This window comes from Hippichthys cyanospilos, chromosome 2, assembly GCF_059441005.1.
Source record: "Hippichthys cyanospilos isolate Australia breed blue-spotted pipefish chromosome 2, RoL_Hcya_1.0, whole genome shotgun sequence".
Lineage (NCBI taxonomy): Eukaryota > Metazoa > Chordata > Actinopteri > Syngnathiformes > Syngnathidae > Hippichthys > Hippichthys cyanospilos.
In genome coordinates this window covers 17,807,077-17,877,697 of record NC_142370.1, presented here as the reverse complement: position 1 = coordinate 17,877,697, position 70,621 = coordinate 17,807,077, and the positions used below count along the sequence as shown (strand labels likewise).

At 39.9% G+C, this 70,621-nt stretch overlaps 2 protein-coding genes and 1 long non-coding RNA gene across 4 annotated transcripts; 1 reads left to right on the top strand and 2 right to left on the bottom strand.

Moving 5' to 3' along the window:
- The first annotated feature begins 16,224 nt into the window (after positions 1 to 16,224).
- Positions 16,225 to 29,561, top strand: LOC148427666 (uncharacterized). 2 transcript variants are annotated; one of them, XR_015868169.1, is made up of 3 exons: positions 16,225 to 16,560; positions 18,537 to 18,683; positions 29,363 to 29,561. It is a non-coding gene; the product is annotated as an uncharacterized LOC148427666 (long non-coding RNA). The 2 variants fall into 2 exon arrangements; XR_015868168.1 differs by lacking the exon at positions 29,363 to 29,561 and adding an exon at positions 21,225 to 23,707.
- On the bottom strand, positions 18,908 to 27,898 carry LOC148427667 (putative glutamate receptor). The gene is made up of 10 exons (XM_088436819.1): positions 27,773 to 27,898; positions 27,604 to 27,679; positions 25,835 to 25,866; positions 24,921 to 25,106; positions 24,274 to 24,497; positions 23,022 to 23,119; positions 21,916 to 22,133; positions 21,608 to 21,827; positions 21,283 to 21,533; positions 18,908 to 19,302 (listed from the first exon to the last, which is right to left on the bottom strand). The coding sequence occupies exons 2-10, from the start codon at positions 27,665 to 27,667 to the stop codon at positions 19,204 to 19,206; spliced, it is 1,392 nt and encodes a 463-aa protein (XP_088292945.1). The 5' UTR covers positions 27,668 to 27,679; positions 27,773 to 27,898; the 3' UTR covers positions 18,908 to 19,203.
- Positions 29,562 to 29,863: 302 nt separating the features above from the next.
- On the bottom strand, positions 29,864 to 68,990 carry plch2a (phospholipase C, eta 2a). Its single transcript, XM_088436829.1, has 23 exons — positions 68,325 to 68,990; positions 63,242 to 63,388; positions 61,571 to 61,814; positions 61,276 to 61,405; positions 57,659 to 57,829; positions 54,929 to 55,022; positions 54,092 to 54,295; positions 52,112 to 52,232; positions 49,144 to 49,315; positions 45,664 to 45,771; positions 44,998 to 45,150; positions 44,224 to 44,322; positions 43,765 to 43,865; positions 43,403 to 43,491; positions 41,840 to 42,022; positions 41,424 to 41,531; positions 39,973 to 40,097; positions 39,764 to 39,848; positions 38,931 to 39,077; positions 38,774 to 38,853; positions 37,607 to 37,684; positions 35,165 to 35,537; positions 29,864 to 32,671 (listed from the first exon to the last, which is right to left on the bottom strand). The coding sequence occupies exons 1-23, from the start codon at positions 68,551 to 68,553 to the stop codon at positions 31,128 to 31,130; spliced, it is 4,785 nt and encodes a 1,594-aa protein (XP_088292955.1). The 5' UTR covers positions 68,554 to 68,990; the 3' UTR covers positions 29,864 to 31,127.
- Between the last annotated feature and the right edge of the window lie 1,631 nt (positions 68,991 to 70,621).

The window sequence follows — 70,621 nt, the reverse complement described above, 5'->3', positions numbered from 1 at the left end:
ATTCAGTTATGATGTATTTTCTGTACTGTCAATTTTATATCATGTCACATTTCATGAATAAACTAATGGACATTACATTTTTTAGGTGCCATTCTTCGTAAAGGAAGGGGCGGAGCCACCGGCCGTACGCCTGACTTCCGTTTGTCATCGTGGGATTTTTAAGTGCAGCCGGAAGAGGGGAAACCATGCCCATTTACTACACGCCACTGGCTGCATGTGTTCTTCCGAGCCTATATTCACTTCCTTGCTTGTGCTATTCCGACTTTTGGTTTTTGTTTGTACTTTTACAGTCTGAGTGTTTTTTTGTGTATCTTTGAGTTGTTACTTTGTGTCATTCTCCTCTTTGGCTCTGCTCCCCTCTTTCGGGTGAGATCACTTTGCATTGTCCCATTTTACCTGTCCCTTTTGTCGGCATTTCGTCCTAGATAGAATTTCCTTTTGTATTTTGAATTTTTGTCTTTTTTGGTTCCACTTTTTTGTTCCCGAACATTTTTTGGAACTGAGAGATTCCGGTCTGTGTGGGTGTCCAATTATCCGGTTGTTCCAAGTTAGCCAGGGCCAACTTGTTGGCCGACAAGAGCGTTTGCTGCGCGAACTAATGGACGCACTCACTGCACGGGCTTTGAAGGTGGAGACTTTGGCAACTCGTCGTGGTTGGACGTGGACACTGCCTACCACCAAGATAGCCGGCCACCAAGATAGCCGGCCAGGAGGTCCATTCATATCTGGTACCTGAGTAGGCCTTTGATCCTTCAGAAGAAAGCAGCTCCGTGGTTTATTGCAGCTACTTCTTAAACGTATGTTTTTTCGACATACATTTTAGGCACATCATTCAAACTGGATTCAGAGACCGTATGGACAAATTTACCACTATCTGGATTTACTGTACTGCTTTGGTGGACAACTGTACTCCGCTAAGTGCTCTTGATAGTTCCTGCAACACCCCAAAATGTTGTGATGGTTCTTTATTGTGACTCCAGTGTCTCACTGGCAAAGATGACTACGATGGTGACAAGTTGTCGCGCCTCCCCAGGCCAGTTTATTTCTCCTTCGATATTCTTTGTGATGGAGACACTGTTTATCAGGCTGTCTAAGTCATAACTCAGTTAGCGGACTTTCTTGATCCTTGCAGAAATGAGCTTTCGGGGCATGCTGATGTGTTCTCTGAACACAAAGGCCACTTTTGCTCTATGTATTTGTCCCACTTTAGTTGCTGAATATGCATTTTCAATCATGGCTCCACTGCACTTAATTTGAACATATATGAGGCAAACACTCTTTCCCACCGCCCAGGCGTAAATGTCTTGGATGATGATTTGATCAAATAGATCAAATGGCCCATGCACTTTCTGAAGAGTACGCAAGACCTCGACCATGTGAAGCAGAGTAGTACAAGCAGGTAGTGCTGAGGGCAAGGCGGAGGTAACTATACCCGGGGCTTAAGTGTCTTGAGTGGTAAAGAAATCCCACAGTCAATTAATTTTCAAATGAAGTGTTACCTGCTATCAACCGTTCTGTCCTTAGTCGTAAACATATTGACTTGGAGGTTATTGCGCCGGCCTTTATTTGACGATGCTTCCAGGCGTCATTGCCGTCTATTCCCTCAAGATGTCCTTGTCTCTGTGTATCTTAGTGCACCAACCAATTATCATGTCATGTTAGAGAGCAGACGCCATGGTGGACTTAATTTGCCCAAACCTGCCTACCTGATTTCAGTAATTGCACTGTGCCCTCATTATCTGATCTCGCTGAGCAAGTGTGTGAGCAAAAGGCCATGAGGATTCATGTGTGTGAGCATGGCGATTTCTCGGCTTGTTTATGCTCCTATTATACATTTAATTATAGGTAAAGTCCCTGCTGCGCGCTGCACATGGTATAACTGAGACTACCGGCCCACTAATCAGCCTTTTTTCTGCCGTGTTTTCAAGTAAACGGAGAGGCAATCGTAGTTGTTCACAGATGTGTGCAAATGGGCTTGAATGTCTCTCAGTAGCTCGCTAAGCAACAATAAGGTCAACTGTTACCTGAGCTTTGGATGTTCTTGGCTGGAAATATCACTTATAATATCACTTTGCCTGCTCCTGTTGCTGAGCAGAGATTATCTTTAAAAGTTCAGAACATGTCAATGTCAATGGTACTGTTATGCCATACTTAAATACAGAACATCACACAAAGTGGGCAAAAGGCAGCACCTAAGGCCCAGAGATACAGCTTCCAACAAGCAGGGAGGTACAAAGGTTGTGCATTGCTTCAATTTGGATGATTCCCATTTTTTTTAAAAATTTGATTCCGCTTCATTCCGTCTAATTTTTCTTATATTATTTCCTCAGGATGTCAAATTAAAGCATTACAAGTTTGAGCCTCATGTTATAAATGCTTTCCAAATCACTGCCCTACAACGTTCAGGGGCCACGTCCACTTTTGTGGTCCAGGAATGGTTCCCGATTCTGATGTTAACAAAGAATATTGAATGAACATATAGACAAAACAATTTTCATCCGTTATATCCATTTTATCGGCTTTGTTTTAGTGGAAGAATTGCATTAATAATGCAATGTAGAAACTCATGTAACTGAACTCTTTTTTTCAGATAAGAAAAACACAAAGCTGCATTTGAAGGACAAGCTAGGAATTGTAAGCAGTATGTGACCATATACTTTATGTGTAAACGGTTGTATGTTTGCTGCAGCTGTGTGTGCACTGTATATCCATTTATATGTTGACTCACTGTTTCAGTTGCAGTTATACTTGTTTTCTCAAAGTTGGTATTGGATGTCCTTTGCCGATTCTGGCAAAAATGGCAGACGGATGGCGCTACCTCCACAGCATGGTCTGAGCGGGCTCCGCAATTAGAAATATCCACGGGAAGAACCCCGTGCATGTCCAACCCCAGTAAGTACAGTTATAGGCAGGTCGCGGTGGGGTGGCAGCTGCCACCTCCACCAGCCTCCTTTCCACCACTGTTGTTGTCAATGAAACTATCGATGTGAAACTATAAATTGCACGGTAATATATTTTCTTATATTTTCTTAAGTTTAAAAAACAGTTTCAGAACTCAATCCCACTCCGACACTGTTTTTTACAATAATTTTAAAATTTTAAAAAGGCAATTCTTAAAACTATCTCTGTAGAAAATACACAGTAAGCATAAGTATTGTAGACCATCTCACAATAATATAGAAATCATAAGTGGGGATCTCTCACACTTCAGTAAGGACATAGTAAATAGGCAAATAGTCCCCATATAGTTCCCCATAGTCCCAGAGACTAACTAGTCCCCATCTACTCACACATATTGAGAAATGGCAGGGTGATGGTGGTGTTCAAAACATGAAAAGCCGGGAAATGCTTCAGAGCAACAAACCATTCCGCATCACATCCCTAAGCTCGTGCCTGCACCACACTGAAATCGACATGTTTCCGCGACACATGCAATGGACAGAAATCTCATTTTAATCAGGCTTAATGTCACTGACCAATGAGCCACTTACAACATCACCACTCTGAAGCGAACCTGAAGTGAGGAAAGACAAAAGATGTAGACGGCGTGAATGAGTGCACACACTCCATTAAATCAATTATGCCTGCGAGCTGCAGAAGCCTGTGCAGGGATAATTACTTAGGAAGAGTGATCAGAGGCTAATCTGATGATGATGCCCTTTGCTTCCCACCAGCAAGCAGACTTGATGAAGAAGCACTCCTGCGGGATTGGTCCCGGCTGTGAAGATGACACACGCAGATAGAAGACATACAAGCGTGTGGAATCGGCTGCTACTGTTCCACTAAAGGAGCGAAAAACGGAAAACGAGATCGAAATCAGCCGCATGACTTCAGTCCACGGCTACTCTTAGTTGTCTGCGTTCCTGTAAAATCTCGGAATCATAATGACACCAATCAATCGTTCGTCTGTGATTGGCTGGCGACCAGTCCAAGGTGTCCCCTGCCTACTGCCCAAACACTGCTGGGTTAGGCACCATAAAGCCAGTGACCCATGTGAGGATAAGCAGCTAAAGAAGATGGATGGAGGGCTTTTCGTTTGGTGCCACTAAGTGATTTTGGCAGCCCCGTTGTTTGTCCTCTTCCTGTCTGGTGGTTTTGAAGTTTTCAGCTCTGTTCAGTTCTGTTTGTTTTCATCTCGCCTGTCTCTTTCAGTCAGTACTAAAACGGCAAGAAATAACCCACCTGGGGTTCCACTTTGGAGACGGCGGAAAGCTTTCAATTGATTCCAAAACCGTTCATTGGGCTGACGCGGTTTCGACATATCTATAGGTCTGAAAAGAGGGTGGTTTAGGGCGGGAAAAAACAAGTCTCACTCCCTGTCTTCACCAGTGATTTACAGAATCATTTAATGTAATCAGTGGTATTAACAAATACTGTAAACACTTACACACACCATGCAGATGCAGATGCAGATGCAGATGCAGATGCATCTGATGAAATTGTTTATTTACCAAGAAATATTCTCTAGAATAAAACTAAATAGAACAAAACTTCACAGACACTAACCCTATAACCTTAAACCTAACCCACAAGCATCATCATTAATGTAGTTAGATCAAATGGTTGACAAAAACAACACTGCATCCCCTTATGAACTTAATAGACATCTAGATGAAACGTTAAACAGCCTCAGCTCCTCAATGTCTGAGGCGAGCAAATGACAATTTGAGATGAGGAGGAGGAATGACGGAGGACGATCGAATGCAAATCTTTAATTGTCATTAACCTGCCAGCAGACATTTTGAAACAATATTAATGATGCTTGTTCAACAGCCTTCCATTTCACAATGTATAGCTCATTTGTAATCAGAGGTTTTTTCATGTTAAACTTAGTTTGTTATCATAAATATCTTATCTCATAACATGGGGTGTATGCAGTATTTGTAGACTTGCAGAACATATACTTAAATTACAGTTACTATGCATCAATATAGTATTTCAGGTTTCCAAATTTCATGGTTGGGATGATATATCGGGCTTTTTAAAAGGGTAAAGCTCTGGTTTGACTTTTTTTGTTTTTAAATGACCAATGAAAAGTAAAGCCTTAAGAGAAAATGACTCATCACACTCAAACCTACGTCACTACAGTCTGATAGGTGATTCTTGATGGACGGTGCGATGTGTTTTAACATAATATATTGTGTCGAACACTAGGACCGTGTCTCTCAGCCAGTAGGCATGTCGCTATGATCCTTTGATGCTTTGAACCTGTTGGCTTTGTCTTTGCCGTTTTGGACTTTGTTGTATCAGTTTTGTGACGGTATGCGAAGAGTCGCACACTAGCACAGCAACGTGTGGTTTTCTTCGCCTCGCCACATTGGTGACCCCGACGTGATCCAATGTGACAAAAATTCACAAGTTCATGGAACAAATAAACAGAGCAGTCCTTCTAAAGTAGTAGGACGGGCCCCCCTAGAGTACCACGAGGCGATGTGAAGTGTAATTGTAACAAGATAAAGGGTGGCATTATTTTTTATTTGATTTTTTTTTTTATTTTTTATTTCAGGCACTTTGATGCAGTTGGCCACCCCCCCCCCCGACTATCCTGTAACCAGTATAAATGCTGTAAAAATGAAGTGAACAGAAGTTGAAAGGTGATTTATATAGTCCTTTTCTTTTGTAATGTTAAAAAGGATAGTTTTAGTTTTATCCTTTGGCAGAGAGTATTGGCAATTGTTGAACACGCCTTTGTGTACAACATTGGAGCTTTTACTGCGATCTTTGCTGTTTGCCAGTGACAACACGACAATTACCAAGAGCTACAATCACTCGAAGCTAAAGCAGTGATGAGCTGTGCCGCCATCAATGTGAAGCCAAATGCATCCTGTAGGAACAAGAGCAAGGGAAGACACCTAGCACTAAATGTTTTCTAAGTGAGAGCAGCAACAAAATGATGCAGGAGATTTGAAACAATCATTGTATAACAGACAATTGGCTGTTGGATGTTTACTTTCAACATATCGCAAACATGAGTGACAAATGACACCATATATGATGGTCTTTAGAGACTTTAATGGTTATTATTGTTTTAATTATTGATTTTGGTTTATATACAAACTTGTTTGTAATTGTTGCTGAAGTGCAACATAAATAAAGCTCAGTTGAGAGTTGTGCAGCGGTGTCGCGACCCGGTTGACAACTGAGATGGAAATCAATGAGTTGATGTGACCCAGACTACCCTGCTGTAAATGCTTCAAAAAAACCTAGCCTACACTTAATCCAATTAGAGCAGGAGAAAAAAAACAGACACGGTCTCACCGGGCAATCGTAATGTATATACTATATACCCTAACCCTACTCCTAACCTATGTTCCCTGGAGCTTAAAATCTAGATACAAATAGGGTAAATTATTACAAGTGTGACAAAGGCACTTGCTGCCATTCGCATCGTAATCTCATTCCAACGTCCAGTTAGCTGGAGGTGGCAGCCCGTCCGCCCGCAAGCTTCGGGCTGACTGATCAGCTTCCAAGCTCCCACACAGCCAGCCGGAGGAGCGAGTCAGCCTCTCAAACACTGCTTCATTTAGACAGCGCAAATACTCATGCGACGGGTGGGATGATGGCACTCCAGAGCCTTCGAACCCGAAAGGCTATGTGCTAGCCAAAAAGCCTCCATTTAATGTGATGATTAAGGGAGAGGACGATTGTGAATGTATAGGAAAAGCAAATGAAAGGCAAAAGTGAAGGACATGAGCTAATTGAAGCATTAAAATTGTATCAGTCATGCTGATGCAGTTGTTCACAAACCTCACCCCGTCCTTGCATGTGAACAACTGAACATTTCAGGGGTGCTCCTTTTATCATGAGACCGACCTGTGTCCAACTAATCTGTTCACCGGTGGAATGGTTTTGTTTATTTATCTAATTCATCCATTTTGAGGCAGCCTTTCTCAATCTTCTCAGTCTTTTTGAAGATTTTTTGAATGTGTGCTTTGAATTCCGGAGAGAACATTTGCAAAAAAAAAAAAAAAAAGTAACTGTATCTGTTTAAACAGTAAACATCTCATTTTTGTAGTGTACTCAACTGAACATATGCTTAAGGTTATGTACAAATCGTAAACGTATGTAGAGCAAAGTCTCAATGAATAGGTCTCAATTATCAAACGCCTATAAATAGGTTGCACTGTTATTCAAGGCGCGCCGGGGTATCGAGCAAATTACAGCACATTCAGGGAAACAAACCAGTTCATCAAAGCCAAACAAGACAACTTCGACAGCCATACTTAAGGCACACCTAATAGGGTGCAATGTTGATTTCGTAGCAAACTCAAGTTTTCGAGGCGCGCCGGGATACTGAGCAAATTACAGCACATTCAGGGAAACAAATCAGTTCATCAAAGCCAAACAAGACAACTTCGACAGCCATACTTAAGGCACACCTAATAAGGTGCAATGTTGATTTTGTAGCAAACTCAAGTTTGTGACTTACAATCCACAAAATATGGTATGTTTGAAATAACATCACAACTTCATTGGAATTGGGGAAAGTGGCAGGTAATAAATGCTGGAAATAGCGGCATTGTACAAGTTAGCGGTTTTATGGACTGACGATGAACACAGATGGACCTCAAGAAAATTCTAACCTTCCAACTGTTGGGCCTGTGCTCTTGCTTTGCGCTTTCAAGTTTCAGTAAAATGGCCCTAGTGTAGGTTGAACACGTTTTCCGTTTTACTCGCACACATAAAAAAGCTATTTCTGTTTTCAGTCTGTTTAAATCCCTCTTGCAGACTTGACAAGAGATGCACAGGCAATTCCTGAGTACATCCTGCACCATGAGATGTCTTAAGAACAGAAAGGAGCCCATAACAGGATTAAATTTGAGTCCGCCGCCATGTCTGTAAAGCCAAAAGAAAACAGGAATACAGACAAACTGGCATGAGCAGTGTTTTCGTCAACTGGTGTTGTCACTGCCTTTTTCTTATCAGCACCTCATCGTGACAAATGCGGAGGCGCTCCCACGTTGACAGGCTATCATAACATGGTCCAATCGCTCCTGACGTGCATTTTCTTAGTACTTCTCACAAATGGTGAAGCATCGATTCAGTGTTAGTGTGGGCAAGCAAAAATGAACCAATCCAGTGATCTGTCAGCGCATCAAGAATGCTATAATGGGAAAGCATGAAACCAATTCAAATACTTCTGTCATTTCCGTATGCAAATCCCAAACTGGCAAGGTCTGGCATAATCTGACGGTGTCTGGATGACATCTTTTCAGTTTCACTTGGCTATCGCCAATGGGGAAAGAGCGACATTCTGCTTCCATGCCAGCTGATCCTGTTTGTCCGCGCAAAGAAAAAGAATGACATCATTATTTATCCCTGGCCTGTTACTTGGCAGTGTGCAGGTCTTTTTTTCCCATTCGATTGTGTACAGTAAAGGAGAAATGACTTGACTTTGTCTCGCCATTTCGTGCATTTCCGTAATTGATGCCCCTGACGTGAAAAAATGAGCAGCGGTATAACAATAAACAAATGATTTAAACATGAATCTTCTTCCAAGTGTGGTTAAGTGTAAGAGAATAAGAATCCGTAAATTAGCCTGTTTCAGTTTCCTGCCTTAAAGTTAATTGGAATCAATATCCTTATTTGCCATCAATTCATTGTTGGTGAGTTTTAGTCTATCCAAGCTAAATTAGTGAAAGCTGGTCTGTTCGCAAACCAATCGCATAAAATTCACCCTCACATTCAAATATATGAACAACTTAGAGTCTTCATTTAAGCCAGTGCTTCTCGATTATGTTTCGCCAAGTCCCCCCTAGGATAGAGAAAACGCTTTGCCCCCCTCCACCCCACACACACACACAAACGCACGCACACGCACACACGCACACTTGACAAGCTGACTATAAATAAGATTACGATCCATAAAAATTGAATAAGTATACCTAAACCTGTATCCTTTTAACTTAAAAAGAAAATCAACTTTCAACAATTGTTAATTATTTTTACAGCGTTTATATGGGTTACAGCTTAGTCTAAAACAGAAAAATTAACAAGTGCATCCAAGTGACTGAAACCAAAAAAAAAAAAAAAAAAAGATAAAAATTCTTATCTTAATGCAATTACACTTCACATGACTAAAACGAAGCCTTTTACCCCCCTCGACACCCCCCCCCCCCCCCGCCCCAGGGTGCCCGCCCCACTATTTGAGAAACACTGATTTAACCCAACATGCTTGTTTTTGTAATGTGGGAGGAAGCACATGGGGAGCCTAAATCTCCACATAGGAAGGACTGTGCTAAATACCCTGACCCACTAGTTCACCTATTATCCCTTTAATCTTGTTCTACAATTATAGGGTTTTGCTCTTTGATAATCTCGCTTTGAGGCTGGTCATTTGTGCCTTCACAAAATTAGCGACAAACTATTATTCTGGAAATTCCATGTTGTTGCTTCTTGGATATATGTGGAACCAGCTAAACATGAAGCAAAAGTTCCCAAAGCCATTGAGATACAATTCCTAACACGCACGTGTGCGATATCATTCAAAATCACCTATTTTGAACAAGCTATAGGCTCCAGCAGCTTGTGTGCCTCCATTTTCCGCTTCCCTTAGTCTTCCACTGTCATCAGTACAAAATGCGTTCTGGACAACCTCCAAGATTTTTGCTTCAATCCTTTCTCTTCCACCTGTCTTACGAAAAGCTATTTCAGTGACAAATGACGAGGATTCGCTTCTTCTATACGCGGCAAAACTGTAATTCTAACCTCCCTTTTTTATACTAAGTATCGTGTAACACACTCATCAACGGCCCTTGAGTAAAGGCTGGATTGTATCAAAGTCTTTTTTGTGTGTAGAGAAGAAATATTTTTGCAGTTATCCCTTGCTGGTTTCTGTTCGGTGCCCTGAAGGTTAGCAGATTAACATACGACATCAGATGTGGGTATTCACGAGCATCCAGGAGGCTGTTCAGGTCCCATCTCATGCATATGTTGCACAAGGGCTATTAGCATGCGTGACAGATACACCATCATCCGCCTGATAAAATGGGCCGTGTCATGTCAAATTATGTTGCTTCATATGATATTATGAAGGTAGCAGTTATACACTGGATAAGTGGCAATGACCATCTGACAGTACAATGTCACCCTTAATATGAGAACATTTAACAGATGCAGTTAGAGCCAGATGTTTTTAGGCTGTTGTTATGAAAAGCAAACTGTAATCTAAATACCTATTAACAAGAGTATGGTACCATAATTTTAGAATTAAACTCACTTACAGTGAGTTAGAGTGCAGCTTCAGCGGTCCCAAATTGAGGTTGTGATGTGTAACGTGAGCAGTACTGTAAAGTTTGATAAATACAATTCTTGTCTCATCCTGGTTTTCCCAAAACGACACAATTGAAATCACCCTCATTACGGTAGTTTTAATGAATGATGCCAATATGTGAGCAGTACTGTAAAGTTTGATAAATATTGGGTGTTACCATTTTTGTCTCATCCTGTATTTCCCAAAACGATACAATTGAAATCACCCTCATTACGGTAGTTTTAATGAATGATGCCAATATGTGAGCAGCAGCACATCAAATTCAGCCTTTTGTTGGATTCAAGAAAATGGGCTTTTCAAACTACCAAATTCCTGTCAAATGGGAAGTCTTTCACCGAGAGTGACGTTCCCATGCTTTGCAGCCACCTTTCAGTGACGAATTTATGTTCTGAATAGTTTTAAACCCACAAAAGTAATGCTTGTCTTTGACTTTCTTCTTCTTTTTGGGGTAGCCAAATGCCTCACATTGTACCATTACAGTATTTGCATAGACTACAATCTTTTGCGCGCCGGTGCTCCTTGTGACAGCCATTAGCGATCCAGACTTGGTTTCCTTTGGACCTCTGGAAATGAGTTCATGAAAATTTGTCTGACAATATATATTGTACATCAGTCAAGAATTGGTAAATCAGTTGGACCCAGTGCCGTTTTGCACAAATCACAAGAGGCAGCAGTGAAATACAGGTGCAATGGTTCTCATAAAGGACTGTGATTGGCCCAGAATGCTAAGCGAGAGGACGATGATGGAGAGAAGGAGAGAGAAGATCAATAAGCAATGTCTGAGGTCGGGCAGGCTGTCTCACAGACTGCAATCATTACCATGAGACGTGCCACTGTTGCCAAAAGCCGACTGCGGCCATTTGCCTCCCGTTATGTTCTTTGCAGCTTCATGTGAGTCAGGTAGCAACATGAGACTAAATTTGTTTCATGCGTGACACTTATGAAGCAAATTTGCCGCCTGAGCACTACACACAGATTACTTATATGTTGGGATATAACCAGGGGGTGCACATAATTATTTTTCCTGGGTTACTCACATGAGTACGAGGACATAGTGTTTGGTATGCACCCTTTTTTTCATTAAAAAAAAAAAGTCTTCCTCAATGACATTCTCAGTGTCCCTCCTCCATTGAGCGCACTGTCTGTATGCACACAGCGACATCGTGTTATTTAAGCCTGCGTCCAAGAAACGTTTAATTAATCCATCAGTTAAGGTTTGCACGGTTTGTTCAGAACCGTTTAATTAGTCCAAGGGTGTCAGAGGTAGATTCTGTGAAAGCGTAAGCTTTCTCCTACACCTTCATGAGAATGATACGCAGCTACGACAGCAAGTCTAAGCCGTTTCAGTGGAGAAACAAATCTTCTCGCAATAGGAAGATAGGGGACGTGCATGTTTAGCTTTATGAAAGGCGGGGAGAATACTATTACATAGCCTGCGTTGTTCCTGCAGTTTGTCTCGCCACTGAGCAAGACGGTGATTAGCTATCGCTTCTTGATTAGCTTAATTGTTAGTCATATCAAATAAAGGATGAATGATTTTTTTTTTTTTTTCTTACCCTGTATCAAAGGCACTGGTTTTGTCTGCTAGCTGAGGACATGAGCGGTAAATCTTGCACCACAATTAAGCGCGCTTCAAGCTACGGCACATCTTCGAGCCACTTTTCAGAGGGTAATAAATTTTCAGCTCTGGCTCGGTTGTCATGGGTGAAAGTTAGGTAGGGTACGCAAATGCATGGATTGAAGCATGCATCGTTACGCATCAGTGGTTTCAGTCACGCCTGCGTACCAGCTTTAAGAGGCTATTTATTTTCTTTTCCTTGGAGGCTTTGGTCATATTTGTATGAAACAGGAGTTCCACGGTGGAAACTTACTTCAGATTTTCTTTAAGTTGACCAAAAGAAAATATATAGAAAGGTTGGCAAACTTATTTTTGTCACATACCTGTTTGCAGTTATGGCTTCCCTCATTATAGCAGTGAAATCAAATAAATGCGTATTACTATTGTATTCTTACAAGAAAAAAACCCTATCAAATTGATAGCTTACTTGGTTTAAAATCAGAACTCAATGATAGTTTGTTGAATAGAAAAGCGCTATATGTGTGAAAGTCCATTTACCATTAGTTACTCAAAATACTTTAACCCTTGTGCAGTATTTTGACCATTTTTGTGTCATTTTCCTCTCATCCTGGTAGTGTGAACTAAGTGGTCCTGCGGTGTTGAACTTTTAAATGTTGTCACCCTTTAGGTGAAATTTCAGCTCCCTGGTGTCTTCTTTCAATGCTTTCCCTTTGAAGTGAAATGCTTTGGATGTAAAGAGCAAAGGACGCACTAAATACCTGAACAAGGGCTTTAAAAAAAGCTGACCAAGATGCGCACAAGTTCTTAGGTATTACACATGAAAACCTAAAAATTGGAATGAATGATGTAATTAGCTTGACAAATGAATCATGGTGTTTTATGGCCATTTTACAGCCACAAAAATGTATGAAACCAGATTTTTATCACTCACTTTGAGGCATCACTGCTAACAAATAGACGACCGTGTTCTTTTCTTTTGAAGAATAGAGTAGCATAGAATAGAATTGAGCTGGGATACAACAGAATCGTGAATGTCGTAGCTTCCTCTCTGATTAACGCAGGCCTCAATTTGCCACTGGTATTTATTTAGTGTGCCTCTCATAAGGGAGCGAATCATGTCAGACCTAAAAACAATATGACCTTTCAATTCCATCAGTGACAGCAGCTCCACCCGCCAGCAAGCAGATGTCATATCATTGTCCTTGGCGTAGTCCTGCTCTGTCCTCCGACATCTTGTCCTCCTTCCCAGCTATTCTCCAGAGGCCTCACCTGTCAGCATTAGAAGTTGGAAGTATCTGGCTGGGTGTCCACGCATGGCAGGTCAGCCAAATGCACCCTGGCATCACCTGCTCCTCACCCCTGCCACTGTTAGTAGTGGCAATAAGTCCTCTGACTTCAGTCCTCTCCCGAGAAGGATCAATAATGCAACACAGATCTCCATGAGCAGCGTATGAATGCACACACAGAGCCTTAAATGTACTGGGTTGCAAATGCTTAACGCAGAAGGCTCAGTCAGCTCTGTGTCCCCTGTGTGATTTATAGATCGGCACTGTAAGGGGCTCCCCCTGTGAAGGCCATTATCATGCAAGCAGGCACATCTGCAGACTTCAATGGACAAGGCAAGGGATCGAGGGGGGTCCCAAGGTCACCGCCATGGGGTGCTTTTGGTGTCAGCACGATCCCTCGCTCACTGTCACCGCCTTTTCAAAAGAGGCAACAACAAATGGCACCTCCTCATTTCTCCACGTTGGTGGGTTTGATGATTTTTTTTTTAAAGAGCAAAAGGCCTCACACGACATGGGTATTAACAGGGGAGAGGCCAAAGGAGTAACTCAAACCTTGAGCAAGACCAAAATATGCGCTGGCACATGCCGAGTCTCTAAAGTCAATAGTTTTCTAAAAAATAAACACTGAAGATAGGTTTTTGGCATCGTACTCTGAGAAGATATATTTAAACAGCAATATCTGGAAGACCTTACCGCCAATAGTCGTCCTATTTTTGGACTGTATCTGTTACTAATAGCCACTAGACATGAAAAGTCAGACATGTAGCTCAAGTATAACATATTATGGTAGATACTTCTCCCAAATTTTGTCTTATTAAAATCAAATGTGAGGCGCTCTGGCAAAAGGGTAAACAAAAGATTTGTGTAAATGAAAAATATAGAAGTTCATTCACAGGAAGATTGATTTTGAGATTTCTCCTTGAATAGCCTGCATAATATCCGTCTGTCCATCCATCCATCCATCCATCCATCATCTATCACTTCATCTGGAGTGAGGTTGCAGGGGCAGCCGCTTCAGCAGGGAAGCCCAGACTCCCCTCTCCCCGGCCACTTGGTCCAGTTCCTCTGGGGGATCGCCAGGCACTACCCAGACCGGCCGAGAGACTTAGTGGTGCCAGGGGCATCCTCCCTTCTGAACAAGGACGACCGCCACCCCGGTCTGCCAATCCGGAGGCGATGTTGTAGAGGCGTGTCAACCTGAACAGCTTTACATCATCCAGAAACTTTAGGAACTCGGACGGATATCATACATCCCCCGAGGCTTTGTCACCAGGGAGTTTATTTTTTTACCACCTCAGTGATGAGGTCTTCAAAGTATTCTTCCCACCGACTAGTGAAATCCCAAGTTGAGGTTAGCGGCGCACCATCTCCACTGTACACAGGCGACTTTGCCGGATGCTCCCCGCAGACCTTCAAAATTAGTTTGGATCTGCCAGGTCTGACCGGCATCTGAGTCAACTCAACACAAGGTGGTGATCAGTTAACCGTTCCAAACCCTCCCTTCACCCGGGTGCTCAAAAACACGTGGCCGTACGTTACGATGATACGACCGCAAAATCGATCTTCAAACTGCAGCCTAGGATGTCCTGGTCCACATTTGAACATGGTGTTTGTTATGGACAATCCGTGATGAGGATAGAGGTCCAGTAACAAAGCACCGATCGGGGGGCGCTCCTCGCAATAGTCGGGACGGATCAATAGGGGAGTCGTAGTTGCTCACGTGTTTTTATCCACCCAGCTACGTGGCTAGTGCATCCCCTTAAAGTTGTCTCTGAATAAGGTGACCTGACCTGAAAGTTTTTTTTTTTTTTTTTTTTTTTAATGAATGCTCATAGCAACTTATAAATGTAAAGAATACACCATAATAATACATTTTGTATGAAATCAAAATGCAACTGCCCCCCCAACCAGGCTAAGTGCCTCCAAATCCCACACCCCATAGAATGAAACTGTAGAAACAAAAAGTCTTAGTAATCTTCTTGAAATGCCCAGCTATGATGTTTACTAGGACTGGACATGCAGTACCAAAAACACCCATAAAAACTCATTTTTTCACATTCACCATAGCAAAAACTAATTTTTTCACATTCACCATAGAAATGTTCTTTTTTTTCTTTTGTGGCCTTGCCAGCCAACACTGATGAGGCAACTCATAATTTGTGTTTAAAATGCGTCTTTTGTTCACCAGTCTTAGAACTTTTCCGTCACACCTCATAAACTGAGTGCAGGGGATAGACGAGCAAACTGAGAACAGACCAGTAGGCCAGCGGCAAGAGAAGAAACGAGAGAGAAAGAAGGAGAGTGTCAAAGTCAGAGAGATCAATGTGCAGACTTCGCCTGCCGCAACCAAGGGAGCAGCAGACTCAAAGCACTTCAAGCCCTCAGTTCAAAGATGTGACATGCCTGTTAGAATTCCTAATTCTCAACTCATTGGCAGGCGTGGGGCTGCATTTGAGGCAATGAACAGCGGAATCCCGAATAACACTGGGCTTCCCGCATACAATTTTATTGCATCGCCCTTCAAAACATCTACCTGCTATGTTGCTCTGAAATGTGGAATAAAAAAGGTCATCAAATTCATTCTTTTTTTTAATATAACACATTTCATAAACAAGATCTCTTAATGGTGCCCCTGGTGTCATTTTCATGTAACAAACATAGCGAAATAGGTTTTTAAAGCGTACATGAAAAACCGTGACTGTATCTAATTGTTTATAGACAAACTTCACTTTTAACTGCGGAAAAATCGCCAAGTTCATTATTCCATTTCACCAACACTGAAGTTATTGCTGAAAGCATCCTCCACATGACAAACTGCTTTTTGATCCAGTGATGACTGAAAACGCCTTCAAAATAAAATCTTGTCGCGTCTGCCGCCATCAAGAAGTGAATTGACTGAAATCGATGTCATGTCACATTATTAAAGAGGCTTGTGAGAATGGGGATAGTTTGTTGTATGGCGGGGGATGGGATGGCGCAGGTTTAAGGCACCGAGGGGGCGGCAGGAAATCGGCGGGATTTACAGCTTAATCTTCTTAGGCACTTCCCTGTCAGCTGAGCTGCAGACTGTGGCGGAGGGAGTGCGTGCTATCTTAGCACAGCTGTCAGGAGCTGCCTGCCACCAAATCAATACTTGTCTTTTTCTACTCTACGCACACACTCGTTCTCATGGATGCAACGTATCATGTTCCGTCCCTGCCTTCTCAGCCTCATCCTGTCAGCTTCTCCTGCCGGCACTAAATCAATGAGTCTTGAAGCTGATTAGCAGGTTCACATGCAGGTCGGTTCACACAGCAAGAGGACCCTTGCTTGGATGAACATACAGGCTGATATGTATCTGAATGACGAAGATGCATGCACACTGCATATACAGAAAGCTGGACGTGGTCGAATCACTGGACAGCGCTTGGGGTTCAGCAGAGGTGGGCATCTTACATTCTTTTGCTGGTCTGACAGTGGGAGACATTAACATGCTTTAGATGATATTCAACCTTTGAAGGTCCGTTCTTCAAGCCATTCAACTACAAGTAAAAAGCATGGTATTGCTGAACATGAATTTTTCTGAATAAAGCCTTGAATTAGGGAATTCTAATTTGGTCAACTGTAAGGACATCTCATTTTTGCACGCAGAAAGGCATCCCAGAATGCTTGGCTCAACAGCAAGCAATCTCTTTATCTAAATCATATTTGAAAATCAAAATACCACAAACAACATTTATTATCACTTAATCGTGAACAATACATCCGTACAATAATCCCATTTAGCAAGATTGTGAACAGTATGCATTTTGATTTACAAACCCATAAATCAGAACAGCAGCACAAACACTGAAGTCACTAGAATTGCTGGCGTGGTTGATTTTGTGTAAACTAGCAGATTTGTTGGACCAAAGCATTGCATTCACTTGACTGGACATCCATTTTCACTTTGTGAGGATAATAAATGCAAGCTCAGACTCAAAGATAGTAAATGATCACAATGTATTGCTAACGGAAGCAACAAAATAACAGACAGCGGCTTGAATTTCCATCAGCAAAAAGAGTGCGAGCCTGTGTCTGTATGTGCAGGAGATGAGCTGATGACCAGTCCAGTGCACTGTATACACCGCCTTTCGCCCAAAATTACAAAACCTATGCATACAGTGTAGGGGACAATGGGCACATGTAATTAATAACCACTTTACTGGGAATGTGACAGTTCTCGGCATCGTTAGCAAGTCTGCCTCTCAGTCAAGTCGTCCTGGGTTTAAAATCCTAGTACCTTTTTCTGTGATGTCTGCCGCTTCCAAAAAACATTCTGTATTGTACAAACTGTAGAATAAATTAGGTAACTGGAACAGCTCCACAGAAATGCATTGGTGACGAAAATAGCTGATTTTGACGGAAAGTTCACTACACATTCCACAGTGCAGTAAATTCTTCACCACTAAATGCAACAAGGATCTGAAATTTAAGACATACTTTCCAAAAGTTTTTGACGTCAATGATTAATGCTGTAGAAATCCAACAGCACAGTCAAGCGGTGAAAACGAGGAACAACATGCTGTCACCAGTAAATGAAATGACAGACATGAAGTGATGACATTCATTTTCTATAGGAAGTGACAACAATTTCGGTAGGACTCTCAAAATAGCTAACTGCAGTGATTATCGCCAGTTTGCCAGACTGGCAGGGCAGAAACAAAAAATATGCCAGGTCATCTTTGCATATCTTCACGTCCACAGTAAATAGGCTATAGTAAACAGGATATAGCCAATATATTTGCAATTAGTGTACCTGTGGTGCTCAGAAGGAAACATATACACGATTTATGAAGAAAAAAAAATGCACCCAAAAGTGTTTTTGCTTTTGCGAGTTTTACTAAAGCAACCTTATCATAGCTTGCCGAAAATATCCGTCGAGACTGCATGCGCGCAGTCATACTTATTACAGCAAAGGGCTGATACATGAAACGTCATCGTGGACAGGCAGTCTTTCCTCCCTTTGTCTCTTTTGATGCGTGGCGTTTCCTTCGTGGGCCAGTCTCTCAATTTTCAAGTATTGATTCCAGCAAACTGTAAGACTCACTCGAGAGTTTTTATTCATCATATGCTCTGCCAACACACTCACGCACACTAAAAACGCATACACACACGTTGCACCACTTCCCTCTCTCCAGCCCTTCCATGCGTTATTATAACATCATGCAACAGATCCTCGCACGATTTATGAATGAGGGCGTGCTTTTCGTCATTACATACCCGATTGGAAAATGTCACGTCCTATGTTGATTGCATCTTTCTCGGTTTCTTTCCATGGCTCCCAATCGTTCCGATACCAGCTGAATGATGATGGTTGTTAGTTTTTAGTTTGTTTTTTTTTTTGTTTTTTTTTTTATTAAACTAAAATGTTTGACAGGAATGGTGCATACCTGATATGTCTCTTCACGGCGCTGACAGCAGAGAGCTTGCCAGAAGGCCTCGGGCGCTTCAAACGCATCGTGTAGTTTAGTGTCCACTTTGGAAGAGCACAGCATCGTCGGGCGTTTCAACCACTTACGAGCAGGTATGTCCGCAATTAATCAGTTCATTAACAACAAGACTGATTCACTTCAGAAATATATTGTGCGGTGGGGTTGCACGCCAACATTAACGTGAGTGTGCCACACATGCCTTGCCTACGCAGCTTTCTGCTCTTGCAGAATATATTCCCACCGATGAAACGTTATTTACCCATTGTTTCTCTACATTTTTACGGGTCTGACAGTGCACATTTGAAGGAAAATACAATTCTGAATTGCGGAACGTTTATTTAAATGAATCGAGCACGATACATTGTAAAGTCAGAATCCCCTTTGAGGACATGCATTGTTAGCAGTTTCCACATTAAAATGTTAGTGCCACTTTTTTGTCTTGGTGGCTCAAATCGATTTCCTGCTAGGTTACATATATAAACTGTATAGTGTCATTCTTGCTGGACATAAAAACCCAACATGTAAGAATTATTACAGATACACAATACAGCTAGTGTGTCAGTATGCACTGTGGAAAAAGACCGCTTTGTCTTCTTTTGTGGACTGTTAGCATTAGGCTTTGCTTTTGTTTGTTGCATCTTGCTCTGTCGCTTCTCCTCCGCTGCCAAAGCGTCGATTAAGCTCCGAGGTCAACACTGAGCAGCATGATTTCTGGAGCAGGGTGAAAGAATTCAAACGGTCGAGCACGAGCAAGCATTTTTATTCTGTCAACAGTATTTGCTTTCCAATGACAATGCATTAAGCCCCAGATATGAACTCATTCACTGCCATAGATGGCTATAGACATCAAAGATCCATTTGAAATGGTCTAACAGTGAATGAGTTAAATAGTGGAATCTTTAGGATTTCGAGAAAAATCCCCAAACCACAAAGGAGCAGTACATGTCTAGTTGTTCTCAAGCACATTTCTTTTTTTCCCTGGAGAAGAATAGTGGGCTTTCTGATGGAGACTGATTTTCTTCTTCATTGACATCCCAGGCATGAGTTCCCCTCAAAGTTTCCTTGAATCAACTGATTTGAGTATAGGCATGCGACGATCACCGGATTGGCGATATACCATGGTTTCAAAAATCATCGATATTTAAAAATGCCAAAACCGTTCAATTCTTTTCCCTCCTGCGTCTTCTGCCTTGACGGGCAACTGCACCGTGCAGCGGGAGCCACCTCTCATTGTGTATCATATTTCAGTTTAAATTGGATGTAATGTGTTTAATCATATGTGGATAGTTCTACTTTTTCTAAACAAAAATAAAAATATAAAATAGTAGTAGCTACAGTTGTTTTATTTCTGAATGTTAATGAGGGGTTAGCTGCTAACCACTCACAGTTCAGGGACCCGAGTTTAAATCCAGCAGGCTCCGGCCTATGTGGAGTTTGCATGTTCTCCCCAAGCCCGCATGGGTCCTTGTGCCCTGCAATTGGCTGTCAACCATTTCAGTGTGTCCCCTGAATTCTGCCTGAAGTTAGCTGGGATAGGCACCAACAAGCCTGCGATCCTTGTGAGGATAAAGAGCCCTTGGGAAAAAAAAAGATCTCTCTCTCTCTCTCTCTCTCTCTCTCTCTATATATATATATATATATATATAGAGTGGGCCCGCGTGTTACAAGACTAATCTGCTCCATGGTTGGGCTCGTAAGGCTCTGATTCACCGACTGGCGGCCAATCCAAACCTATGTTAAATATCTAATGCGTTTAGAACCCCGGGTAAAAACATAAAATTTGTACATACATACTAAAAATTGGTACCAATATAGTATAGTAAGTGCTCCATATACATGATACACATGTATACATTCAGAAAACATCATAAATAAAAAATGTAGAAAGGATTTATTTACCTTTGAGTGGCGCTTGCTATGCCCATATTCCCTAGTAAGGGTAGCCTAGGCTAGGCTCGCTTCGTATAGCTTGATTATCTCCAGCTTCATTTCCATATAAATCATCCTCTTACTTCTCTCTTTAACATCACTAGCAATTTTGGGACCCATGGCTAACCCTTTCAACTTTGAATTAAGCAGTAAAATGCACTATAAATACAGTTTTGTAACCACTCGCGATTGAACAAAGCTTTACCATTCCGCCATTTCGAAACGAGTGAGGCTGACAAATAGAAGACCAGCATCTCGGTGAGGAGAGGCTGACCAATAGCAGACCGGCATTGTAGAGACGTGTTGCATGGTGGCAGTTAGGCAACAGAACAGAAAATAAGTGCAATTACCTAAAAACGCACGCAGATGGAGGCAAGACAACACAAATACAGCCAACCTCCTAGAGTCATGACAGTCGTTTTCGTCGCGAAGCAGGGAAAATACCGTAAAGAGGGGACGAAAAAACTCAGTATTGCACGTCGCAACATGAAAAAAACGTAAGCCAGGGACACTGTAACACGGGGGCCCACTGTAATGGAAATACAATTTACCTGTGTTATCCGCATATGTTCTCAGAGGGTGGGTAAGGAAGAAAGACTGCGTGACTAAAGGCTTTTATGGTCAACATTCTATTTTCTCTACATTCTAAATTGTTTTTTTTTAAATAGTAATGCGTGTATGTAGTGAAGCACACTGTGTTTAAGGTCAGCGACTCCAGAAAGAAATAAAAGCACCATCGACAGAGGACACTTTGAATCATACCTTCTGTTCCTTGGCCTGATCGCGAGCCTTGCAGAGCAGCTCGAGCAGGGCAAGAAGGAGCCCCACACCAAGACCAAGACCAAGTAGGACAAAGAGACCCCGCAGGTCATAAGGTTGGAGGATCTCAGGGGTGCGGCCTCCGTCATCTCCTTCGCAGCTGCTGGCCCACCACTTCTTCCGAAGAAAAGTCAGCTCACCGGATTCGCTCAGGTGACGAATGGCCAAGGTGAGATTTTTCACCAATGGGGAGCCTTAAGGAGTGAGGTGTGAGGCCTTTGAACGTGAGTCTGTGACTCCTTAAAGCCAGACACGTGCTGGAACTCACCCTGCCGCGCAGCGATACCATAACCTGCCATGGTGACGATGTCCTGTGAACGTGTCAGTTTGCAGTAGCGAGACACAGCTAGGTCCAAGGACTCTGCTTCACCAATGAAGGCAAAGTTTCCCTCCTGAGCGCGGCGAACGCCTTCCTCCACGCTTTCCACGTAGCTTTTCTTACGCTCCATGTGCTGGTAGATGCGTCTGCACACGGGACATTTTGAATTCTTGAACGGCAAAGGAGAAAGGGCATCCCAATGAAGTCTGGCAGTGACCTCAAGATCACATGATCACGACACAATCGCCAACGAGCACCTGAAAGAAACGCTTGGTGGATCCTTCTTCCACTGTGCCGTAGTCGATCTTGTCCTGGTTGACCAGGTCTTCAAAGGTCTCGATGGAGTCAGACTTGTTGTTCGAGTGCTGCGCGGAGTTCAAGTTGACCAAGTAGCAAGCGAGCAGCAGTATAGCAAACACCCACCAGATGGCGCCGATTACTTTTCCAGACACTGCTCTCGGATGGGGCCCGGCGCCTTCAACGCAGGCATTTGTAATTTACTCAATTAGCATGTGCACGCTTTTAATTGTGCTGCTTATATTTTATTGTTTAATCTCCCATGCTCCTTTAGGGGCTCTGTAGGTACCAATGAGGGAATGGCGAAAGGACCATGCAAGGATGAAATGCATTAGAAGGTCACAAAAGTGTTTGACATGGGGTAAAATTCATTTGACGCTGCAATCTATAAAAACAGTTGGGTTGGAAATAACAAAATTATGGGTCAAAAAAAGACTGACGCAATTTGAGCCAGCATTCTGGATTATTTTGCACAAAACAACACCCCCAAATATGAGTCTTCTACAAGGCAATCTAAAAAATGTGGCTGTTTTATGCAAAACAATCCAGAAAACTGGAAATCCAAAATAATTGGAACCGTTCTTTATTTTTGTTTTGACTGTTTTTAGAGTGTTGCATCACACTTTTTTTCATAATACTTATAAAAGAATGCATGTACTGAAAGTTAATTGATAAAGACTGAGTACACAATGTTGAAGTCTTGGCAAAATGGGATTAGCAGCTCTGAAATTTGGAGCAAAAGTTTAAATACAATTAATGCTGGGCTCACACCTAGCGATTTTTCAGTGTTGAATTAAAGGCTGAATTCCGAAGGAAGTTTGAAAGGTTTTACTGGTATCTTGAGCATGCTTCCGTCATCTCAGTCATTTTGGTGTTAAATGGTAGTAACTCTTCCTGAACAAAGTTTGGTGCCAACAAAAGAGAAAGTAAAAACTAGCGAGCAAACAATGCGCCGAGAAACAGCAGAGAATAGAGAAGTCGTTTTCTAAATGCTTGAAATGTAAGACAGAAAGGAGGAATAGGCTCCTTGAAGTAGAGTGCACAGTTCATTTGGTTGCTTAGCTACCTTGCAGGGTTAGCGCTCCAATGATGTACCAATAGCTGTGCAGTAACGTGAATTGGTGCTTGTCTGTGTCGGGCTTGGCCCATTCAGTGGGGCTGATCCTGTAAAAACAGAGGGAAAAAAGAAAAGCACAAGTCGTTTAATAGAGGTAACATATCAGACATCCCACACCTTAGTGGGATGTCAGGTCAAAACAAATCTTCACAATAATAAGTTTCCTGCGCTCCCCCACAAGTTAAAAAAATGACATTTTGATTTACATTGCACTTGTGGAATATGAACTCATTCATTTCATTTATTCGATGAGGTTCAACCTGAATAACACAAATACTGTTTGAAAGATTTCTGCCCCTTTTTCCAAAAAAACAGCCATTCCAAAAGGCATCGGAAGAAGCCAGAGTTTATCAAACCTATGACACCGACAATGACATCACAGGGCTCAGAAATGGCCAATCACAGCTCAGCTTGCTAATGTTGCACGAGCGCACTCAATAAACAGGTAACCAGAATGCCGTGTTTTGACAAGTGGCAGCACATTGAGCATATTATTGTAAGGAAAACTTTTGACTTGACCCCCTTTAAAACAAAAATTGAGTATGTCTACTGTGTATTTAGTATGTCTGTCTGAACATAATAAAACAATGCAAGTATTGGTGTGAAATAAATGGAAATGAAGCAAAAAACAATAACATTAAGTTATATTTTCAAGTTTGTGTTCTGAGTTTTTGTGCATTGCTGTTGTTTTTTTTGTTTTAAAAAGAGAGATTCCAGTATTAAAACTTTGAAAAAAAGATCTGTAATATATGACATTAAAGGGACAATGTGTAAGATTTAGACTGTCTATCATTAAAAAGAATTAAATCAAATGATCATAAATGTCAAAAACTTGCAAATAAATGTTTTCGTAACAACCAACAGTATATTTTAAATACAACCGAAAGTCTACTTATCATTAAATTATAGTACACAGGGGTGGCACTTTTCCGAAAGGCCGCCATGTCTATTATAGCTGCGGACAATTGTAAATGCAGCACCTCCTGCTATCCGTCATGAAAAACAATCTAAATATTACACATGGTCCCTTTGATGGGAATTCACTGTCTTCGGTTAACTTTTCTGTAAAGTGGTAAGTGTGAAAAGAGCCATCTGGTTGGTTTCAGCAGCATTTACAACATGGGCTACATTTACTGTACGTCAGTTTGCACAAAGAGTGAACTTAAAAAAAAAATGCATCCAACAAAAATGCTCCACATACCTGCCAACCAGAAATATGCAAAGGCCGGTGAGCAGGAAGGCAATGAAGATGGCCACCCACATTTCGGTGGAGAAGGGTGCCAGGAGGCTGAATGAGCTCTCTTTGGAGGTGGCGTGTTTGTGCAGCAAGAAACTGACTCCCGTTTGCATGAAGGGGGTTGTCATGTCCACATATTGCGCTCTGGTGGCGGTAATGGTCAGCGGTGCAACAGCCAAGTCAGCTTCCTGGGAAATGGAAATGGAAGACCACGTAATAACTTTGACTCTGAATTTTCAGGACACTTGGTATTTTATTTATCCAGGCATTCCCAGCCTTTATTTTATTGATTTAACCCCTACAAAACTTTTTTTTTTTTCAACCAAGTACCTCGTAACCAGCGGAAACCACACTACATTTCGCAAAGGAATCACTTTAACACCACGTAATAATAACTTGCTTCATTTTCCAATTAATTTGCTCTTAATTTGAAAAAGAATTACTGTTCCTGCAACACCAAGATAAGTAATCAAATTATATTTGGTGATACCTAAAGAAACCTTGTTAAGGTAATCCCAGAGGTACTCATAACGCCATTTGAGAACCATCGCTTTCGTACATCGAGTGCGCTATACATGCATACTAGTTTGTCTCGCGGCAGTTTGACTCACCCCTCTGATGACTTCACCTATCATTCCATTCCAGTTGCCACTGGAATCCATGGCTCCGTAGCGGTTGTCCTTCACCAGATGCACTTTGTATTTGAAGCCGAGCATTTGGCTAAGTTCAGAGATCAGGTCCATGCAGTAGCCTTCCAATTCTCCTCCGGAACCTTTGCTCATTGTGTATGGGTCTTGCTGAGTAACACAAGTAGTTTTTTTGAATGGCGATTGTCAACGAGATGGCAAAAGAGGATAAAGAGAAAATGCATACGGGATATTTGAACAATTTTTTCACAAGCGCATTAGAGCTGCGAAGATGTCGAAATAGTCTGATGGAAACACAGAACGAGTCTCGAGATAAGTGGTTTCGCACCGCTGTGTACTCTAAATTGTGAACTTTGCGCACTGACAATTTAAGAAAGCCGCCACAGAAAAATGTAACACACCAACAGCGATCTGCAGGCCAACTTCAAAATGGACAAACCAAAGAGAGAGAGAGAGAGAGAGAGAGAGAGAGAGAGAGAGAGAAAGAGAGAGAGAGAGAGAGAGAGATGTGAATGGCCTTAAAGCTCCCACAGGGACATGCGAAAAATTACATAGTATTGCTTTAAACATTAATGACTGTAGTAATAATAATAACAACAACAATACGAGTAAGAATAACCTAATAATAGTTCTAATAATTGTTAATGTTGTTAAACTGTTAAAAATACCAATTGTTGATGATGCCATATTATTATTGTGTGATAGACAACTTTTGGTTTACAAACCTGGGATTAGCATGCTATAAAAAGATGCCCGCGAATTAGAAAACGTCCCCTCTAATTAAGTCAATGATTCACAAAATTGATCCGAAAAAAAAGCAATGCTTGCGGTAACGGTAAAACGAGAATGAGTATTTTACTCGGAATAAAAATGAATACCTTTATTGTGGTGATGGACAACTCCTTGGTGCCTAGAATTGAGAAGGTCACAACATAAGAAGCAAGCTCAAATGTATTTTGGTTTGATGTCTCCAAGTTTAGCTTGGATCAACTTCAGAGTGTCTGATGGATTGTATTGCTGCTTTGTATCCAGTTGGCTTTTCTCTAGCCGCAGCAATAAACACGCTCAACAGCCAATGGAGGACAAAAGTCTTCTTGTGTACAATAACACATGGCGCTTGGCTACTCGGGAATCAAAGCTCGGGGATCCTTTTCTTCATTTCAGCATGTAAACAAGAGCAGGACAAGGAACCCCCTCCCCCAATCTCCATGGCATCAGTCTGAACCGTGACCGCGGGTGTTCCCAGCATGTCTGCGGGACCCTACATCAGAGGAGGGCAGCGGCCATCAGGAGGTGCCAGGGGCGTATGTTTGGCATGATTTCATGCAATGACAAAAGTCGGACCATACGAGGTTCGTGACGCCCGCTCGGTATCCTCCGGAGAAGATGGCAAAACCTATGATTAGTGGAGATGCTTGTCAGTTCATGGACTGTCTGCCTACAGAATGTCGGCTAATTGATTAATCACGGTGCTTTTAGAGCGCGGTGCCACACGAGCCCCTCCGCTGGTGAGAAATGTGATGCTGCCCAAATGCATTGTGCTATGACAGGATCCCTGTAGCTCGGCGGGGTCGGCTGCGCTGAGATTTACACTGAAGAAAACTGGTTGGGAGCAAGAGCTTTTTTGAACAGGTCAGCCAGAGCCCAATGTCTGAAACTGTGAGTTTGAGAGATGCACTTGCTTTCTAACTGAGTGTGTATACACTTTTCGGAAACCTTTGGGTATATTTGCATTTGGTCAGAATTTTATGACAAACCTAAAATGCCCTATGACATTTACAGTTGGACTTATAAGATGTTCCTTAAGCTTTAGATGCACTCCCCACTGTTCAAGGGTTCAATTCCCTTTGCTCTTAACAAGAAATTGAATTGCAAATATCACACAATTTGATTGTGGCAGTGTTTGATTCATGAATATTCAAATACATTTACAATACATTTGTATCATAAAGGACAAACGGGATAAACAGTAACTCACTCACCATTTTGAGGCTTCAATGCTCTCAGAAAGGAGTGGAAGAGCAACAGAACAGCATAAAAGTGATCAGCCTTGGAAATACTTGGTTTGGTAATGGAACAAATTGTTGTGAATTTTGCTATGCAGTTCTTTGTTCAAGGACACATTTTCAAAAAGTACTGAAAATTTGAAGACGTAGACCAAAGCAGGATACTGCATTTAAATGTTTTGAGAAGGTCAAATTCAGTTCACAAATTTGCATTATAGTTCAATTTTGGCTCATCCTAAAATTTCCCTCCAAAAGATCAAAAAAGCAATGCATGTGGATTTATGCGGAGTAGTTTTTTACAAGCAGAACCATCGGTCCACCTACACCGAAACTAAAATTATTGCGCCAGACAACACCAGTTAAGTCAAAGATTATTTATTTGTTGTATTTATTGAACACTGCTGATTATTGTTGGTTTAAAGCCGTGCAAAACTGTTATGCCGTATACGGCTATATCTGTTGCCAAAATATCACAGCCACATCTATTACGTTATTTTTGTATGTGGAGGGGTACTTAATGAAAAAATGGTACTTAATGAAAAGGCTGGTCAGTGGTTCATGAGCTGACAAGCCCTTTGCCCTTTGCCCCAAAACACAATAAAACAATATGAACAACAATTACAAAGATTCACAGGTTTTACCTGCAGCGTATGCCCATCTACTAAGGGCTGCCACAATGAAGACAACTGCCATGCGTCCTGCCATACCGACCAAAGCCTGAAAATCACATTTGCATGTACGGTATTTCAATAGAACTGTTAACATGGCTGTCAGAAAAAAATCAATATTGTATCATGAGTTTGTACTCACCTATAAATCGTAGATTTCGCAACAGAAGTCAGAGCTATAGTCAACAAACGTTGCTAGTTGTGCACAGGAGACGGTAGTGGGCGAGTTTAAATCAAGGAGGACAGAGGGAGGGCCTACATGGGGGAAAACCTCAAACTTGTTTGTTGAAACAGAGACTCAACAAAGTCTCAAGACAGATGACAGAGGCTTGTAAAAAATGTGATTATTTGGAACGGGGAGTAGATTTCTCAAAGTAGCTGAAAAACAAAAAAACACAGGCCTTATGTCAAGTGTACTAATAGTTGCTAAAGAATGTAAGGGGAAAATAAAACAGCCCAGATTCCTAAATCTCTGGGGGTACTTGAAGGAACTTCAGGAGGTACTCTTGATTTTAATTAAAAAAAAAAAAAAAGAAAGTTCTTTAAAAGATAATTATTGAATCAGTTCGTTGTTTTGGGTGAATATAAGTTCATAAAACAATTTTTTTTGCTAAGTAGGTTATACAATTTCGGGGGGGGGGGGGGGGGGTCCTGTGTTTCCTGTGTTTTTCTTTTTTTTTAAGAACACGTCTGACACTTTATGTTGATTATTTTCGGGAGGGGACAAATATTTATTGATAATTAAATTAACAATATATTTTTGATAAGGAAGCTCTACTGTAATCCCAATACAGGATGCTTTTATGTTGAATATTTTTCAGTGGACAAATATTTATTTATAATGATTTCTTTTTGAGAGCAGTTTTGATACTTTCAATAATTTCTTTTGTAGATTTTTTTTAATGAACAATTGAGTGATTTATTTTTGACAACAGATTTCCTTTATGATCCAAAAGGACACTTTTTGTGGACTATTACAACTGAAAGGGTAAGGGTTTTAAGTTTTTTTTAACCCAAAAATGCTTTGCACTGGTTAAGGGGTACTTGGCCGAAAAGATATTTCACAGAGGGTAGATCACTGAAAAAAGGTTGTGAACCACTTCTCTATAAAACAAAGTCAGGCATCCCGTTACTGATTGCTCTGTAAATTCAGACACTGCAGCGGATCACCGATTTTGCATGAAATGCCAAATATTGTTTCAGCGCAATCAAGCTGATCAAATTGGATAGCCATACCAGAGCTTAAATTCTAAGCATTTTTTAAAAATATATATCGAGGCTTTTCTAATCAAAAATATATTATTTTACATGAGGAAACCCTCAGAGTGATTATTGTATATTTCTTGTTAAAAGATCCCTTCTTTTCATTGGAGCAAAAAAGTACCGTATATAAATAAGTGTATCCTGTTTTGTTTTCAGCATGTGAAACGTTGCATTTTCATGTGCCATGAAAGCGTTCTCGTTTTTGCTGTGAGTTTTGGCACAATCCCACACGATGATGGAGCTTTAAAAATAAATCGTAACTTCATCACGGAGGAGGGTTTGCATTGATTTTTCCGAGACAAAACATTCTGTTAGACCTGAACTGAAGTCCCGAACCAAGAAGGAGGTTTCAATTGAGAAAGAGTCACGCCAAGCGGTCTGGATAAATACATCCTTAAAAGAGTGTCTGGGATTGTCGAGGAATCCTAATGAAGCTGTCTTTTGTGTTTCTTTGCTGGCTGGAATGGAGTCTGCAGTGCGAGAGCAAACTTGTCGCGCTTGAAAAAGTCTCTGAGAGAAGAGGCCCGACAGAATGCGACAGCGAGCCAGAGGAGGCCGTCAGCTTTGGAAAGCACAAAGTGACAATAGGCCAGGCTTTGAAGAAACAGTGTCGTGAGAAAGCATGAAGTGGCCCCGCGCCTCTCTGGATGAGAAGAGTGACGCTTCGAGTTAGGTATACAGTAAGAAGTTGTTTTCCGGCGCGATGCAGATTGTGTTCACACTCATTACCAAAAGTCCTTCGAAGGGCTTCTCAAAGTGTTTAACTTGATTTGTAAACATATGGCCTTATCGTTTATCTGTGTTTTCAAAAGACTTCCAACTGAGAGCTCGCTCCTAACCAATTCAGTGTTAACAATTTAGTTATCATGACAAGTGGGTGTTAGTGATTGAGGTTGACGTCTATTGTGCAGTTTCTTGTTTCAAAACTAAAAATTTTTTCCATGATAGGTTGTGAATCTTATAATATTCTTACACACAAAAGCAAAGTGTAATACTGTAATTCTTTTCCACAGCTTCTATTTTTAGATTTTTTTTTAGCTGACCTCAAATCATGCATTAATGTACTGTCACTTGTAAAAAAAATAAGAAAAGTTAATGTACTTTTTTATAGTTAGTTCTGTGGCAACCTCACAAAATTAATCATTTTTTCTCTTTCCCCATTACAGTTAATCCCTAATCGGGAGAATTTGAAAAAACAACAATGGCACTTTACATTATTGTTTGTAATTCATTTAATTAAACATTGTTAAATTAGATATCGCCCTTAAAATGTCTGCACAAATAACTGGCATGTCAGTACAAACAATACAGCAGGCCAACAAATAAACGTGCTTTGTTTTTGTAGCATGGAGGCTATGCAGAAGAACAACCAACAATGTCATCCCGTTGGATATATATATATATATATATATATATATATATATATATATATATATATATATATATATATATATATATATATATATGAAGGTGTGTGTGTGTGTGTGTGCGTGTGTGTGTAAAAAGAATTAATTAGTAAAATAAAGCCCAGCCACGGGATAAATAATACAGTGCATGTAACGCATGCAGTCACTTAAAAGGGGCTAAAAAAGACACGTTCTCTCAGTTCTGTGACATGCTACAGGTCAAAATTGTTAGCAGAACATTGGCAGCTCGGTTGCATTTCAAGGAAACACTACATAAAGCACTGTATCAATAAAAACCTAGGTCTTGCATTGGAAATGTAATGAACAACAGTTCCTTTTCTCAGCCAGGGAGACATTAGCCCATCGTTTAGCATAAAACTGCAAATAAGGTTTCACATGAGAACAATGCCATCGCTCTTACTACATTGCCTAATGGATAATAACGTGAAAAAGAATCTCCCCATTATGGTTCTAAATTCAGATTACACATGTATGGGTTTAAAGATAGAAGATAGCATTTTACATATTGCTACTGGATGCAATTCCTCCTACGATACAAAAATTTAAGACCTCATGTAGAGCCGTTAAAAAGGTCTAATTTTTACTACATACAATATACCTATCATTTGGTGTAGATTTACAGGGTTCTCTCATAACTGCTTTGAGAAAAGAAATGTATTTCCATAAGTCAGGACAATGTGTCCGAACCCCATATTTTGATGAACTATCCTATCTTTTCCGAATTAAACGAAAGAACACGTTTTGGAAGCTTTTAAAAAGTAGATGACTCCAAGCGTGTCGCATACCTGCCCATATCACGGTATGCAATTATTTAAGTTGAAACTTGAAAAGGACCTCAGGCTCTGGGGATGTGGGGAAATGTCTTGAAGAGGAGGAGCCTAAAGACATGGCCAGACTGACCATATTTGGACTGGCACAGGGACTCCTTGCTACGCAACAGGCCCCTTCAGGATTTCCCCTCTCCTCAATGGGGAAAGCAGTACTTCCATTGACGTCATCAGCATGACCAAAGTTTGCATTGCCTTGAATCAAGCTCTGGAGCCTTCGCCTTTCCTGGGCCTTTTTGGCCCGATTGGCAATGTAGCGCACCCTGCTTTGGCTCCTGGAAGAAGATCTCCGAATTGATTGCGGCTCATCGTCAGATTCCTCTGGAAGCTCGCTGGGTCTGTCTTCCGGGGCAAAGTCACTTGCCTTAAGGGGCTCCACATCAGTCAGCTTGCGAAGCTGCTCTGTCAGGTCACTGTTTGGTCGGGCTTTTGCGGGGCTGCCCTTTCGAAGATGGTCCCTACTGGATCTCACGATGAAGCTCCGACTGATGCTGCGGTACTTGCTGTCAAAGTTACAGGAAATATCTTCTGATGTGAGATCCCCGAGGCTTTTGGACAGCGAAGCGGGTGACACACATGGAGCAGCCGGTGAAGTCCTAGCTGTTGACTGCTTGAGTCCTTCCATGAAGAGCCGGCTCCATGTATGTCGTCTTTGAGTGTATCTGTTAGTCGGGTCAACGGTCGATACCGGGTGGTGCTGGAGAACTTTGGAACACCCGCTCTGAGGAAGATTTGGGTTAGACTTGCTTCTGTTGACTTGCAGGCGGTCAAAGGTGAGAGCTGAATGGTGGCAGTTGGTGCAGTGGGGGTCAGATGGGACGTTTGTTTTGGACAGACTATTCATGGACAGGTTGTTTAGGGACGAGTCAATGACAGTGTCGCTAGAAGAGATGCTGGAGGACGAGGACATGCTATCTCGATGGCTACCCGGCTCGAGTTTGCTCCAAAGACGGTCATTCAAAGTAGCGTCCGTGCATACTTCTGGTACTACTGACTGGGCCCTCCCTCGAACGTGGCCTTCGCTTTTCGTTCTTCTTACTGGTGTGTATGATGACAGACGTGCTCCGCCAGTCTGGGCTGTTAGAAATACATCTTCAGAAGTTTCCGATCGGGGCCCAGAATTCACCATTGCTGCATTATTTGTCTCATCTGGAAGATCTCGAAGCTTTTCCCGCTGGCTTTTGGAGTGCTCCAAGGATGATGGAGTGATTTCAGCTGTTTGGGTACACTCCATCTGGGTATTTTTTTCAGCAGAGGTCACTGGGACAGACATTGTTCGTGTAAGTGTTTTGATTTGTTTGTTTTCGAGATTGGCCAAACTAGGACTGCTGGGCTGATTGAAATTTACAGTGAAATCAGGATCAGCATTCATTGGAGTGGGGAATGAGAGCGGCAATGATGAGGAATGATGCGATGAAAATTTGTCCTCAGGGATAGTGGCAGAGTAGATGAAATTCTTAGAATCCCCCGGATTTCGTATGGGAAATGCAAGTGGTGTAGTCAGGCTCTGCACTGTGCAACAGTCTGTGAAAAAAACAAAACAAAAACAATCTTGAACTTCATTGTTAGAACATCATCTTCATTTATTAACACGTAAATGACTAAGCGCATTCCCTGCGCCGATACTTTATGAGATATTGTATGTATCAACAATACTTGATAAATTCCAATCTAAACGTATGGATAGAGTAAGTGGAACAGAAATAAATGAATGAAAGTAAATAAGACCTAATATTTTTTTGCACTTTGTTATGCGATAACAGCAACCGTGTTGCCCTAAATCATGTTTTTTTTTGGGGGGGTTTACACACCGTTCAGTCATCGCTTTTGCAATGCATGCACTAAATGGTTTGGAGCTACACAAACCTTCTTCTTTTTCCCATGATGAACTATTTTTTTTTTTTGGAAGGGAAGGGGCCGATGTCACTCCTCATGCACTGTGATTGCGTTATGCATGTTGAGAAGTAGACCACACACAAAAAAGATCCCCTGATTCCCCTCAATGGTATGAGAAGGCATGCTATCACATATTGCAACAATATTACCATGAGGAATTAGGCAAAAGGCATTATTTTGATGATGTCAGTTTAACCCGATTTTGGTTTTATTATCAGTTTCTTCCTGTGCCACAAATGTTTCCTTTCTCGGCCTGTGATAGCATGACTCAGAAATAAAACTAAACTTTGCATTTATTTGATCATTTATCATTTTATTTCATTTCCACTGATGTGATGTTCTTTTACGCAACATCAAGTATGTGTTTTAAATTAAACATAACCCGTACAAAGAAAAGTATCCACAAAACACTTTAAAATGACCGGTGGAAATGAGGAAAATGTGGGTAAGATGGAGAGCAATATGGGTGAAGATGAACAAAATAATACATACTGTACAGTATTTGAGTTAAGGAATTGGTTGTGTGCATTCAGCAGGTTTACCTGGCGCTGGTCATCCCCTCAATTCTGCACTAGGAACAGAGAGAGCGTGCAAAGGGAAAAACAGGAAAAAGGAATTCAGCAAATACTGGAAAGAGAAGGAGATGGGGACGGAGGAACATCTTCCAGAGAAAAGTTTTAATTAAAAGAGGTAACAGACTGATCTTCATAATTTGGCAATAGATTCAACAATTATTCAACACAAAAAAGAGAAAGTTGCTGGCAAATATGTGTATAGCCTTAAAGCATGACAAACATCCCTAAAATGCCTCCAAAGGTAAGTAACCGTCACTGTAGCTTAGCCTTGTTATATTTCTTGTTATTTTTAACATAATGATGAAAGAAAAACCTGACTTATATTTGAATGGTTGCACGAAAATGACCTAAATTCACAATAAAGCAGAAACTTACCACTTGTGTTATCTGTTCAACATGGGCAGTATCAGATTGCATATTTTGGGCAAAGACAAACACAGCTTCAATCAAATATTTGTGTTAAGGGATTTACTCACTTTCCACATACTTCTGGACAACGCTTTTTATAACGTTCATTATTAAAGGGAACTAAGAGGATTGCAAATCAAGTATTTTGGTCTAAGAATTCAGAGATTTTGCACACTAAGAGCAAACGGGAGATAACTATTATTACGCGTAGGTGGTCAAGGGGGATATTGGGTTTATTTGAGCAAAACGCTAAAGGATCTTCTACAGTACACAGGGCAACTACGCCTCGTCGACATCTTACCAGCGAAGAAAAGAGGTGATTTATGACGCAACTCTTCCATTTTCTGGGCGAACAGGGCGTTCATCTCCCGCTGAAGAGTGCCTACCGCCCTCTTGCGGCAATCAAGTACAGAACTTCTAGGCAGCACCGGGAGCGAGTCAAAGCTGCTCAGGCTGCCGAAGCTGTCACAGCTGCTGCTGTCGTCACTGAGTGAGAGTCTTTGAGTGCCATCGCTGTTTGCGAAGGGCATGAAGGCAGGGCCACACACGGTACCATATTTGGGTACTGTGGCCTGATGCCAGCGGAGGTGCGTCCTACAATCTGGTGTGAGGCTGTGTACCGGTGCGACGGTGTTGGGAAAGCGCTTACGGGGAATGTTGCAAGACAAGGCGTTTCTCTGTGATGCCTCAGGCGGCGACTGAATATGCTGGGTGGCCAGCATTTGCCTGGCTTTGGATCTGGGGAAAGGCTTGGGCCGTAAAAAAGCCTGATATCGGGCCTCCTTTGAGAGCGGAAGTGACAGTGAGCTTGGCTGAGAAGCATGTGGCTGAAAATGAGCTGCAGGCTGCGGCTGAATGATTTTCTTGGTTGAACAATGATTTATATCCTCGTCGTCTGACAGTTTTGACTTTGATACCCGCTTTGCTTCAACGCAACCCTTTCTTTCAGCGTCTGGACTCTCCTTGGAGCCGATCACACATGTGATACAGTTAGAGGACATCCCCACCCTGCTTGAGCTGTTAAGCGAGACGCGGGCAAAAACCCCCGGCTTCATATCGGAATCGTTAAAACGTAGCCGGCTGGCTCGTTTCAAAGGCTCGCTCAAAGGACGTCGATGAGCAAAACGAGGGCTCTTACCTTTACCCTCAGCGTGAAAAGTCCCATTGGTGTCAGGGTGTTCCCATGTGCCCTTGGCTTGGCGGGATGCCAGTGAGTCGCCATTGCGGAGTTGAGGGGGAGTTGGCTGGTGAGAGGAGGAAGCAGACGCCTTGTCCACAGACTCCCTATCTTCACTCGTGCCCTCCGAGCTGCAGTCTTTGGTGTTAACAGTGATCTCGGGGAGGCCCTTCTTGACTTTAGGCTGACCTTTGGTGGGTGCGCTGGCAGTGCGCCGCAGGAGGTGGGCACCAAAGGGCTGCTTACGGCTGTGCTGTGCAACAGCATGGCTGTCGAGGGAGGCCTGCTTTGGATTTCTGTGAAACAGGCCTTTTATGCCGCTGGCTGCTTTGGCCTGATGAGAGCACAACAAACAAAACTGTCAAACACATGGGGAATTACCAATTCATATTTTTTTCAAGTCAGAGAGGATACAACAAAAATAAATGCTGCCATAATGCAGAGAATGCTGGTATACTGCATTATTGTAGTAACACACTGTCTTAGAGTAGTGAACATGCTTAATTCGAAACATGACAAATGTATATTCCTGGAACACAAACCTTTCAGTAGGATGCCATGCTTCCTCAGTGACTCAAAGTGGCTTAGTTACTAATTTGCATGTATATAGCATAACAAAAAAAAAAAAAAAACAATTGTCACACGGCAGCTAACTTTACAGTATACACCAGGTTTTATTCCCATATTCCCAACCTTCTGATGATCCACCAAATGAGCAATGAATGCCTGAAGCAATGCATGAGGCAGAAAAGACGGAACATTGGATTTGGTGCTATCTTACCATAATACCTTTGAACTAGACATCAGTTCTACAGAGTTGTTATATAAAACCAAGGCTAATGAATATGTTTTCACAATTTACTTTGCAATTTCTAAAATTACACAAGTCAGTACAATCTCATTGACATTGAAATGTGTGGTTGGTGCATATGCCCAGTAGACACACAGTAAGGTAAAACAAAAACAATACAAAAATACAAAAATAAACAATAACTGCTAGGACAATGGGAAAACTTGTCAAAAACATCAAAATTCTAGTGATAACAATTTGCGTTTGATATTAAATCGAATCATTCCAAAGTAAACATTGATGCAAATGAGCTTCAAAACTGTGGGAAGTAGATCCAAGTAGTCCCAGGTGTTGACACGGAGGTAACAGTAACCAAGATGAACAAACAACAGGGGAAAAAGATACGGATCGCGAAAAAGTGAATGATCTGAGTCTAAAAACTAAGAATCTTTCTATCCGTAAAATTTTACCATTTTAAAGTAACGATGGACGCAAGATTGTCCATTTTTCACTCACAAGCTGTTGTCGTTTCCTCATTGAAGCTTAATTTAGAGATAAGGCTTTTTTTAGGGAGCCTGAGGTGTCGGACATATGTTAAAAGCAGCACTGAAATCAATTGTGCAAAGAAGACTTTGCACCGGAGGAAAAGCACCAACCATTCTGGTGAAAGAAAGCCATTTAATTTGGAACCCTTCCATTTTGTTTTGTTTTGTTTAGCTTTTCTACTTTCACAAGAAAAAAACACCAGCTGACACTGGCATGCTCACAAATTGTTGATTAAATAGGCCGGCATTTCAAAATGTCGCTAAAGATAACAAGGAAACAAGCTTAAAATCACGATTGAGACTTTTTGGCGAGGGGATTTTTTATTTTATCCATTTTTTTACAGCAGACATTGTTTTAAGCATATAACCAAAATAAGAAACTAAATCACGAAACTAGGTTCCAATGCCTTCCCAATTACAGTTACCCTTTAAGATGTCTACTAAGCCTTCAAAAAAGGTCCATTTGTTGAAATGTAGTTGTAAAATTAATTGACAATGCAACAATTAAAACATGCAAAACCTCAATTCAGCATTTTTATTGATCCTGTCAAATTAAATTGGAAGAACTATTATAAGGTGATTTGGCTTTTTGCACTAAAATTAATATATTAAACAGATAGGTATAACAAATATTAAATGATGTTTGAGACTATATGAAACCTGGAAACTTAGATGCAAGGTTTAATTCAAAATGACCATTTAAAATGTCAGACTTTGAAGTGACCTTGCAGTCTATAATGTAAGCATTCTTTTGAAGTAATATGGTTTAACATTTCTTTTAATATAAAAACATAAATTCCCTAATAGATTTAAAATGGTGGAGTAATCAAATGCAATACAGACTAAAGATGAAATGTAGCCACGTTCCCTATTCAACTTTTTTGTTCTCAAATAGCTAAAAGACATTGGATCTACTTGATGGATCACGGAAAGTGCTGATAGGTCAAGCCTTCAATAACTCATGTGAGACATGAGTTGCTCTTTTATGTGAAGCGCACGAGTGGGATATGTGCAGGGCATTGCGTGTCAATTGGGCTCATGCAAGGTGCCGACTGGGTGTCACTACACCTGAGTTTTGAGTGGCAGCTTCAACGTTCCTAAAAATGTCCTGCTTCGAAATGAATCATTTGGTAAAAGAGGGATCCACTGGAATTACAGACAGAGAGAGGCAGAGTGTGGGAGTAAGAAAGAATCAGACGGGAACAGATGACAAAGAAAGAAAACATGCGTGAGGTGGGAAGTAAGATCTAAAGCACAACGGGAAGAACAAAGCTTTTGTGAAAGACAAGGTTCAAAACAAGGACAACATGAAGAACAGTTCTGCAAGAGACTAGAATTTGGCTCAGTGCACCAAAACAGAGGAAGGAAAACACATTTTTTTCATAGCAACAGCTGCATTCTATCTAAATGTGGGAAAAACATCTGCCCATCTTGTTAGAATCTGGCACCAGACCCTAGGTCAGGGGTAGGGACTCCGGCTCCTTCGAAAGCCATAGCCTGCCTATTTTCGATGTCTCCCTCGTAATTCACACCTGGTTCAAACAATCAGCTCATCAGCAAGCCCTGCGGAAGCCTAAACATGATGCCGATCATTTCAATCAGTGTGTTGAATGTGAGACACATCAAAAACAGGCAGGATGTGGCTCTCGAGGAACCGGAGTTCTCTACCCCTGTTCTAGGTAATTTAGCAGCATTTCAGGAGCTTTCGTTTTCGGCCAAAGAATGTTTGTTAGAATTCCCAGAGCTGTTATTTGGCCACTTTTAAATATGGTTGTGTTTGTTTACAAAGATTAGAGGGACGACGGTAGCTCTGTGGACTCTAGGATCTATATAAAGTAACATAACTTCACATTAAAAGATACTGACAACAGAATTTACATAAACAAAATACTTTTATTAACGACTAAAACAGCGAGCACTTATTTTAGGCAATGACATATTTGCCAGAGCGCAACCTGTCAAAAGACAACTATGAGAGATGTGGCTAGTAGTTTTCAAATTCTATTCGTTACATTTTTAAAGAAAAGAGTAGTTCCTGTTCTTTTTGAGTGGGTTGAGTGAGATCACATCAACAGTGTGCTAAAGTCACCTTGCAGCGAAGGTTTCGATGCATTATGACATTGAACACAAAATGCTGTGTACATATAGTCCATAGCCTTTTCTAATGAAACTTAAAATGCAAGGGGAGAGGGCGGGGGCATTAGCTATTCAGATGGCTTTTACAGCAATACCTACCTTACCAGTGATGTCATGTATAGCTACATGAACAAAAATGGAAGCCTCCTCCATACCTTCTAAGTACACGTGGCGATAACCTGCAGACAAACACAAAGGCTTAGAAAAACAGTCAATCATATATCCACAAGTAGGCATGGTCACAATTGAGTCTTACCTGGCATCATGCTGTTGAAGGCGATGGTACGTTGGCCGATGAAGTCCTGACCGATAGGGTCATGGTCCCACACAAGGAAACGCACAAGAGTCAGCTCTGGCATGTGGATTGTAAACACCAGAGTTTCCTCCCACATTGGGTTGAAACCTGCAGGAACATCCCAGGTCAGACTTTAAGTTTTAAAAATCTAGGAGTAGAGGGAAGGGTCGAATGGTATGTACACGGTGTGACTAAACATAGGAAATGAAAAGTTAACAAGACAAAATAGAGACAAGTGATAAAGGGCAGAGGAAGTGGAGTCAGGAGAGTGAACACAGCTGAGTGGTGATAAATTATTCAGGGTGTGTGTTTTTGTGTGCAGACTCAGGTGTTGCATGTGCAGGTCTCTTTGGACTCTGCTCATCAATAATACATCAGAGCCCAAACAAGCAGCCAAATGATGTACTTTTAACTTGCGCTCCATCATCCTGGAAAATAATATAAAGCAGGATTTCTCCATCGTTTGAATTGTCTCCTAGGATTTAGTGACCAAAAAAACAAAAAAAAACAAAAATGCAACATCTTACTTAGTCAAGAATTAACTTTTTTGGAAGGGGGTGGTTTACTTGTAGAAGTCACTGCCTTTTGACAAGTAATCAGTACCAGGAAAGCGCTTACACAAATATCAAGACTCTCTAATGTGATTGATCTTATTCTATTGAATTGGTATTTAATTGTCACTGTCATTGGAATTTCACATTTAATATTGTAGAACCCCAATCTTTGGTTCAAACATCATGTGAACAAGTGATTATGATTATTGTGTACACCAACATAAAATGGTATAAACCCACCATTATCATCCACCACTCGAGTTTGCTCCTTGGAGCAGTCCACTGGAAGGCCAATGATCTCCACTTCCACAAAGGGGTCAATGATCTGACATGGGACACAAACATAGCATAAGGGTTGACATGATTTGAGAGTATAACCAGATTTCATTATATAGCACCATGATATGCTGCAAAAATAAGCAGTAAGCAATAAGCGATGTGTGGTGCACCTCTCCTCTGTCCCCCAGCATAGAATCTTTGGGTTTAGGAAGTTGCTGGCCACTGATGATCTTCAACACAAGCTGCTTCTTCATCTGACCTGGGAGTGGATCCCCCGAATTGGGATCAAAAGCACCTGAAATGTATGGAAAACAAATAAATGAGTATATAAATAAATCTGCATGTTTCTTTATGTGAATACTGATAACTAAGGCTGCTACAGAAAATATACCATAGATCAAATATGGTGAAAAAAAAAATATAAACACTGTAGACCAAATAACACATTTCCACTTAATTATGGATGACCAACTTTTTATAAATTTTGGATGGTCAACATTTTCTTTTTTCTTTTCTAACTTCAACTGTGCTTACTGTAGCAGCACACTACATTCCTCCTAACGCTCCCAAAAAATTATCCCCATAAAATGTGGTCTATGAGATGAATTTCCCACTGGTGATCAGTAGGAACAGTAATTTGTTTAGGCTGTTTGCGTCAATGTGTGCAGAATCATTTACGTCCATCACACGAGCAAGTACAGTATATCATTGGTGGGCCATCAGAGCCAGCAAGGCCTTCTCTGCTGGCCTAACATAACCTGAAATTATTAACATAATTATAATAAAAGTCCATTTCATTTTTATATATAATTGTTCTCCATATACTGTTCTCTTCGTGTCAGGCTGCATTAAATCTGCCTGAGGCCTTCAGAATCAACAATTGCTAGCGTCTGTGCACTGTGAGTGAACGGGCACATAGAGTTAATAGATAGTTGCAATAGCCAATCAGATCAAGATGTGGCATCAGTATGGCCAGCTAGAAAGCCTCACGTTTAACGTGACAAGTAGGTAATTGTAATCCGTTCATGTTCAATTAATGGTAAATGAATAAAATGATGTTCTTATGTTAAGCTTTGTTTTGTAATTTTGCATTGTTAAAGCTTGCCTGTGCTCGGTGGACTTAAAACTTGGAGGACAAATAATTTTAAATTCCCTTCCATTTTTAAGTTTTGACTGTATCACATATAGTGATACTGTAAGTTTCCCTCAACATCTAGCGCTCCACTCACTCATGTTTTGTACTCTCCACGCGCTCAGTGTGGCACACACGTTACAAATGTGCCACAAAGCCAGCCAATCAGAGATTGTAAAAGTACATTGATTGACTGCTTGGTCTCCAGTTCAATTGCTTGTTGTGCTCACACAGAAAAAGCAAACAAAATTGCATCAACACGGCCTTGGGTGGGGCAAGATGGACTTCTTTGGAAACAATGAATGAGCATTATTTTTAATATTATTTTTACTGTATAGTCTCATTTGACTACCTTGTTATTTTTTTGTACTTTATGATACAAGTCCACCTCCCGCCCAAGTTGGTGTGACGCGATCTCGTTTACTCTTCAGAAGGATAGATTGTTAAACATTGCTAATGTGTAAAATATTTCAACGTATGCATGCTCACCTTCACACATGCATCTTGGTTTGAGGACGAAGCCACAGTTGCCATTGCTGTAGAACTTAGCTCTGTTTAGCTGAAGGACCCGCCCCTCAGACTGGTAGTTGAGTGCAACTGTAATTAAAGTCAATCTCTCAACAGGATACACATCAGCTCACGATGTGTAATATTACCAGCATTATACTGCATTTAATTGATTACAGCTCTGCCATAAAGAGTGGTAATAATATTCTCTATGCAGCCTCGTTAATTTACAAACACAGTTTTCTGATTAATATTGTGTTTGTGAAACATGAACTATGCAGCAAAGTCCACCAATTTTATCCATCTCAGGGGGCAGACAGTTGCTGTCGACTAAAAATGACATTAGAGTTCCTCAAGGAGGAAATGGGGCCAAAGTAGCAATCTATAGGAGCACATACCAAGTTGGCAACCAGCATTCCAGAAGGGCTGAGGGTTGAAGTTAGAAGAGTCCACTCGATAAGAAGAGGGGTAGATGCGTGATAGCTGTCGCTGGTTAAATTGGTTGAAGGAGCTGGCTTTCTGCTGCATCACCTGATGGGCTTTAGTTTCACTCAGGGATGAAACCTGCCAGCTGCAGTTGCCTATCATTGATAATGCACAACACAGACAAACCAATAATTTAAGGTTATTGCAATTATAAGTGATGATCAAATTAATTCAATCGCCTGCAACATTGTGTTGTCTCCTTAAAATGATGGCCCAAATGATAATTAGACAAACGTATTTATTTGACTTGAATATCTCATGATGCTGTCCATTTCTGCGGAAATTGGCTAAACCCTTAGTTATTTTTTATTTTTTGAAGAAAAGGATAACAAAGCCAACTCTAAAAGTCTGTATGTTCACCATTATAGAACATTCCTGCAAATGGAGAAATTTTGGCTTCCATCAAAAGGGATGTTAATAGTTCAGCACAGAATATTCAGAGGGGAAGAAGAACTCAACAGGGCCTCGTTAAGACCTACAGAAATCATTGATACAGTCTAACATCCCTGTGAAGGACATACATTGACTATATGTAAAACACTGACAATGAAAAGCGACCTTAAGTTGACAACACGGATGAACTGATACACGACATGAAAGTTCTGGCAAAATATTTTTTGGACTGAAGAAACTAGAGTTGAACTGTTTGGGAGAACGTCATGTGTGGAGGAAAAATGGAAAAGCTCACCAACATCACACTTCATTCCCACTACGATGCATAGTGGAGGGAGCAACATGGTTTGGGTCTGTTTTGCTACCTGGCTACAAATTGCTCTTGTTTATGTAAACATGAGTTCAAAGATTCATTTGGATTATTTGCAGAGACATCTGAGGACACATGTCAGATAGTACAAGCTAAAATGACGATAGATGCTGCACCAGGACAATAATACAAAACACAGAAGTAAATTGACACCAAATGATTTCAGAAGAACAAAATACACAATGTGGAGTGGCCAAGTGGCCTGACTTGAACCCAATTGAAATAATGTGGCATGAGCCCAACAAAATGATTCATGCCAGAAATCTCAAAGATTCAAGAATTTGAATCTTGAAACTGAAGAGTCTGACTGAGTTGCAGCAATTTCGGAGACAGGAATGATGCAAGATTGATCCTGATTTATGTGCAAAACTGGTATGCAACCATAAGAAGGCTGTGATTGAAGTTATTGTTTCCATTGGGGGAGCAATCAGCTATTAAATGTGATAAATCAGTTACTTATTCCTCCCCCCTTCTGACACTGTTTGCATGTTATCATCATTTAAAATATAAAAGCCTATGAATATCTAGGTTCTTTTAGTCTAAGCCCTTTTTTTCCATCTGTGTGACTTTGGAAGAGATAACATTTAATGGTGAGTTTATGCAAAAATATGCAAAAATATGAGAAATTCCAAAAGGTTCAGAATCTCTTTCATGCTGTACTGTTTTGAGTCAACCCCGTAATCTGAGTGTGTTAGCAAAACTATAAACACACCTTGTGCTTCAACATCATAAAGGCCCACAGAGCATGTGTATTTAACCAGGTCAGACAGGGCTCTGGATAACTTCATGGTTTTCTTCTTTCTGAAGAAAAAGAAATTGGACATAGATTAATTTGATATAATTAAAAAACATAGTGTGTAATTATCTGAAAAAAATAGGAACAATGTTTGATGTTAATTCATCTAAAGCAAAGAAAATGTGGGAAATTACAGAGTACAAAAATTTACAATACTTAAAGCACATTATAGGTATTTGGGATTATTTGGTATTTGTACTTTACTGATTAACTTTTTTTTTTACTTCTTACTTTTGAAAACTTATTTGTGTGCGTGTGTATGTATGTGCGTGCCTTACTTGTTGTGATGTAAGGGTGCTCGTGACGCACTGCTCGAGCTTTCTTGATCCGTATCTGTGTCTTCCAAGCTTGAGGTCTTCTTCAGCTTTGTTATTTTTTTCTGTTGTGGTAACAGTACACAAAAGCACAAACTATAGAATGTTTGTGAGTTTTTTTTTTCTCTGTTGTGGGAACAGTACATAACAGCACAAACTTTGTAATGTCTTTCTCCGGAACAACTCATCACAGTAAACATTTGGTAGAGCCACCCTCAGGCCAAAGCCATGTCTAACATAAAACTATTGCTTTGTGCCATCAGATGCCATTTTGGTGCCGGGCAACAACTGAGGAGAGGAGCTTAATTTAGTCAGCCCTTAACCTTTATTATAGTTTTTTATGTGCCCAAAAGTTTCAGTCACGGCATATAAAGTAACTAATTGAAGACAAACACAAAATGAGAAAACAACTTAAAAGCAAACCTTGCGTTTTGAGAAGCTGCCCATGAATGAGTGGCCAGTTCGCTTATTGCTGCCGGTGTTGGCCTCTTCGGACGCCACAGATCCATCATGACCTTTAGCCTGTCACAAAAAGTGAATGACACAGATTTTTTTTTTTAACCCTTACTTTGTCTTTTTTGGAATGCAAAAATAAAATACAAACAACTCAACCTCAACACTGAGAAATAACATCAGAAAATGGAAATAAATTTGAAGGAATTGATGTAAGTATGAAAATGAATGCTTATTGTAGATTTGTCAATTTCTCTGTTTTTTCTTTTTTTTCAATGTTTCAGTCAGATTGTAGTTTGCACAACACATTTTTTATGTTTACGGCCGAGACATACTGTAGATTTGCTTTTGTGAAAAGTCCCGTGTTGTGAAAAATTTGTGGCTGCAAACATGATCTGTAATCATTTGAATCAGGTGTTTTGGGAAACATGCAGGATAAGGGGCATCGAGGAACGAAGTGTGACATCTGTGAGACTTAATGTGTTTTATGTTTAAGGTATTTCCATAAATTTGAGGGGCACTGTATATTGTTATACACTGTGTATATGCGTGCTCATTGACTGTAATTATGTTGAAAATACAGTAGAACTAAATTTTACAACGGCAGCACATCCACAATTTTGCTATCTGAGATACCCCTTACCAGGACGACTATATGAAATGAATTATGACCGATTTTTTTTTTTTTTCCAGAACGTGGAAATGCAATTTAGCCTTGATTTCATTAAATTTAATCAGCAATACCTTTGAGCCAGTTTTTTCTAAATGCCCAGAAGGTGGGAGTGCAGTAATGGTGAAACTGTCTGGGTCTTCTCGGTCCCGAATCTTAGACTCCTTCATCAGGCTGTCCAGCTTTTTCTTAGCCATGCTTTCTACTTGCTTCCTGTTGGCAGACATCTGCAGGAGGAATGAAAGTACAAAATCAAATTAAATTAAAAAGCAGTGATTACGACAGACAGAATTTAAGAGGTTTTAATTGAAAGACAACAGTAACTAGTGTCTATCCTGCCAAAAATAAATATGCCCATTCTATTTACAGCCACATGATGGCAGAATTTAGCTACAAACCACTCTTTTAAGTGTTAAATACACTGTACTCCATTAATAATTAAATACGACTGGTAGCATCAATTAATGTATGGATTCATTGTTATCTAAGTATCTTACTACATTACCAGGTGACTGAGTAACTGAGGGGTTTCAATTTATTTTATTTCAGCAACAAAATTCACAATTGAATGCACTGTAATACACATGTACACATGACTTCCAGAGAGTTTATGCCTTCCATTCTCATCAAAGAAAGCACCGGTGAAGAGGAAACAGACAATAAAGTTTCAGTTCCAGCGATAGATTCTCAGCCTCCCTCTATTTAACCAAGAAATGAAAAAAGGCAGCAGGCATACATACATCTCCATTAATTAGCTTGCAGTCATCCTCCATCTCATCTGCACTGTCTTCGTCTGACACATCACCCTCCTCTGCATTTTCATCGATGTTGGGAGGCAACTTTTTACCCTGAAGAAATAATGCAAGTATAAGTAGTTTATTGAATCGTTGAATGGAGTTATAAAAGAAGTAGAGCAAAAATTGTATTAAACTGAAAAAGTAATGTCATCCTTGCAAAGTGTAATTTGCATTTATGTTACTGAAGTAAATACAAATGAAAAAAACAAGTGACAATACAGTCAAATCAAAAATGTATGAGGTGAAATTCATTCAAAACATGCTGGCAATGAAATATTACGGTACTTTCTTTGTCTGTGATTAGTAACCCACTATATTCATCCTTTTGACTTGTTTGGTCATGCTCTATGGAACCTTGCAATCTTAAATTTTACTGCCCAAGCTTCTTCCCAAGGATCAAAAAATCTAACTTTCACATATACTGTACTATGGCATTCTTACGTAGTTCCGTTCAATTCAGTTCAATTCTGAATTAACGGAAGTACGTAGAAGAAGCAGTCTTTGAATAATCTCACGAAACATGCTGAAGCTAACTTCAGCAATGCAGCCTCATCATGAAGTTTGGGGAAATTTTCCAAGTTTTCCAAGTCTCACATCGATGCTATTACCACTATATATTATTGCTGACTGGACGCTCAGAGGGGGTTTTGGTGTAGCAGCGGGTTGAGTCATTTATTTCATGCCAGGTATTGGCACTGAGGTTTCTCTTGACCGCCAAAGCTTTTGGTGGCAGTCGCAGCCTCGTTAACTTCACCACGTTACATCTGTGCTCCGTCAGCAGAGGGCTGTTACTTATTATCATCATCTTTCATGAGCATGTTTCGGATCCAATATTTAGGATTTACATTGCATTGCAATTGCTGCCACCGAAAATAAAGCCACGGAATATAATTGATTAATGCAAGTTTAATGCTGCTACTGGCCAGCATTTCTGCCTGTTCTCAAATCTAAGCTACGGACCTCCTGTGAAGAGTTTGTATGTTCTTCAAACAAACAAACAAAAAATCTTAAGTGACATAATCAATAGTACAGAAAAGATAAAGTATTTATTCATGTGTATGTACTATGAGAATTGTTTGGACATCAGGAGATCGTTGTTTTTAGGCTAGCAAAAGACAACACATTTGTCAACTCCGAGAGTGATGACAACACCAAATAATTATTTTAAATGAGGCCATCAATAGAGAATACTGAGCTGCCCCAAATCTATTGCTTTCATTAATGCTCCCCAGTTGATATTGCTCCATTTCACAACTGTCCCTGTTTTAATTCCTATTTTCTACAGTCAGTCCCCAAGAACTCAATAAATCAAGTTCTCAACCGTGATTGACTTAAACTCTTCACGTCATGTGTCCAAGAAGGGTGAAAAAAGGGGGAAGTTTATTTGATGGCGCAGAAAGTAGGGAACAAAAGTAAAAGTTTGTCGGAAAAATCATTCGAACTTAAAGGTACAGACACCTGACAAATAATTTCTTTTCACATGCTGCTTCAAGAAAAAAATGCAACTGAGCTTTTTCGTAGTTCAACATGAACAAAATAAAAATGAATTGTTTATGTGCTAAACATTAATCATTAATGCAAAAGGTAACGACAAAAGTGATTTTACTTCTGGGCACAACAAGCCATTCGTGGCGCAGCAAACTAACATTTGTCTAATCTTAAATGGTCATGTTCTTTTTTTAGAAAGACAAGCATGGCCACATTGTAAGGGTTCAACTGTGCACTTTGAGCAGTAACTACACGACCTGCTGTGGAAAACACATGCACATCAGTTGCCTGAACTGATGTAGCATAAAACGGTCAGTGTAAGTAGCATATACATGTTAGCCAAGTTAGCAGCGTTATCTGCATTAACTACAGCTGTACTGAAGCCGACAAACCAGGATGTGGATGTGATTGGCTGCGGCGGTCAAAGAGTATGAGTCACCTTGAGAGGAAGCTCCTGCTGCAGGCTGCAATTGTCCGTTAGGGCAGATGATGCGGGACTTAAAAAACGTACCGGTTTTGAATCATTTGGACAGTTTTAAATAGTTAAAGAACTACAGTAGAACTCCTCTACATCAAAATCTTATTCGCAACCAGAAATTTTCCACAACATGGGACTTTTCACTACAGCAAAAAAAAAAAAAACGTGTTGTGCAATCTATAATCTGACTGGTTAAAAACAAAACCATCCAACATTTAAAAAAGAAAAAAAAAGAAAGAATGAATTGGCCAAATCTACAATAAGCATTTATTTTCATTGGTGCATCAATTTCTTGCATAATGTCTTTCACTTTGCCTCATCCACCTTTATCGTTGTTACTTTGATCCTGTCTTCAGGTGTTAAGATTGGTTTAAGCTTGACGCTTCCGCAAAATCCGCGTGTCAAATGTTATTTCAGCAACCAAACGCCTCCGCGCGGAGTCAACACGTACCTTCCGGAATTTTTTTTTACGACGGACAACATGGCGGACAAACTATTGCTCATGGAGGTTCAGTTCGCCGGTGAAAACACCTTTATGATTAGTCTGCAAAAGAATACTGTGATCTAAATACCCAAACAACTCCTAGCGACCACCGCGCTGGGGGGAGATGAGAAGGTGTGTTTAGATCAGGGGTCACCAACGTGGTGGCTGCGGGCACCGGGTAGCCTCCGAGGATCACTTAATTAGCCCGCAGACTTTTTCTGCAAATAGTTTACAAGTGATAAAACAATGTAATTTTCTAGGAATTTTACTCACAATTATGCATATATGACATATACATTACATATTACACTTGATTCACATATTTACCACAACTGTTTCTTAATTATTGTGAGAAATTTAATAACATGATCAAGTGGCTCATGGTTTCAAGGTTGGTGACCCCCAGTTTAGATCGTTTGAATCGACTAGGATTCTCTACCTCCGTTAGAGAGTAGTGGTTTGTATGCTGTAGAGTTCATTTACCGCCACCTAGAGTATGGGAGAATATCATCTGACTGCAGGGGGAAAGCCGTTCAAAGTGGTGCAAAACACGTGCCGGCGTTTCAGTGCAACGCGAATGCAGAAAAAAAAAAAATCATATTATGCAACAGGGTTTTTTTTCTCATTGTATGACGAAGTAAGAAAGATGGAAAGGCTTCAATACATGGATTTTTTTTTCCCACAATGTAGGATTTTTTGCACATGCTTTATTAGGCTAAGTCTATGTCTTTCTACCACTTTTGTTGGTATTGTAAATTATAGTAACTATTAATATTATCATTAAATGTACACACATATACTATATATTAGTTCAGTGACAGCTCAATTTTCTTCCGTTGACTCATCAAAAACATGACCAATTCAGACCACTTCACTGCTTGGAATCCGCGAGCTTTGAAGTCAAGGTTGAAATTGCAAGTACTTCTACTTTCAGGTTGAAGTGCGTTACAGTTCACCAACAGACTCAACTTACTTTAACAAGGATCTTTCCCTTCAGGTTTTCTGGTGAGGGAAGCCCTCCAGACTTTTCTGCTTTGATGTTAGAAACATCAAGTTTGTCCCCCAGAATATCAATGAGGTACTGGGCCATCTTTTTTTGTTGAGGGACACTGCAGTGGTTCTCTATGGACAAGATGACGGGGAAACTGGTAGGAAGCAGAAAATGACACACAGGAGATTGGCATTATGAGGCTGAAATGTTGGGGAGGACACACATAATACAGTGCCATTTCCTTGAAATGTTATACACCTGGGTTCTTAACATTCATATGATGTAGGAATCTTTTGTCCATTTTGGATGTCTGATAGGCACAGGAAGTTAAAACATTACAAGATTTGACCAGCACCATGGCTCCATTGTGGGAAGTGTCTAGCGAACCACCTTACAGTAAAATGTCAGGAGTCTGCTTCAGCATCTACTGTTTCTTTTTGTCTCAGCTGTGCCTTACACCAACTGTAACTAACTTATAAATCACTAGTAGTCCTCGGAGTGTATGTGCTATTATTGTCTCATTCAATTTTATTTGGACCTATACATGAACGGAAGTTAAGAGAGCGAAATGCAATATTGCAAACAATGAATTGAATCAATACAAATGTATTCATTTAGAGGCAGCAGTAAAACTCTTCAACAGAGCAGAATGAAAGAAGGCATCTGAAAGATGATGTACTCTGACAGGGTCTTATTATATGCCTCCAGTACAAAAAGAGAAAAAGAATAGATTTATTTTTTTTCTGCCAATGTTATTACCTGGACAAATGTCCTTTTTAATGTACCATGTGATCCATGCGCTATATGCAGATCCTGTGCACGCCAGCATATGGGCCAATTCTTTTCATTCAAATTTTGTCTGTATCAGCCCTCTGAAAAGTCACCTGGTCACAAGAATATCTGATTGCCTTTTGGTGTTAAAGGCATCCTTTTCTTTGAATTTCTTTTGACTGATTTTTAGTGGAATAGGATGCTCGTGATAATGTTTCAAAAAACCCCAAAAGATGAAAATTGCAGCAAATGGGGTATTTCTCTGCATTTCTCTCTAAAAATAGAGCGTTCCTACACATCATACAGACTGTGTGCGTGTCAATGGGATTATCACCTTCTGATGCAGCTATCTTGAAAGAGAGGTGGGGGTGAAGGGTTTGGGGTGCTGGGCTCTTCTTGCAAAAATGCTTGCTGACTTGTGACATGACAGCATCTCAGCCTTTGGATATGTTTTACAATATATCATGCATGCATACAGACAGTAACAAACTGGCGCAAAAATCTACATTACATCGTGTGTAAAAAGTGCGAAAGTGATATCATTGCTGAGCCACAAGCCTCTAACAGTCGAAACAAACAGACTAAGAAGAGAATCAGAGATACTTCTATTGGCTGCATTTGTGCCACATAAAAATGTTTAACAAATATATACACAAAAGTCTTACGCTACAGCTGTCCTAAATTAACAGTGTTGGTCATCGCAAAATCACATTTTATACTGTATTTCTGTAATGTTAATGCACTTTTCAAAACGGTAGGTTCAATCATAACCAAATTTAGTGGAAAAGAAACCTACCCAACTTCTTGGATTATTTATTTAAGACAATAGTTGGATGTTTTGCTGGGTTATTGTACCCAACTTTTATGTTGTATTTATGTTACCCACGAACGTTGGTGGTGTAAAAAATTTGATTATTAGGTAAGGCAGGTTATTTACTTAGTTAATAAGCCACAATATAACTCCCCTCTTTTTTGACTCATTTTGAATAAAACATGCCAATTTTGTTTGTTTATTCCCACAAAACAACACACTTTATGAGTTTGTTTTTTGTTTTAACCCAAATTCAGTGGAAAAGGAACCAATCTTTTTTTCTAAGGTGTCAATCATTTGACCCAGTTTAGATTATTTTTTTTAACCAAAGGTTGTTGGAGAATAATATAGAAGCTGTGAAACCAAAATTATAATTAATATTTTTAATGGTAAAATGGAATTACTACTGCAGTTATTGCGACACACAATTATTATTTACTTATTTTTATAATTTAAATATCGTAATAGTTGTAGAAGCAAATTCATTCATCTGATATCTATGCAAGCAAACGTGATTCAGTCCACACTCAATGTCTGTGTCAATGTGACTACAAATACTTTTTGTGCCGTGCAATCAAGGGGTGTTTAGTCATTATTTCTGAGGATTTTATTTTACAAGTACACAATCCTACTGCTTTTAAAATCAGTGAAAAAAAAATCTTAGCATAATCGAATATGGTTAACCTGTAATGCACTGTATATGTGTGTTAGTAGAAAGAAAATAGGACACCTACAATGCAGGTACAGTGCAGCAGCCAGGTGTTTAACCTCCACAAAAGGGCAGGAGCATATTACACTAATTCTTCTGTCCTTCACTGACAACCTGTGAGTTTTAGCATAGATTTTAGGAATCTATGCGCTTCACTTACTCTATAAAGGCCGTCTGGTCTCCAAGGTTGACAAAGCATTTGAGGTATAAAGGCAGCATTTATGGAAGTAGTTGTTCCCAAAGATAACATCATTACATATATGTCAGTAAACTGCTTCTAAATATTCACTTTCATCACTTGGCAATCATTATCTGCTGATTTTATTGCTGCTTTGAAGTATGCATTTTTGCTTGTTTATTTTTTTTTTATTGTGGATCGAACAACATTTCTTATAAGTTGTTTCATGTTTCTTATGAGCATTTCTGGGATTTCTGAAGAATATGTATACACATACGCATATGCATATACGCATACACATGCATACAGTATTTACACGTATGTATGTATGTGTGTGTGTGTGTGTGTGTGTGTGTGTGTGTGTGTGTGTGTGTGTGTATGTATGTATGTATGTATGTATGTATGTATGTATTTATGTATGTATGTGTACGATTACACGCTGTTGCAGGTTGACACAAAAACAGTGTGTGGTATGACATACTCATTCTTGACAAAGGCATATTTGTTGATGGTTTCAATAACATCTTTGAAGAGGATCTTGGAGGTAAGAGTGTAGCCGTGATGAACAATGGGCTCACCATCCTGTCCATCCCAGCAGTCCACTGTGAACAAGAGAGATGTGATAATCTATTTCAAATGCAGGAACAGCTCATTTCAAAACCAAAACATAAGCCAATATTGTATAAACATGAGTTGTGGTCAGGCCTAAATACAGCCTCAAAATGTCCTTTGTGCCACGTAATCCTGTCAAATGACATCTCATTTCCTGAAAATTACTGATATAAAAGCCAAATGCTCTAGCTCCAATTGAATAGTATGTCAATTCTTTACAACACAGTGTACCCAAGGTACATGCAATACAGAAAAAACACATCTAGCCTAGAGCCATGGCTAGATTATAAAACATGCCTTGCTTGTAGGAGGGTCTGCTGATATCTTTTTTCTCGTGCCCGTCTGATTGCAGACATTCTTCTTTATGCTGAACATGATATTTGGCAAGAAAAATACTGATAAGCCAGTAAATCAGATGATTAAGTTAAAAAAAAATGTATATATATATATATATATATATATATATATATATATATATATATATATATATATATATATATATTTATATATTTATATATATATATTTATATATATATTTTTGTTTTTTTAACTTAATCATGTAAAAAGGGGCATCATTGTCATTTATTGCTGGTCGTGCATGAGTAAACATATTTTCACTGTAGACATTTACAGTAGAGCAGAATCAGATATTTCCCAACCCACCTTTGTTGACAAAAAAGTACATACGGTATTGACAAGTAGCAGTGACAAAAAAAAAATAAAATAAAAATTGGTCACGACCCCCCCCCCCCCCAAATAAATCAATAAATCAATAAAACTACAAGCAATCGCATTCACTGCCACATGTCAATACCGTACGTACATTTGTACAGTTGGGAAATGTCTGATTCTGCTCTATTGTAAATGTCTAGAGTGAAAACATGTTTACTTATGCACAACCAACAGTAAATGACAATGATGCACCTCTTTAGAAATGAAATCAATACATTCTGAGAGTCCACTGAGAGAAATGACAGAATGTATACATTTTGTCTAAAGTTGATGATAAAAGAACGGAAAAAGGCAGAAACGTTATGGTTTCATTCAGTAGAATTGGTATATTGATAATTACTGATATTGTGTGGGTATTCAAAATGTCCAAAAACTTTAAAACCGCCAGCAGTGAATACGTTTCTGACAATTTTCTTTTGTACTTTTTGATCTGCGCATCGCCTAATGCACTGTTATTATCCTCTTTATCGTAAGATCAAATTGCAAATTACATTATAACTTTGAGAATTGCAAAGGTGGTCATGTATTGCAGGATAGACAAAGCTTAAAGTTAGTTAGGATGATATTATTGTTATTTGTACAGTTTGGTAAAATAAAAAACAAGTGCACCATAATAACAATACCTGAAAACATTGGTTCAAAATTAACTTAAGTCTCTCCAGTAGTCATTTTAGGCTAGGTTCACACTGCAGCCTGAAGAGGCCCAATTCCAATGTTTCCGCCTCTGTCAGACATGTATCTGATCTTTTGATGGCAGTGTGAATGACGCAAATCAGATTATTTCAAATGTGAACTAGGCCTAGGCTATGTGGTGCTAAATCTGATACATGTTTGATCTTTTAGCATGGGTCGTATTTTAAAAACCTATTCTGTGTAATTCACACTGCCATCAAAAGATGAGATACAGGTAAGATAAGCGCAAAAAAAAAAAAAAAAACCTGAAAGGTGTCACTTCAGGCTGCAGTCTGAACCTCGTCTTTAAAGTTTTACCTTCAGTGCAATGTCATTTAATTACTTTGTAACTCCTATATTATTTTATTCATGTAATTGTTCATGCCTGCATCAGTATGTAAACTATCCTTGAACAGTACAAGTAAGAACAGGAGGAATAGAGTACCCTCAACACAGCGGCAGCCAGCCTGCAGAACCCAGGCATACATATCCACTCTGGACTGGGACATGAGCTGGTCTCCCATTAAGTAGGTGTTATGCGAGGAAGCGATGAAGTAGTTGCACAGTGGCTGGCTCATGTCCTGGTTAACATTGTAGTGATCTGGGTTGAAGATATCTCCTGCAGGGCTGCGCATGTAATTTGTAAACCCTGAAAAAAAAATATGTGCAGTTAAAAAACAAACGAATCCACGTTTTGTTTTTGTGCAAGTTTTCTGACTTATAGTCAAGTCATCTGACATAGAGTCATGTAACGGTCAAGTTGATGTTCTAAAAAATAATAAGTCATTATTTTTCTAATGATAAGTGGATAATGAAGAAAACATTATCATGATTTGTTGGGTATCAAAGTTGTCCATTTTCTATCAAATGTTCCAGTTTTGGTTGTCCAAGTACAATCCTTTAATGGCAACTATTTGAAGAATAAGGATGAAGAACTGAACAGGAGAAACCAGTATTGTATTCCTCTATGATAAACTTAGAGTGAAAAATTAAAATTGTGATTAAATGATAACAAATTCAAACACGGAAAGAAAATAAATGAGCACAGTTACAATGTGATTTGCAGTATACTGTATTTATGGGATACTGCACTTACATTACATAAATGTATAAGGATATATTTTTTTTTAAATCCAGTATAAAGCATAGACCTCTGAAAAAAAAGAGGAGGGAGCAAATGCTTAAGAAGGTAACAATCCTGCTGGGTTTTATGAAAAGACAGAGAACTGAGCGCAAAACCTTACACAATGCATAAATCGAAGAACAAGTACAGTATTCTTACCATCAATACCCAAAACCGCTTGCTTCTGGTTCTGTGAACACGGCTCAAATTTGTTGATAATCTCCAGACAATGGTCCTTGCTCACTTTGGGCATCTATAAAGTATGTTAATCCATGTCAGAAAAATGCATCTGCATGTATCTAGAACCTACCTTAAAGGAATGGAAATTATTTTTAGGGCAACACATATGCATGACTGTCACCCTGCCAACGTTCCAAATTTCACTGTGGTTTCTACTGTGGAGAATGAAATACCCTTGTGTATTGATTGTTTGAACAAGGTCAAACAATTCTAGGTCAGTCACTAGCCATTTCTCATTGTGCGTTTTTGTCTGTCCTCACAGGATCTCGTGATGCATCATCAATTAATCTAAATTTGAAAGTAGGGATAAACAGGGAAATCACTGAAAAGCTGGATGTTATTTTTCTTTGCTGCCTTCATCGGTTGGTGAATTGTGAAGTTTTCTGGGAAAATTCCCAAGGTGCCTTTCAACCAACTACCAAATTGCTGAGGAGAGGACCCACAATTGTAACTTGCCCCCCCCCCCCGCCCCCATTTTTAATTACACAATTTTTATACTTGTCCTGCGATAGGCTGGCAACCAGACTAGTTTGTACCCAACCTGCGGCTCAGATAGCTGGGTAAGGCTCAAGCATGCCCGTGGGTATCAAAGTTGTTAGTTTGATGGCCAAGATGGATGGGTGGATGGAATTTTTATACTCTTATCATTCGGGTCACCGGAACACAGGTTTCCAAATACAGATAAAACTGCTTCAGGACGTACAGTGCATTCTCTGCGTTGCCAAACATGATCATGATTGATGCTGTCAAGATATTTAAAAAAAGAAAGTGATTATTTGATTAAATTATGTAATTTATCAAATTAATCTTTTTAATATCACCTAATTGTTTTCTGAGAAAAAAACATTCTCGACCAGAATTTTATTTTCATTTACATATGCATCATGCCGTATCAAAAGGTGCTATTGGGTGTGGTTTTTTTTGTTGTTTTTTTTTTTTTAGATTCACCTTTCAGCAGACTGACATTCCCACTTTCTATGTTCACGTCTTCCTTACCCTTCTGAACTTTCACTTACATCTACGACAGGAGCCTGTCTGGTTATGGCCAACACGATCAAATAAGCATGCAGAAAGAATTAAATGACAAATTTGAAATTAGTTTACTGTAACTAAAAACAAATGTGATAACACTCAAACTTTGCAATTAATATGTTATTTCTTGTTTGACAGACAAGGGCAGAAAATGGCTGAAAGAAAGAAATGGATACAATTCCTCAGCATTACAAAATATACTGTATCATGTAACAAAATGGTATCAATTACTGACAAATTCCAATTTCCATCTCAAGATCAGATGCTAAGAATAACATTTCCCTATAATCTAAGAAATCTGATATCTTGCTCACAGAGCATTCTCTCTTAAAAATGACTCTGCATCTTTAAAAAGCCATGCCAGAGTGCTAATTAGAGGAAGGAGCACAGTCTGGCTGTTTAACGAACAACTTGCAGTCATGCTTATTAATTCCTTTTTTTTTCAGTGGGTATTATTGGAGAGGAGAAATTGCTTTACAAAGATGGTTCCAGTGTGGCAAGGGCACTGGAAATTTCCCTTATGTGGGACCTCTTGCTGTCAACATTTTCCAAGAGCAAACTGCACTTTAACAGTGCACGCTGAAGTTGGTTATGTAATTCACCCTACCATAAGTCAGAGATATAAACCTCTACAAAGGTAAGTCACTATTCACTCTAAAATAGGTGGAAATAAAAATGAGGGCAGTAAGGGAAAGAACAGCTCTAAATCAGTTCAAATCACCTGTCAGCTAAGGTGAGGTAATGTTTGTAACACTGACTTTTTTTGGCAGGTACTGGGCCATCATTATGGCGTGACTGCTGACACCGTGGTTTGGTGAATTTTGAAATGTTCACACATTTGTTAATATCCAGCCAAACTACCCGAAAAGTTGTCACTTTATCACCGTTGCTTAGACTATTGGCACAGTGGTGATCTTTTCACTGCAATTGGCTGGCAACTACTTCAGGGTGTCCCCCGCCTACTGCCCGAAGTCAGCTGGGATCGGCACCAGCGAGCCTGTGACCCTTGTGAAGATAAGAGGTTCTTGAAAATGGATGGAAGGGTAGCATGCTCCCACATTCTGACACGTGTTGACAAACATTTTAAAACAATGGCATCTATTGTATGATGCCTTAATTACAAAATAAATGTGGCTGAGACTATGGGATGCTATCTTGAAAGTAAAGGAAAATCAACTTAATATGCAAACAAGTATGCGCCGTCAACTACTGGCTGTGACTTGAGTTCCAGAAGTACATGGGCAGAAATACCCAGAAGGACACAAAAGAAATAAGTGAAGGAATAAAAGTGTTTGAAAAGAAATCCAGACCAGAATAACTACAACTGTAAGGAAATTAGGACTACAGCTTGACAACTTATTGTTATGACATGTCGGCTTTTCGATTCTCATAACTGAAAGACACAATGCCATGCCTAACCCTACGTGATAAAATCAAAGACCCGAGAATCAAACATCAAGAACTAAAAAAAATAAAAATAGAAAAAATAAATAAAAAGTCTCCAAGTCACGACACCTAGCTCTTGCAACATGTCTCAAGCATGTGTACTTGTAAAAAAAAATATATAATGTAATATCATATCATATATCATATTATATCATATACGTGCAATAGTACCTTTTGCTCTATTTCCAAGAACCGTGTGAGGTCATCAACATCAAGGTGGTCTTTGTGGTTGCTGTAGGTGAGCATGAGTAGGTACAAGTCTCGTCGAGTCGACATCATCTTGTAAAAGGAGCAAAACTCTTCAAACCCCAGAGTTCCTTGGTTGTCATCAGTGTCAGCCTCCTGCAACAGCAGGTGTAAGTAAACGGGTGTAATTTGTGCTCTGTCATCTTGTGCAAACTTTTTATACTATTTTGCATAGAAGCAAGTCAAGTTATTTAGCATAAAACCGCTCTGAAAACAAAGAATGGCCAGCCAGCATGTAACATTTTCAAGTATCAGTGCTGGAGGAACTCTTTTCAGAAGCAATCTTATTAGTGAGAATGTATCTTCCACAGATAAGACCGTAGCAAATGCTCAGTTGGAGAACTACTTTCATTGGACACCAAACATCAATCTCGCATTGCTCTTTCCAATTCATTATGTATGAAGTGGGCACTTAACTTGTTAGCAGGCTTCTGCTCTGCGTTTTAGTTCAGCAGCTAATATGGATTATTTCATTAGTAAGAATTGCTGTAGCTGCCTCTTCCAACAGAGCTTTTCCTTCTCAACGACAAGTCCGCTGTGCTAAATTGTTTAACAAAGCATGAGTAGAGACGCCTGTTTTTGTGTGTGTGTGTGTGTGTGGGGGGGGGGGGGGGGGGGGGGGGGGGCACATTTAGAATAGGGCAATGCTACAAGGTGAGGATTCAACCAAGTCCAGAGGAAGAAAAAAAAAACAGAAAGATCAATCCGTCCATTCTTATGCAGAGCACAGGGACAAACAACCATTCACGCACCCAATCACACCTAAGGACAATTTACAGTGTCCAATACACCTATTATGCGTGTTTTTGGAATGTGAGACGAAGCCCGAGTGTGCAATGGAACCAACGCGGGCACTGGGAAAACATGCAAACTCCACACAGGAAGACCAGAGCAAGCTGGAATTGAACTCGGGACTATGAGCTGTGAGGCAGATGTGCTAACCACTCTTCCAATCTGATTTGAGTCGAACTTGTGTATGATAAAAATAACCCCAATATGAAAATGTGTTTGGCTGTAACGAAGTAAAACACAATTTGAAAAAAACACAGTGGTCTCATTATTTTGTGTTCTCATGACACTGGCAAAGCTCTGACTCAAAAATTTCCCTCCATGTTAGGTTTTACAGAATCTTAGGAGGGCATTGGTGGGATGCATTTCTATTGATTCTGCAAATCATTTGACCATGTAAGTCGAAAAATATTTCACTACTTACAGTCTCAGTCAGATTTTCATTTGAAGAATACAAACGTAGTATACTGATTTATGTTTTAAAGTTTTCAAAAACTGCCTCCACTCTTTTAAGCATGAAAGTGATGGCAACAAGTTGTTGATTTCTACTTGCTGGCTAATGTTGAGGTGCCCTTGAGCAAGGCATTATCCCCATTACCACAGTTCACGGGGTGCGGTACACTTTATACACCTCCTTCAATTTGAGGGCTCCATTTTGCAGACAGCACATGAAAGCCTTGGCGCAGTTGCCAGCCAATCCTAAATTGGAAAGCTGGGCAGCCCAGCGCAGCAGAAAGAGTGGCTTGAAGAGATGCCTGGCAGGGTGGCACTTTGGTAAAAAGTCGATATACTGTAAACCGTATGCAGGCTATGGCTCACATCAGCACAATGTAGACAGCTGGTCTAAAAATATAATGTATATTTCATTCATAATAATGTAAAGAGCTAGATCAAGCCCTCTGCATAATTGTATGGGTCAGCTGAGAATGGCTGAAGATGGCTCTGGCCGCTATAGCAGCAGCGCAGCCCTCTGCTTCACTGCGCTTATCTGAGAAATTAACATCAGTCAACTATAAAACCATCAGGTTTATGGGGTACTCTTTATATGAATGAGTCAATTCATTAGCAGAAAACATGCTTGATCGTCATTGACTTTGTCCACTGGTAACATTTAAACACAGAAAAAATAGACAGACTAAACCAATGACCACTTTTTGTCAGAATGATAGAAATAGAAAAGTACAACTCGACCCATTTTGAGTGCACTATTTATGCACTGTACTATGCTTTGCAAGAAATCTCCAAGGCGCAAACTCATAATTTAGTGATGTCCATGGGCTCCCAACTTCAGGCAGTCACCGCTGCATAAACCTTTACACATTATGATTAAATTCACGCCTCATCTCATTTGACCAAATACTTTAAAGCCTGAAAGTAGAGGTACTCTACACAAGATGACTGCAATTCCTAAATGGTAAGCATATTTTTGTGAAACCATTTAAAATAAACTTAATGTCTACAACCACTACGTGATTGTTTAGTTTCAAATCAAAATGAGTGTGTAGACAAGCAAATAAATTATGCACTGTGTACAGCCCTTCAAAACTGTGAGTAGATTAGCAAGGGAACTGGCAGTAATAGTCTTCAAAGTGAGAATGGGATCAACTCCACAGGTGCTCCACTGTAAGTAGGTTAAGCCAAGGAATGAGTTGAGATTGTAAACACACAAATCTTCATCAAAACACCCCGGGACAGATTGGTGTCTTGTGTTTACCTTACATTGCATTAGAAGCCATCTGTAACACAATAGCGCCATATGGATGCCCGTCAATGGTCCTGGACTAAGTCCAGTTAGCAGGCTCTCTGCTCTGTGAGCGGAAGGTTAGAACATAGTGCTCAACGAGGCAACGTACAAAGCCTACTGAAGGGAAGAGCCGGTGGCCGAGTCATGAGTTGCTACAGCACTACGTATGTTTAAGTGGTCAAATTGCCTCCACAATTGGTACGTTTTCCCTTGTTTTGTCAAAACTTGACCTTTCACAAGACTATTTCACAAGACTTTCTCTAAAAGGACTTATTTAAATGTGCTCCAATTTTAAGTTAAATATTATCCAAATTCTATATACCAAATGCAGGTTTAATAATTATTTTGATTCACAGACATACTCTCCACAAGCATGGTCGTCGGAGCCTAGTTGATGGGCTATGACTACATAGACCATTTGTTTTAATTAATTCACATATCAAAGTACTTTCAGGCAGTGTAGTGAAGACTGGTTAGCACGTCCGCCTCACAGCTCAGAGGTCCCGGGTTTGATTAGGGCTCTGGACTTTCTGTGTGGAGATTACATGTTCTCCCCATGCATACATGGATTTTCTCCAGGTACTCCGGTTTCCTCCAACAATCCCAAAACATGCATGGTAGGTGTATTGGACATTCCAAATTGCCCTCAGGTGTGTTTGTGAGTATAAGTGGTCATTCGTCCCTGCGTGCCCTGCAATTGGTTGGCACCCACCCTGATTCCTAGGAAAAATGTGGAAGCCCGACTGCTCATTTCTTTGCTGAAAAAGCTTTAAAGTAGTTGCCTACCAAATAATGCCTCCTTCTCCTGTGTGCTTGAATGAAATTTAGACATACGCTTGGTGGTTTTTGGACGTATTGTTTCGGCTTTGCTTCTCTTGGGGATGAAAATCGAAAATGCATTTTCTTTGCCATTTTCAACCAAACATTCAGGAACATTCTAGAAATATTTCTACAGAACGAACAATGACACAAACTGAAGACACGACAAAATCCATATAACGAAATCTACCTTGAACATCTGTTTGACTTTTTGTCGGGGTAGGTTGACGTTGAGTTTATGCAGGAGCTGGAGGACCTCACTAATGCTTAAGCTCCCATCACCATTCTTATCAGCTTCTGTGAAGGTCTGTTTGAGCCACGTGATATCCAGAGGAGTTAAAGAAAGTGTGTTTATTTATCGATGCTGCTATATAAGTCTGGACAAAATCTGAAAATGTCTATTTATGCATATGCAATATAAAGTAGATGGTTAAAGTAATATGAAATCAAGTCAGCAAGCAAAATACCGACGAGGAAAAGGATATTGGTCTCTAGTACGTTGTCTCTTGGCCAGGCTATCCTCGTCACTGATACCGGCCATCAGGTATTTGAGGCCTGTGATCCAAGTACGGGCTTCCTCTCCGGTACCGGATACGAGATCAAGGGACTCCATGTGCTCTCCATAGTACAAGGTGAAGCAACAGTTGGGGTCAAAGCTGCCCTCTGCATAACGCTGGAATATCTCTGATTGCTTCCCCTCACACACTTCCCGAATGGAATCTATTGAGACTGTAACAAAAAAGAGAGAAGTATACAAATCTTATTGACTTGATGAAATATGAGGAAAGTCTCTGACTTTAAGGACAATGCTTATGTGAAAACATTTTTATTGTTTGGCAAGTCAGTGTAATGCACAACAGATATTTTTCTACAGTTTTCAATCTGTTGCGAATAACCACAGTCCACTCTTACGTGACAAGAATAAAACATTGCTGACATACTGCACTACTCAACACGTATTGCACGATTCTACAGTAGGTGAACATTCAATTTATGCACCATGCTAGCAGAAAACGTAAACTAGCCTCACCAGTGCATAACATAGTCTCAATGAGATGCTTGAGATGCCGCTGCTGTATATCGTATCCTCCCATGTGATTTTCACTATGAGTAGAGTGTTCTTTCCACAGTGTAACTCATAAATAATACAAAAATATACACCGAGTTATAGAGAAGTAGTAGTGTGATTTTCATAAGAGGCAAGGGCGGGTGATGATTCTCCAGTAATAAAACACCACAGGGTGACATATGACTTACAGTACATTGACACCTGCGGGGTTTTCGCAGTATCCTTGGCAGATGAATGATTAGCCGGACTAAATGCTGTTTAAAAATTACTGACTTGTTCAAACAGTTTATATCTGTGGGATATTTCTAAATAATTCATGTAAAATGTCAAAAGCCACAAAGCTTGAAAGCCATTCTGACTTGAGGAACAGCAGGCAAGTATAAAAGTAAGGGCATACTTCCACTGAGACAATTTTACCATATTGGACATGGACAAGGTTTCTTCTCTCTCTCACCTGGTGCTGAAATGTAACAGACTGACACTGAGCCGCACTCATTTGGGTACAGTCCATTTTTCACAAAAAGCTACTTTCATCGCTTTTGTGTACTATAGGAGGGGTAACATAGAGCAATCACCTCGAAAATTTTAATGTCTATTAAGAAACTAATAATGTTCAACAATATGGTGCCAGTACTTGAATACAGTCCCAGTACTTGAATACATTTTGCAGTACAGTACCTTTACAAATAATAACAAGGCAGATTAAATTTGATTAATAATTAGGTTTTCCTAATCTTATTAAATACAGAGGAAAGAGAGAAAGAAGAGCAAGCAAGGAGGGGGAATTGAGCCTTCATAAGGAACCTGCAAAGCAGCTGCTTTCTTACATCAAACTGTTAAAAACACCATAATATCTAATCATATGTTCTTTTCATCTTTGCTACAAACAATGCTCTCCACTAAGTTGTAGTAAAATAAAATACAATTCACATACTTGTAAATTAAATGTCAACAGTTCAAATAGGGTTGAGATCAAAATCATGGAAATGAGCCAGGCCTGCCTCATAAAATATTGCATTTTCTCCATATAGTTGTATCATGAAAACAGGTTTGATTACAATGTGATTACGCAGAAACCGATGCTCACTCTTAGCCTTTTCATTCTTGCGCGATGGCCTCCAGCGGATGCAGGATTTGTGTTCGTCCAGATAGAAGAACCGCACCAGTCCTTTGGAGCTGCCACGAAGCTTCACCATCTGGGTACCCATCTGCATGGAGCTCATACATTTCTCCACTGGGGGAGAAAAACAAACAGACAAAACAGAATGTTGAAAAGCATGAAAAGTTGATAATTAGAAAAACTGCTGAAAGCACAGAGCCATATTTTGTTGTGTAGAAGTAAAATTGCATATAGGGTGGTGCAAAGCAAATGCATTAGCTGTATTATGATCGAAGCATCAGGCATGGCTTGTTGGAAGAACAAATAACAACAAAAGGGATTAGACAGGCAACACCACTGTTACCTTATCCAATGTATGCCAAACTGCTTAATCCAACAGAAAAAAGGGTTTTATAGAATCCATCAACGGTTTAAAAATAAAAACCTAATCACCAGATACACTGACAATAGACAATTCAGTATGTCCTTGACATTATTTTTGAGTGAAACAGTCAGTTACTCTACAGGAAGCTAATGGTGTGATATTCAGCATTGGGATCGCTACAGTATAAATCCCCAAGGCTGCAGGCATGCGGCCCTTACAATAACTGTCAAGCATCTGTCACATTCCAGCAAGCAAGGAGAAAACCGTGATGCCTCAGTAAATGAATACATATACTGCAGTAAAATAAGCAGTTCGACAAGAATCTGATTTGATTTCAGAATAAACTATGTTAAAAAAATGTATCAACTTTTCATCGTTTGGCAAATTAATAGTTATGAATAGGTTGCATTCATCATGCAAAAAAGTGTGATATGTTAATTATTGATTTATTTAAAGCAATTGCAAGGCTGTTATTGTCAATGATAGCAAAAGTGCAAAAGAGTTGCAGTGTCTTCTCCGCACCTCTTCCCAGAGTAAAAAAGACGCTGTGTGTGTGTGTGTATATATATATATATATATATATATATATATATATATATATATATATATATATATATATATATATATATATATATATATATATATATATATATATATATATATTATAATATATATATATATTATATCGTGTATATTAAGATTATGCCTGCATTTATCCATAACCCCACTTACTGTAAAAGACAAAATAGGCAGAAAAAATATTAGTATGGGATTTCTTTATCTGTTTTGCATCTGGCATGAATCTAATTCATGAAAAGCATCCTCTCAAATCAATTTTGTGATTCATCTGTAATTGGGGACAATCATAGTCTGGTGGAGTGACACTGATGTGACCTCAGATACCCATGTTACATTTCCTGGCATAACCGTCGCCTGTTAAGAGAATTAATACTGAAGCTGACCCAATGCCCAGAGCAACTTCAATACAGGGTGCCAAGTAAGTTCACATACCACACCATCCTTCTCACTACAAAATGTAATATCAACAGCGGCCAGAGGCGGCGCCAAAAAACAAGCCAAACAAAGCACAAATGACTCAACTGTTCCAAAACATTATTTCGGGTGTGGCCCACGCAGCCTAGTACCAGTTAATCCACAGACCGGTACCAGGTCATCGGCCATGCAGGTCATCGGCCATGCATGGAGAATGAATACATTGGGCAGCAGCGTTGTTACCTGCGTGTGTTAAATGCTGTCATCTATAGGCTCAATTAGGAACAGCAAATTAGTATTTGCGTAATTGACTGTATGTGCCCCTAATTTTCTAAATTGGCGACAATCAACAAAAGGAAGAAAGTTGAGCTGCAGTATGACGCAGTGAGCTGCGGTCAGCACCAGCAGCTTTTACTGACAGCTGGATAAGGATACGTTTCCGAGAGATTCGAGCATTTGGTAAGAAAATGCTAAGCTTGTTCGGGTCGACGTATTTGTGTGAGAAGACATTCAGAACCGTGTGAGGACACGGCTACCGGACTCTCAAATAAAAGACATCTTGCGCATCCTTACTACTGCAATACAGCCACACCTGGCCTTTGTCCTGCACTCCAGATCTCAGTTTCACCCATCACACTCAATCGGACAAGTCATTTTTCATTTACGATGTCTGAAAATGTTTTTGTTTTTTTTTTTCACTCCAGAATAATAACCATTTAAAAATCCAATCAACATTTATAGTTACTAATTTCATATTTTAAATGAGCCCTGAACTTGTTGATATGACTATTACTTGCTCATTTCTTATTGTGTTTAAAATTTCTATAAATATTACACTGCCATGGTAAGATTTTTTTTAATTGTTTTTTTTTAATTTTTTGTTTCAAATGTAATTTGTACCCAGGAGTACAATTACTTCTGTTCAACTGTAACAAAAAAGTTAGTGTTAAAAGAAGTGACAAGTGAAAGTTAAGTGAATATTCAATTTCAATATTTAATGTCAATTCAATTTTGATATGCATGTTTCAAATGAACCAAAACACATGCTTAAGATAGCTGAACTGAAAATAAAAAAGCAAATGTTAAACACAGAACAACTCGCTGAAATGTACTGAAATTAATTGCTGTTATTTGTAAAGAACGCCTGCCAAGGTTGCCCCCCCTACATTTTAACACACCAAATTTGGCCCACTTTGCAAAAAGTTTGGACACCCCTGGTTTACACAAATGCACATTGCTTCCAAAAAACGCAGAAAATACATCACAATGCAACAAACACCCTTTGGCTCAAGTTGTTTTGACTACTCCTTCACAGATGGACAGATGTTAGAGAAAGATGAGCATGTCATTTTCCAGAACATTATAAAAACAGGTTTTAGACAAAATGCTGAGCAACACTGACATGCTTTATGCTAGCCCGTGTCAATGACGCTACTCATCCTATGACATTACTTGAATACTACTGTATCTATTATTATAAACCTAATGAAGTAATCATCATATCAAAATTACAGGTTTGTTGCTTTCGAAGGTATGTACTCATGGGGGCCACGTTGATTATCTAAAATAAGTGGATCGAAAAACCGTACTGCAAAGGGGGTGCATAGAAAACACATACAGTACATGTACTGTAGAGCAGTTTCAAACACTGATACCTAATGTATATTTGGCTAGTCTGGTCAGATGATTTAAAGCCACCGAAACAAACTCACACCTTGTGTAAAAAAAAGCATATGCTTTTGTGGTTTAAAGGATATGATTCATCTCCTGGCCAGCTGCTTGAGAAGACACAGTTTCCATTTAAAGAAATGACCTATATCTACACTTAAGTATTTGAACGGCATGAAAGCAGAGCTGCTTGAGCCCACAGCTGTTGTGGTTACGAGAAGGTCTTAAAATTAGGAAGCAGACACTTTGTAACTTGCTGAGGCTAAAGGTAGGTCAGATGTTTGATTCTCCTGTCAACGTTACAGGATGGGCCAAAAAGACCTTAAGGTACTCTACACCATCAGGGAACCAGGTTAAGCTCCAGGGATTGCCTGCCAGCCATATGGCGCTGACCCAATACCTACACACGCAGGTGATCTTGAGGTTCAGCAATTGTGCATGATAACAACATAGTAAATAAATAAATAAATAAACTAAAAGGACAACTACAAGGACAATAACATACCGTATATTTATGCCCACACAAACGAGTGTTTGACATACAACAGAGCTTAAATTGAGGACGTTGAACGACAGCTGACCTCTTTTGAGTAATCATGTCAACAGAGACCAGCAGGCAGATTGTGACCTGGGTTGTTTACGCCATGAATGGTGTTACTGGGTTGCCAAACATGGAACTTTGGGACACAGTGCAATTCTTTACACTGCAGAGCAGTTGCATGTAATCTGCTGTCAAACAATTGGTGTAGTTTGAGTACTGATGGACTTTTGGTTAGACACTTGAGCAGAGTGTGTATTATCTGGTACCATCACATATAATATTACAAGGCAACTTGAAAATGGTCTGTCACACTTGTGATTTGAGTTACTATGCAGTTGTTAGGGACTTGTATTTGTCAGCTTTCCCATGATGATCTTTGTCATACTTATGTATTTATCAACAATGTCATTGCATTTACTGTTGTGACTGGTTTGTTCCTTGATTTATCCAGTGCCATGGTGTTGCTGTGTTCCTCCAGTTTGCCTTATACAGTATGTCATATAGCTTTGATGTCTGGCAGTATTTAAGATCTAGGTTCTCAGGAGCTGCGATTTCAACTGTTTTTCACAAAATAAAAACAATACTTATACAATAACACATAAGTTGTAGGTGTTTCCATTGAAGTATGTTCAGTGTTTTGAGGGACCAGCGCATGCATAGCACATAGTCTGAACAAGCCACACAGGAAGCGAGTTCAACAGGCAACCAGGTGCCTCTTCCTTAGTTTCATATGTATGTTCAGGATGACGGAAAAAAAAAAAGGTGTGTCAGAGATCACACACGTGCGCACACAGACTGGCTCACAAAGACTTAAATACGGACATACACGTCCTTAGCCCTCATCCATAAAACACTGTTTGGTTTAGTATTAGGCAAATGGTACTTGCTGGCACCATAACCCATGACCATTTCAGGAATGATATCTTTGGATGTTAGGCTTGATGGTTTTTTTTTTCATTATTTACACCAAATATATAAGACTTTTGTCATCAATTTTCTCTTTCACCCACGTTCAAGAAGGTTCTTGACATTTGAGTGTGAATTATCACACTTCTATTGTCCTCAGAAACGTCCTTTGTATTCACCACATCTTCTGCTGCTTAATGTTTGAAAATGCTGTTTAGCATTTCCCTTGTGTCAAAAACAGGCTCTCTATAGAATGCAAATGTATCACTCAACTTTTTTTCAGAGATTTCACATAATGTGCCTTAACTTCATGGGTGCCCATAATGGTGAGCAAGACTGTATATGAATATTCATGGTCAATTTGGGAATTCAAGAAATGCCACTATCCTAAAGTCTGATCCTCTGAGAATAAGCACCTCACTTCAACTAGTATAGCAATAACACACTTATTGATGAATTTGTATTGTTACATTTTTGATGGCTAAAAATTCTGAAGATTTAAGATAATTGAGTCTGAAAGAATCTAGCTTCAAAAATGACAAAGTGAACAATAAGCGAGTGAGTCTAAGTTGGCTTACCCACGTAGCCAAGTCTCCACTTTGAGAAGGCAACAATGCTGCTGCCTATCCAGAAGAATTCATCTACCAGATATGATGATTTGGATTCAGCCTTTTCCGTGTTTTTAAGGGAGAAGGCTCCCTTAGCCGGGGGTCCGGGCACATCAACTGTGGCCACAGCGGCTGAGCACATCAGAGCAGAAGACATCGGGCCAATGGACAAGAAGCTGTGCTTCTTGTGGGCATTCATTGGAAATAATGGAAATTTTAACCTTGCTGATCCTCCCCTTGGTCGTCAGTCTTCTAAAAACGCAGTGTTATTGGGGCCATTCAAACAACATCTCGTTTGTCATCCGTAGTGTCACTCACTGGTTGGGTCCCATTTCCGATGTACAATACAAAGGCCAAAAAGCCCGCAGGAAGATTCCCTCTCACTGCCACAGTTTGGAATCAACAGTTGGTCAATAATCCTGTAATGTTATTGCTTCAGCAACCCTCCTTATTGCGCTGCCTTCTCCTTAATATTCCTCCATCGCAAAGACCCACAAGGAAAGAAAAAATCTGCAGCAGCAGTTTATTTTCAAATCTGCAATTTATCTCAATTCTGTGCCATTCGTTCAGCATCAGGAGTGCCGAAATTATCAGAGTCTTTCGAAAGCTTCAGAAGTGGCAGGAAGGGAGAAGAGAGGAGGAAATACAGCACACAATTGCAACTGCAACATGTGTGAGGTGCGTAGAAATCCTAAATCCCTTTGGAGCCATAATCCCAGTTGAGGAGATTTGCTAATGGTGTGGATCGAAAAAGAATGACCCACAGAAAAAAAAGACAACGCAAAAGCAAGCTCTGGAATGACTGAGAATGACTAATAAAAACCACAAAGTATTTGTTTGAAAGGTCCGTGGGCATAAGGACCATACAAAACCAAACAATTCCATTCATTATTATTATCATTATCATTATTTATTATCCCAATATATTAAATCCTATGTTAATCACAATGATTGCATTAATTATAAATGACAGTGGCAGATGGCTGAATCACTGAGTGATAATATTCAAGTACACTACATATTTGCCTTTCCAGCATAAAGCACCATGGCGCACGCTGTGCCACAAGCATCAACTGTTGACTGAAACAGGTCAGTATTTGATATGCTAGTCTGGACCCACTGAATGGTGTCAAAATATATTAGACCTCAGGAAAAAGACTACCATCAAACAGGTACACACAAAGTTGCAAGACAGGAATTTGAAAGGGATGGGTTTATAACAAAGTATGTGGGTAGACGGCTGCGTAAGCAACATCAAAAATAGTGATGGAAATTTAATTACCAACCACATCACTGTGTATTGTCTGGCCAACAATCCAGCAGTAGTTATACGATTTCCTCTGCATTCTATCAACTTGTCAGAATGTTTCAACTCGTCTAGTCAATTCTGTGGAAAAACCCAATATGACTGTTTCTCATGTTGCACCATTTGGGTTACTTGCGTAGTTTGTGTGTTTCTCGGTCCACGCTCCTCATTTCAACAAAATTGTCAAGAAACTTGTCACACACACCAGTACATCGCACACACACAAAATGATCTTCTTTGCAGAACCTACATTGGGCTGAATTTAAACTACATGGTTGAGGTGACCCAAATCTGACTTAGTTTCCCCCATGTTGCAGTTTACTTACTGTACGTTATGGCACCGTAAGTTTAACCCTAACCCTAAAAAAAAAAAAAAATCCAGTATTAAAAAATGGCATCTTAACTAAAAATGTGTAACACATGTAACAGAAGTGAAGACACTACTTTGACAACTGAATAAATAAATAAATGAATAGGCGCTTTTCAACCAATTAGTTGCAACATTTTCTATGATTATTTGCAATGAATCATATTCTTCTAAACATATATTCTACAAAGTTTGTAACAGATATTTACTTCAGTTAAAACTGTTTCCATATCTATTTTTGATGAGCCATCAAGCTACCTTTTAGCATAAAATTAATAAATGTCCATCTTTGTTTGTTTTTGTGCCAGTGAGTTTCTGCAGTCGCACAATTAATAGAGTTTAAAGATGTAAAAAGTGAACTGGGTTGATTTTTTTTTATTTATGAAATTTACAATGATTACCAAGGTCATTGCTTCAATTCTGACAGCTCTGAAAAATAAACGAATTTCATTTAGTCGTCATCACAATTAAAAATTGATAATAGTCTTTATAGTTTACCTTTTGAAACGTTTTGCTAAATGTACTGAACTTACAATGCAATATGTACTTCTGAATACTACATTACAGAAGCATTGCAAATTGATCCCTTGCTCT

Excerpts from the sequence above, each read along its gene's own strand:
- LOC148427667 (XM_088436819.1), bottom strand. The coding sequence starts at position 27,667 with ATGGCAGGACGCATGGCAGTTGTCTTCATTGTGGCAGCCCTTAGTAGA. Across the intron at positions 22,134-23,021 it reads TGGAGCGCTAACCCTGCAAG|GCGCCGGGCCCCATCCGAGA; the intron begins GTAGCTAAGCAA and ends CCTGCGTTGAAG. Across the intron at positions 19,303-21,282 it reads ATCAGGCCAAGGAACAGAAG|AAATCATGCTGCTCAGTGTT; the intron begins GTATGATTCAAA and ends ACCCTGCTCCAG.
- plch2a (XM_088436829.1), bottom strand. The coding sequence starts at position 68,553 with ATGAATGCCCACAAGAAGCACAGCTTCTTGTCCATTGGCCCGATGTCT. Across the intron at positions 57,830-61,275 it reads AAGTCAAACAGATGTTCAAG|GAGGCTGACACTGATGACAA; the intron begins GTAGATTTCGTT and ends CTGCTGTTGCAG. Across the intron at positions 39,078-39,763 it reads TCGAGTGGTGGATGATAATG|GTTTCAACCCAATGTGGGAG; the intron begins GTGGGTTTATAC and ends ATGTTCCTGCAG.